This window comes from Neofelis nebulosa, chromosome 12 (genome assembly GCF_028018385.1).
Source record: "Neofelis nebulosa isolate mNeoNeb1 chromosome 12, mNeoNeb1.pri, whole genome shotgun sequence".
Classification (NCBI taxonomy): domain Eukaryota; kingdom Metazoa; phylum Chordata; class Mammalia; order Carnivora; family Felidae; genus Neofelis; species Neofelis nebulosa.
Genome location: NC_080793.1, coordinates 3,751,396 through 3,821,365, shown reverse-complemented (window position 1 = coordinate 3,821,365; position 69,970 = coordinate 3,751,396). Strand labels below are relative to the sequence as shown.

The following is a 69,970-nucleotide window of genomic DNA, read 5'->3' as shown; positions in this document are numbered from 1 at the left end:
TGCTGGGCCTCCCAGGGAGAAGCCCCCAGGGGCTGGTGTGGGGCCGGGAGCAGAGACTGAGAGCCCAGGGCTGCGGCCTGCAAGAGGGCAGAGGTTCTGGTGTGGGTTCCTGGCCGCGGCTTCTCGGGGAGGCTCTGGGGTGAGTTGTGTCTCTGCAAAGGCCCCTGGAGAGGCCCGCGCTGGGTGGGGGGCCCGCGCTGGGTGGGTGGGGGACCATCCCTCCTCTCACCCTGAGGCCTTGGAGCCGCTGCAACCATCACTCTGTTTCCTTCTCAAGAGTCCGGGGCAGGAGCAGAAGCCGGTGCGGCTCCAGAGACCAACCCAACAGCATCGGGGTCCTCGGCGTCTCTGCAGGCAGGGGTGGAGTCTGGGGCGACTCCTGCTGGGGCCGGAGAGCCAGCAGGTGACCTGGGACCTGTGCTGGGATAGCGGGCACCTGAGCAGAGTCAGCTGGGTCCTGCTTCTGCTCCCGACACCGTTCCTGCCACCGCCCTTGCTCCCGCAGGGATGCCGGCCACAAATCAAGGGCCCGAAGGCCTTCGAGGGGTGTTTATTGTATTTCTAATTCTTGCTCCAATCCCAGTCTCCGCCCCCCCACCAGAATGAGTCTTCCTCTTCTCCCTTATCCTTTCTCTCCTCTACTTTGTAGCTGTTACTTTATTTGCTCATGGTTTGTTTAAAATCCACATTAATCTTCAATAAAAATTTTATTTTTTTTTATGTTGTGCAATTCCTGAGCACTGGGCATGCTCACGATTCTGTGAACCACGCCACAGAATATTGTTGCAGAATAATTCGGTCCCCAAAGGTCACCGTGTACCCGGAGCCCTCACTCCCCATTCGTGCCCCCGCCAGCCCCTGGGAACCCCCAGTCTGCTTTCTCTCCGTGTTCCGTTACCTACTCTGGAGGTTTCCTTCAAGTGGAATCTCGCCAGAGATACTTTGGGTCCGCACCGAACTTTCATATGGGACAGATTCATTTTCGTACTTTGTGGTCGTTTGAAATAGACTTTTTCTCCTTTGACCTTGAAATCACAATGGATTCAAGATTAGGTGGGTTAAAAGAGGCCCCTTCGGTGACAATGGGCACGGTCTCGGGGTGGAGACCCCTGTTTGTGCCGTGACACCACAGCCTGCCACGAGAGAGGACACGGCTGGTCCTCCCGTGGCCCAAACAGAAACCGGGAGATGCGGAAGGCTGGACGGTCACACCACAGGGGGGAGAGCATCCCTCACGACCCAAGGCCAGAACGTTTCACAGGCCTCTGGGCCAAATAATGCTCCAAATCCGTGCGTTACCTGGGATGGAGGCCAGACCCGTCCCAGTCCAAGGGGAGGCGACCTTCATGGGAGCAGGCGTCAGAGATGCGGGACGTCCCGGGGTGGGACTCGGGCAAGCGAGACCCCAGAGAGGCAGCGCTGGTGGCCTTCAGATGGGCAGGTTTCTGGCCTGGGGACCGGCACCCTAGGTATCCACGTGAGGAAGCAGAGGCCCCAGCCGATCCCCAGCGAGAAGTCCTCGTCCTGCAGGGGACCGGCTGGCCCAATACTGGGAGAGCCCCCAGAGCCCGGAGTCGGCCCTTCCCCAGCCCCATGTGGGGCCCCAGGCGCGTTGGTCAGCTCTGCTCCCCAGAGTTAAGTGGGGGCCCCCGGCAGGTGGTGGGGTTTCCCAGGAAGAGGGACCCCGTGCTCCAGGACGCCAAGATGCACGCCTGCGGGTAGGACAATCCAAAGTCAAGGAGATGGGCTTCCTGACCAGCTCGTCTTACTAGTGACCCAGGCTGTGCTATTAGCCTCGGTGTCCCCATCTGTGACATGGGGATGTAACGGGCCTTCTAGATGGGTGGGCACATTCCCTGAGACATGAGGTGGAATCGTGGCCTGGTGCCTGGAGGACATAAAGGGCCACCTGGAAGGCTGTCCCAGAGTCCCCCAGGGCACAGGATTCCGGTAGCCCCTCTTTGGCCCCTACCCACTGTCCCCCTTCTGGGAACACTCAGCGTTGTTTGCGGAGGAGGTGGAGACGATCCAGGAGGTCAACAGGTCCCACGTGGAGGCAGGTCAGTACTGGAGGGACAGAAGGACGTGTCCCGTGCCCCCTTCCAGGGCCCGAGTTGTGACGCCCTCTGACCGGACCTCTGACCTGATCTGGGGTAGACCCCACTTCTATGGTTTCCCTTCCCTCCCTCCTTCCCTTCCTCCTTCCCTAATTCAGCTGGGGAACTCAGGTCCCTGCTGTGTGCTGAGCACCATGACCTCTTCAGTGAGCACGACCCTACGGGGTCCCCCACGTGGCATCTTCCTTTGCAGGGTCTGAATCTTCCTGTGCCGTGTCCCCTCTGACGAGTCTGGGAGGAGGCCTCTGCACATGTGCCTGCAAGGAAGCACGAGTCCAGAAGGTCCAGACCACCTGCCCCAGGTCCCAGCCTGTGGAGCCTGAACGGAAAGGCGGCCCCAACCGCCTCAGTGGATGAGGGAGGCTGGACCTTCGTCCCTCCCAGCCTTCTCCAAAGTGCAAGGCCTTCTCTCCAGCCCAGGGTGAGCCTGCTGGGCACACAGGCCCCTCCGAACATGCCCTCGTTCACATGTGGGTCTGGGCCCCTTGCCCCACCCTCAGCTCCTCTGCCGGATGCAGGGGGAGCCCTCTCCTCTCCCTGGGTCTGCTCCTGGGGTCCCGGCCTGCTGGTCTCAGAGGAGCTTGCAGATTTGCTCCCCATGACCAGCGTGGGATCAGGGACAGGATGGGGGCTGTGGGTCGAGGCCTGGACTTAGCGAGTGCGGGACGATGGGATTTGGTAAAAGAATGACCTGCAGGTTCAGCTGGACTCCCGTAGACTGAGCAACCAGACTGCATACCCACTGGTCCCCCCTGAGCGCACAGGACAACAAGGAACAGAGGAGCAGAGACCCGGAGGGACAGGCTTGGCCCAGGGCTCACCTGCCCTTACGGTTTTAAACCTCACCTATATGGGGGCGGGCGTACGCTGTCCCGACGGTACCTAAGGCAGAAGCCCTGTGTGGCAAACACGGGACAGAGCTGCTCAGGGTGACACCGGGATGAGGCGTGGACTCCCCGAACGTCCACGGCCCCCTAGAGGCCCGACCCCCAATCCCAGAAGCACAGCTTGACGAGCCCATGAGGAACCCATCGCTTCTTTTTATAGCAGGGAACACCGAGGTTTTGTCCAAGGTCACCCAGAACTTGGAGGGCAGAGCCCGTGGCAGGTGGCCTGAGACCTGGCATCTGTCCACAGAGACACGTCTCCTGTTGTCGCCCAGTCCCGATACCGAGGCCCCGCGGGGCCTGACATGGATGTCTGGGTCTACCCTGAGCTCTCCAGAGCCGTCTGCTGGGCTCCCGGGAAAACGCTGGCCCTTGCTCCAGACAGAAGGTTCTGCCCTCTGGTAACAAATGGGAGGTGCATGCACTCACTGGGCTTGAGGCCCTGCCTCCACCTGCCCTTGGAGATGAAGGTCTGGGGAGCCCTGTTCCTGCTCCTTCCAGGGTGCTAACACATGCTCGACCACGTAGCCCCTCCTTCCTGGGAGACATTCCCGGGCCTCCTCCGGGATCTCAGGCGGAGGTCACAGCAAGGGATCAAGCGGGAGGATCTGGGTGGGAGGGAGGTTGAGGACGGAGTCTGGAGGCCAGGGCTCCCAGTCCAGCTTGGCCGCTAACCAGAAAAGGATCCCTAGCCATTCCCCCGGGGGTGCCGCCCCGTCCCCTTGGTGACGTCAACCCCTCTCCTGGAGTTACCAGTGGGGAGACCGACCAGCAGGAAGTTCTTCCTCCTCTGCCCGGAAGAGTCGAGACCAAGTTCACGGACAAATCGAGGGCCTTGTTTCCCTACACACCCGTGGGACACATGGGAAATCTAAGGACAGGCCAAGGGAACGGAGGCTTGCTTATCCGGGGTGGCTCGGGCATAGCCCCTCCACCGCGGGCCTCACTTGGCTTGGTCCTAAGCTGCTGGACGAGCCCGCTGATCCCAGCGAGACCACATGGCTGTCACCAGAATTCCTCAGTGAACCCCTCCCTGCTGCAGTCAGCTCCATGCGAGCAGGAACTAGGTTGGCTCATTGCTCTAAGTCCAAGTCCCCAGAACCTTCCCGCAATGTAGTGGACGTTTACCTTTCTCGAATAAGCAGATGAATTGATATGCGAAAGGTGCTGTCATTGACTGAAACCGCTTCTGTCCTTGTCCCTTTGTGGATGCGTCCATGCCTGCCCTCGGCACCCTGTCTGCTCCCCGCTGTGTGCCCGAACCTGGATCCCAAAAGCGAGCCCCGGACCCCACCCAGGAGGTGGTACGGCCTCTCACCCGTCAGCCAGCAAGGGGAGCGCCGTCCCCATGGCCCTCCTCACCCTAAGAAGACACGTAAGCCATATTCACCAAGGTTTTTAACCATTGTACACACTCACACACACACACACACACGCGCACACACACACACACAGAGCGAAGGGTGGGGGCCCTGGAGGACCCGCACACGTAGGTCTCCGGCACCTCCCGCCGCCCCTGTGCTTTTGTGGGTTTGCTCTGGTTCTCTCGGATCCTCCTCCCGGCTCCCTTGAAGGCGTCAGGTCTCCGCCCGAGTCCCTGGGTCACCCACCCACCTCTACTCTTAAGAAGACGTGCAAATGCACACCCTGCATTTCCTCCCATCTTCCTCTCGCCTCCCAGACTTGGGTCGTCAGATTTGGGAGTCGAGAACACCCCTTGTGTCTTCCCTCACCTGTGGTAACACCCAGATCTTCCCAGGCTGACCCCGAGGCGGTCCTCGGGCTGGATTTGTCTCCTGGGAGGTGGGGGTCAGCAGACAGAGGGCAGACGGTGCCGGTGGGGGCAGGAGAGGGCCGTGGTCCACAGGCCCAGTGCCGGCTTGTCTGCCAGGGCCCCCGGGCTGGGTGAGCCCCGCCGGCTCTCCTCTTTCTTACCGGGAGGCATCCTTGTCCTGAACGGGCACCAGGGAACCTGAGTGGAGAAACCACTTTGCTTGGAGACGAGGGGCGGTGTGGCAAGGGCTGCAGAAGACGTTGGCCTTGGATGGGGAAAGCGAGGCCGGCCACACACTGCTGTCCCGTTCAGGTCCCTCTGGCACCTGGGTTCACCTGCAGCCGGAGGGGCTGGTTCCCGGCAGGCTTGCCACATCCCCCTGGAGCCCCTGGTCCCTCCTCTCTGCCTGAGGACTCTCTCCCAGACACGGGAGCCCATCACATCTGAACTGGGGACCTGTGCTTCCTCACCTTGTCACCTGGGCGGCCGGTCCCCAGACCAGAAACCTGCCCGTCTGAAGAGACCACCAATGCCTCCCTTGGGTCTCACTTGCCAGAGTCCCTCCCCGGGACGCCCCGCATCTCTGACGCCTGCTCCCGTGGGGACCGCCTCCCTCGGACTGGGACGGGTCTGGCTTCCATCCCGGGGAACGCACTGGCTTTGGTGCATTAATTGGCCCAGAGTCCTGTGAACCTTTCTGGCCCTGGGTCGTGAGGGATGCTCTCCCCTCTGTGGTGTGACCGTCCAGCCTTCTGCATCTCCCAGTTTGTGATTGGGCCACGGGAGGACCAGCCCTGTCCTGGCTGGCGTCAGACTGTGGCGTCACAGCACGCACAGGGGTCTCTATCTCTGACACGTGCCCTCTTTTACTAACACAGCCTCTTGAATCCTCGTGACATCCTCTCCCCTCCCCGGTGGAAGGCCCGTGTGACCGGTTCTGAGGGAGAGAATATAACGATGGGTGTCGCTTCCAAGCTGGTTCATGAAAGCCTGTGGTTTCTCTGGGTTCCTTTTCTCCCGGGTCCATTCTCTGTCTCTGTGTCAGTCTGTGTGTCTGTGTGTGTGTCTCCCTCTGACGAAGCAAGAGCAGACAATATGAGCTGCCCCAGGAGGCCCAGTGCCAAGAACCTGCAGAGGCTCCGGGCTGAGACACAGAAGTCCTGAGACCCCCCCCAGTCCCGGCCGAATCCTGCCAAGAGCACGTGCCCGGTCGCGGTCTTGGAGGCGGACCCTGCCCCAGTCGAGCCTCCGCTGAGGCTGCAGCCCTGGCCTCCTGGGTGAACGTGGGGCTGAGGCCCCCAGCTGAGCCGAGCCGGGAGACTGGTACAGAAAGTGTGAGGTGGTCCAAGTAAGGTGAATGTGTCCCCCAGCATAGACAACAGCCCATCCTCCAGGCTGGGGCCCGGGCCCACTCTCCTCCCTCCCGAGCTCTCTCCGGCCACACTGGCTCCTCCTCAGCTCCTCTGCGGACAAACCCTCCGTGCCTCTGAGTCTCTGCAGCTTTGCTTGTCCCCGGAGCACACTGCTTGCAGACGTGTGTGGGACTGGCTCCTCTTGTCCTTCTGGGTCCCAGCATCAGAGCCACCCTGGAAGCCTGTGAGACCCCCACCCACCCAGGGCCCCTGGCCGCCCTCCTTCACCCTGCTTCATTTCCCGACAGTGTTGGTCTTTCCTTTCACACGGATTCACTCTTGTGCTTTGACCCACCTCCCCCTCTGGGCTGTGAGCTCCTGGAGGGCTGGGACCTCACGGGATCTTTGACTCCGGCCCCTGGGCCCAACACAGCCCCTGCTCAGGGTAAGAGGTACAGGGGCTGAATGCGTCCAGAGAGGAACTCAGAGTCCCTACCTGCCTCTGAGCAGCTCACGCTGTGGACATGCAGACTAATAGTAAGAGGTACATGTTGGGTTGGGGGCAGGGGACGCCCAGCTTGACCCCTGAGCGTCCCTTCCCCCTCCAGAGACTTCACTGAGCACAGTGGACACAGCCTGCCCCCTGGTGGTCAGCACCGGCATGACAGCCCCAGGCTTGGAAACCAGAAAACAAAACACACACGTTTGTTTGGGTGTAGTCCAGGCAGCAGCCCTCCCTGGCCCTAGGGGGGCACAGGGGCAGGACCTGCGGGCTCCAGGGCAGGTGAGGACTTCAGAAGCCTCCCTTGTCCCCCGTTCCACCTCTCCCGTCCCGGTGCCCCGTTCACTCCTAAGGCTTCCTCACCCCAGCCAGGGCACTACCTCTGGAAGCCCTTCCTAATGAGGCCCCGGGGCTCCGACAAGGAGGGTGTTGACCTCGGTCCCCACACCAGGGTCCGCTGCTTGGCCACGTGCTGCAAACCCAGGTCCTCGGTCCTCTAAGCTCTCAGGATGCCCTCCGCTCAGAAGGACCTTGAGGGAGGAGATAGCATTTTCCCAGGACCAGGAGCATCTTGGGGCAGGGGTGGAGGTCCAGGGTCAGCAGATAAGCCTGTGGGACCCTTGGGACACCACGTCTATGCAGCCCAATTTACACAGGAGTACGCTGAGGCCTGTCCCGTAGCCCCCTCCCACTAGGGGGGTGTCTCCTTCTAGATCCAGGCTGGTGGTGGACACAGGACCCCAGATCCCGTCTTCTTCGGGTGCCCTGGGGAAGTGCCCAGCCCAGGCAGCCCCCTGGGTACCCTGGAGACCCCGCTGGCCATCAGGCTGGCACGTCTCCCCACCCCACGTAAGAGCCCTGGTCATGCTGCCAGCACACTGGGCGCCCCTGCCCCGTGGCAGAACTGCCTCTAGTCCCCTTCTTCTTGCCCCGGTGTCACCTCCCCCCTCCAGGGTGTACTCCCCTTGAGCCGCTGCCAGGTGGTCAGTGTGCGTGTGTGTCTCTGTGTGTGTGCGTGTGCTTGCCTGTACGGTCTGGGGACATGCAGATATAACAGCCCCACCTCGTATGGGGTTGATAGGGATCCGACGGGATCTCAGGGGTCTCCTTCCCAGGGCGAACCCCAGGGGAGGACTGAGTTTGGCCTAGGACGGAGACCCCCACTGCTTGGACTCTGCCCACCTCACGTGTCCTGGGCCGGTCCCTGGCCTCAGTCTCCCACCTGGCCCTGAGGTTGGGCGTGGAGTGACGTCAGCGTGGACAGGGCCCAGGCTCTCCTCCTGGGTGGATGGAGAGGAGATGTGCCAGGCACACAGCCTCCCTAGCAAAGGGCAGCTGGGTCTCGTGTCCTCGGCCTGGCACGGCTGTGTGCCCTCCCCGGGGGGCTCCGTGCCACTGATCCCGTGTGCACCCTGCCTCCAGACCGCTGCCCTGTAACCCCAAATCCTGTGAGCCCTCGGGTCAGCCTCACCCCAGCCAGTGGGCTGCAGACTTGAGGGCCGGGTGGGTTGGACACGCGGGTACACGAGGGTCGCCGAATGTCCCTATACCGTCCCAGCTGTCACAGACCCCACGCTCCCCCCCAGGGTCCAGCTGGGTGCACGGCCGGGGCAGGGGGCCTGGAGGAGACGGTGGACACCAAGTACGGGCAAGGAGAGGATCAGCCTGTCACCTCCCGCCTCCCCCTCCTTCTCTCCACCTCCTCCCATTGTCTTCCTGCCAGAACCCGGGACACAAGGGGCAGCCTGTCCCTGGCCGCAGCCCTGGCCGGGTCAGAGGGGTGGGAGGGAGACCCGGAAGGAGGGGGCACATCGTGGGGATGTCTGAGTGTTGGGGGTGGTTAGAGTTGCTAGGGACTCCCCGGGGTGCTCACTGACTTCACCCCTTCTTATACATGAACTGCGGCCCCGGGATCAAGGGCACTCAGCTCTAAGCGACCAAGGCCAGCGGTGAACGGGAACAAGGGACTCAGTCTTCACCCTCATGGAGCCCTGCCCTGACCAGCCCAGGTCTTGTCCTGGGTTGGGGCTCCCCCAGCCAGGTGACCCCCGTGCCTCCTGCTCACCTTCCTGAGATGGGAGTCACGGACCCCATTATCAACGAAGAAAATGAGGCTCTGACCCCCACCACGTGAGTTTGTGGGTCACAGGGCTGGGACATGACCCTATTGTGGGTTTGCCCCCAGGACAATCCGACCCAAAGCCTGAGCTCGCACGGGAGCCTGAGGAGGCTCCAACCCTGGAGATGAGGACGTCCTGGGTGGGGGCCATGGGAGGGGCGGTGGCGACAGGGGCCTCTGAGGGGCCGCGGCTCCGTGGGTTCCCTGGGGGAGGAAGGCCCTAGGGAGGCCGGAGTGGGGTGAGGGCTGCCCACAGGGGAGGGCGTCTGGACCAGCTCACGCAGGGCGCCGGAAGTCGGGCCAGGAGTCGGGGGTCACTGCAGGTTGGGGAGGGTGGGGACGCTCTGCCTCTGTGGCCCCAGCTGCTGACTGTGGGGGAGACGCCGTCCCTCCACTTAGGCTGTGAGCCCGAGGGCAGGGTGGTGTCTGGGCTTCACCATCGTGTGCGGGTGCCTGCACACAGCAGCAGACAGACACGGGTGCTGACGCCTGCGGTGATGAATGAATGGACACGAGGCCGCGGCTCCCATGTGTCGCTGTAAACAGCGGGGCCCGCGTCATGCGGCTCTGGGACGGTCCCAGTGAGTCAGCGAGATGTGAAGTGTTATTCCTCACCCGGCACAGTTTGAGGGCTGAGAATCCAGCAGGGAACGGGACGGGGTGTGTGCGCCTGGAGCTGACCGGAGCGGGTGCCGCTCGAGCCGGGCATAGACGCCAGAAATACGTCGCTTGCGGGTGTTCTCGTCGGCCCTCCCTCTCCGGCTGGGGACGTGGTGGCCGCCGGCCTGCAGCAGAGGGAGTAGCGGGAGGGAGCGGAGTCCACACGGCCCCCAGGCGAGGGGCAGGGGCAAGCACAGAGCTGACGCGGAGGGGCAGGGAGAAGCGCCCGGGGCCTGCAGCCTGCCCGTCTGGACACGCGTGGGGGCTAAGCAGGTGACCTCTAGCCGGTCAGTCCCTGGAGCCCCGACACTGGGGCGTCCGAGGGTGATGCCGCAGAGAGCCAAGCACCCTTTTCCCAGTTTGATGCCGACTCAAACGCCCAGGACCCACCTGGGAGCCAGGGGAGGTGGAGGCCAGCGGTGGGATTATGGGGTGTCTCCGGGCCCATCACTGTTCTTTTTCTCATTTCTAGCATCCTGTAGGAAATATGCCAGTAACTGGAACAAGGTATCACACACGATGTCTGCATAACACCCTGTTCTAGATTTTCTGAAACGAGATCCTCTACAATTAGGGTCATGGCAGACGCTGGACCCCGGCCAGCACCCCGGCGGGAGACACCGTGGCTGGCGTGCAGGGTCTGGGGCGGCAGGGCCGCCTGGCGGGGGCGGGGATGTTGGGGGACGCACATCTCCTCCAGAATCCTGCTGTGTTTCTTGGGTCTCAGCCCTCCCTGCAGTGTCTACATTTTATATTCCACCGGAAACTGGCCCAACCTTTCGTTCCAGAATTTCACATGGCCAGTAACAGCCGGGACAGAGGAGTGAGCGCACAGGTGTTTCCTACAGCTGCCCTGGGCCAGTGCCCGCCTTTCCTGGCTTGTTTCCCAACTGTCCCCGAGGGCCTGAGGTGGAACCACATCGCTCACCCAGCCTGGGGGCAGTGTGGGCTCCCAGCAGGGCTGGAGGGTAGCAGGAGGCAGTGGGTGGGGACGTCGGAGGCAGGGGTGGGGACACTGGGGCAGGACTGGGGCCCTCCAACCAGGGCAGGAGAGGAGACACACGCCTGGGGCAGGGGAAGGGAGGCTCGGGCTCAAGTCGCGGGCCTCTGTCCTCACTTAGCCACGTCCTGGGACCCAGCCAGGAGGGCGCGCATCCCGCCCGGGAGTCTCCGCCCCTCCTGGTCCCGCGTGGCGCACGTCCGTGGGGGTGTTGGAAGGGTTCCTCCAGCCGCTGTGGGGCCTCGTCGTGCGCACTGGGTGTGCGCAACCTGTTGCAGGGCGACCCGTGCCCGCCCACAGTTTGCAGCCCTTGCACGGGCCTCAGCCGGTGCCCAGAGTCCACTTAGGACTTTCCGGTGCTGGGGCAGGTCTGGGTGCCCTTCGACTGCCCAGCTGCCCCGGGGGACCGGGGATCCTTTGCCTGTCCCCGGGCCTTTGTCTTGCACTGTCCTTGTTTGTGTATGAAGGGACCGGCTGGAGACCTCCGTCCCTCCATGGAGGATCGGGGACCCCCGTCATCCAGCAGGTGAGAGGGCGCATCCTCGGTACCAAGGGGAGCACCGTCCACCACCACTGCCCTCGACCCCCTCGGGGCGCCTGGGGGCAGGGGCACACCTGAGGTCATTTTTCCTGTAATGACCTGGTAGCAGGTGCCCAGCTGTAGCTAGGGAGGCTGTGTTGGGCCTCTTCTATACACAGAATAACGCGGATGTGCTGGTTTCCGAAGGCTCCTTTAAATGCAGCTGATGTTGTCAAGGTTCACCGTGAGTGCGGCATGGACCGGGAGTTCAGTCGGTCTCAAGCCTGATCATGTTCTTCAAATCATTTTTATGGTGTAGATAGGCCGTGTTCTGTATCCACTCAGCAGTCGATGGACATTGGGGGCGTTTCTACCTTTGGGCAACTGTGAGTGGCAATGCTGTGAATGTTCACGGTCAGGCTTTTCACAGGTTTTCATCCCTGGATCATATGGATACTCCGTGTTTACGTTTTGAAACATGGCCAGACTGTCTCCCAAAGGACTACATCACTTTATATTTCTGCCAGCATAGGAGGAGGACCCCAACGTCTACAGATCCGTGCCAACACTTCTTAATATCTATCTTTTTAATGACAGCCGTCCTGGTGGATGTGAACTTGTATGTCATGGTGGCTTTGATTGGATTTCCATCCTAAAGAACGATGTGGAACATTGTTGGTCACTTGTTTATCGTTTGTCGAGAAATGTCTCCTCAGCTGCATTTCCCTTTTTTTTTTTATTTTTTATTTAAAAAAAATTTTTTTTTTGGGGCGCCTGGGTGGCGCAGTCGGTTAAGCGTCCGACTTCAGCCAGGTCACGATCTCGCGGTCCGTGAGTTCGAGCCCCGCGTCAGGCTCTGGGCTGATGGCTCGGAGCCTGGAGCCTGTTTCCGATTCTGTGTCTCCCTCTCTCTCTGCCCCTCCCCCGTTCATGCTCTGTCTCTCTCTGTCCCAAAAATAAATAAAAAACGTTGAAAAAAAAATAAAAAAATAAAAAAAATTTTTTTTTTCAACGTTTATTTATTTTTGGGACAGAGAGAGACAGAGCATGAACGGGGGAGGGACAGAGAGAGAGGGAGACACAGAATCAGAAACAGGCTCCAGGCTCTGAGCCATCAGCCCAGAGCCTGACGCGGGGCTCGAACTCACGGACCGTGAGATCGTGACCTGGCTGAAGTCGGACGCTTAACCGACTGCGCCACCCAGGCGCCCCTGCATTTCCCATTTTTAAAAAAAATTTTTTCATGTTTATTTATTATTGAGAGAGACAGAGGCAGAATGTGAGTGGGTTAGGGGCAGAGAGAGAGGGAGACACAGAAGCAGAAGCAGGCTCCAGGCTCTGAGCGGTCAGCACAGAGCCCGACGCGGGGCTCGAACTCACGAGCTGTGAGATCATGACCTGAGCCGAAGTCGGACGCTCAGCCGACTGAGCCACCCAGGCGCCCTGCATTTCCCATTTTTAAATTGGATGCGTGGTTTCTTCCTATTGAGTTGTAAGATTTAATATGCATTCCACATGCGAGTCTCTTAGGATATATGTCCTTAGCCGATTCATTGTCCCATTCAGTAGGGTGCCTTCTAGCTTTCGTGATGCTGTCTTTCAGTTCACCTACTTGTAGTGTTTCTTTTTGAGAGAGAGAGAGAGAAAGACAGAGTGCAGGTGGGGGAGGGGCAGAGAGAGAGGGAGACAGGGAATCCGAAGCAGCTCCAGCTCTGAGCCATCAGCACAGAGCCCGATGCGGGCTTGAACCCACGAACTGTGAGATCCTGAGCTGAGCTGAAGTCGGCCGCTTAACCGACTGGGCCCCCCGGGCGCCCCTGATTTTGTTGAACGGACGCGTGGCATTCAGTCCGTTCCGTATGTACCTCGATGATTGGGTAGCTGTGTGTATGGCCGAGTGATCACACAGCAGGGCCTGTTAACGTCCATCTGCACACGTAGTTGCACATTTTTTCTTGTCACAGAGACTTTTCAGATTTACCCCTTTGCAGTTTCCACACGTGCAATGCAGTATTAACTATAGTGACCAGGCTGCACATCACGTCCCTAGGCTTATTTATTTTATCACCGGCAGCTTGTACCTTTCGCCCACCTTCCCCGGTTCGCTCATCCCTTAGCCCCTGCCTCTGGCAACCACCAGTGTGATTGCTCTGTCTGTGAGTTCTTTGAGCTCTGTTTTTAAGATCCCACTTACAAAGGAGACATGATATCTGTTTTTCTCCGTCGGACTTATTTCCCGTAGCATAATATCCTCGTCTGTGTTGTCACAAACGGGTTTCCTCCTTGTTTATGACTGACTAGTATTCTATGATATGTACGTTTCTGTGTGCGCACACTCCCACATCCTCTTGATCCGTCCATCCATCGTGGACGTTTGGGTTCCTTCCACGTCTTGACTCTGTAAGTAGTGCTGGGAGGCGGGGGTAAGATATCTTTTGGCGTGAGTGTTTCGTTTTCTTCCCCTAAATACCCGAAAGTGGAATTGCCGGATTACATGGTGTTTCTATTTTCGATGTCTTGGGGAGTTTCCATGCTGCTTTCCGCATTGGCTGCACCAGTTTACCGTCTCGTACAATTTCTTTGTTGGTACTGTGCTTGTATCCTGCAGCCTTGCTGAACTATTTTATTACTTCCGGAAGCTTTTCTGTGTATTCTGTATGATTTCCCATGTCCACAGTCATGTTCTTTGCAACTAGAGACGGCTTTCCTTCATTCCCTCCGATCTAGATGTCTGTTATCCCCCTTTCTTGCCTCGTCGACACGGCCCAGACCTCTAGGACAGCGTGGGCTGCTGCCGGGGGCTTGGGCCTCGTCCGTCTTGCTCCTGAACTCAGGGACAAGGCTTCCAGTCTTGTCTCCGTTCTGGGTGACGGGAGCTGTGGCTTGTTCGTAGGTGGCCTTTAGGAGCGCTCAGGGAGTTCCCTTCTGTTTCTGCTTTGAGCGTTCGTATCACGAAATGGTGTTGGATTCTGTCAAGCGTTTTCTGTACTTAGTGGCGATCGGATTTTACAGCAGCGTGAAAACCACGAAGTCGTGTCGCTTTCCCTCTTCTTCTGTCTTTCTCCCTCACACAAACACACAGAACTTCTCTGGAAGCTCATCAGGATCCGGATGGGAGCTCTTTGGTCCTGGTTATCCTCGTTCGGGCCGCTGTGTGCCTGGGGGTGGGCCCGTTCAGATGACACGCCCCACAAGGGACAACTAGAAATCAAAATAGTAACGATGATCTTCCAGGTGGTGGCTGCCTCTGGCACGCGTATGCCATAATTTCCTCCTCTCTGTCCCGACGATAGAGTGAGAATTTTTAGCATCAATGGAGTCGACTGTACGGGAAACAGAGCATATCAAGCATGTGTCCTAACGGGTAATGACAAGGAGGCAAAAACCCCTGCTCACCCGAGACGCATGGCAGAAGGAATACAGCATCTTCTGTACTGACTTCCTTTGTGGAAGTCCACATTCCGAAAAGACCGTTTCTGGCTTGTTTTCTGAGGCCTCGCGTCGGGAGGCCCGTTTTTCTCTTCCGGGAGTCTGGGTGCTGACGGTGTTTCCGGCCGGTCTCGCGAGCGGCAGCCCTGAGCCCACAACTTGGCCTCTTCCAGGTAAGAGGGCTTGGGGGGTCACCTGTGTCCTCAGCCAGGAAAGCATCAGCCACGCACTTCTCGGCATTCCCAGGAGGTGCCCGCAGAGCCCAGTACGCGACACGAGGCCTGGACCGGGGAGGCACTTTGCACGCTGCGTGGCGCTCGGTCTCTAAGGCCCGCAAGTGACAGAGACTCTTAAAGTGGGAACGGGAAGGCAGTTTAGCGCTGTGGTCGTTGAGGTTCTCCAGGTTAAGCTCCAAAGAAAGAGAGTGAGAAAGTCATCCTCCCTCCTAACGTAGCACAGCTGTCCCACGTACAGTTCAAACCATACAAATCCTCTCCCCGAGGAGGATGCTGAGCTCTCAGGGGACGTCCACGCTTGTCTTCGATATCCTGTGACTTACATCCTATGATGTGAAGTGAGCCGTTATTAATGCATCTTATATGATGTTACACGATAAGATGTTACACGATAAGAAGGAAGGGAAGAAAAGAAAGGTATTTGATATTCACGCATACGGTCTACAGGTGAGGAAGACGCCCTGGGGTGGATCCTCGGGCTGGGGCTTCTCTGCGCGGCGCTGGAACGTGTTCTGGTTTTGCAAAGGCACGTGGGAAGGCGCTCGCGTGGCCAATTTTCGTCCTCTTGCGGCACCAGTGCCGACCACGGTGCCGACCACGGTGCCGGCTCGACCCCCGGCTCCAAAGCTCGCACCGCCTTCAGGGCCAGCTCTTTGGTATCGAATCCGGAGTTAGGGGCGTCTCCGGCACAAGCCCAGCAGCAGATAGAGCGGCAGGTAAGGAGCGCGGGCCGGCTCTCCCACCTGAGCCAGTGTCAAGTCCAGAGCTGTTGTTCTCACATCGGCTCACGTGAGAGCCCCGGAACCACGGCCAGCTCCAGCACCGGCTCCAGGACCAGCGGAAGGGCTGGAACCAGCACAGGCACCCGCGGTATCACCGGCTGCAGAGACAGAGGCAGCTCTGTCGTCAACCGACTTGCCAGGTCCGGCACCAGCCAGCTCTGGAGTGTGGGTCGGACCGACGTACATTCCAGAGCAACGGACAAGGCAGGAGCGAACTAGACCTGGTCCTCATCGCTCCCGGCAGCACGACTAGAGCTACAGGCATCTCGAGGGCTGGAAACGTCTCCACAGCCAGCGTCAGCCCCGGAAGTGGCTTCAGCGCCAGATCCCACCCGAGAGCCAGCTCCGGCACCGGCTCAAGAGCTTGAGAGACCTGCAGAGCCAGCCAGCTCCCGCCGAAGCTCCAGACCCAGAGTCAGTCTGAGCCCCGGCCTCTGCGTCTGAGCCACTGCCACAGCCGGTTCTGTCACCAGCCCAGAACCACAGCCAGAGCCGGCTCCAGGGCCCGAGGTCAAGCCACTTCCCAGCTCGAGTCAACTCCAGGTCCGGCACTGATTCAACTGCCGAGACCGAGGCCGCTCCAGCTTTAGCTGTGGTGCCAGGTCCAAGGTCAGGGTCGGTGTTCTCCCGCCAGCCAGCCCTGGCTCGATGCCGGCTGTAGCGCTGCCTCCAGAGACGGCGGCCGCTCTCTGGCCAACTGCAGTGTCAGCCCCGGTGGTCGTTCCAGTGCCCACTTGAGAGAGAGAAGCTGCTCGAGGCCCATGTAGCGCCGGTGCCAGGGTGCACGGAAGAGCCAGCTCCAGCATCGGCTCCAGCATCGGCTCCAGAACTAGAGTCCGGACCGAGTTGAGGGTCAGAGCCTGCCACAGCAGCAGTTCTCATACCGGGTCCGGAGCAGAAGCCCCCGCAAGTGCCAGCTGCTGCGCCCGCTCCAGAGCGAAAGCTGCCTTGGGCACCAGTGGTAGACGCAGAGCCGATGCCACCTCCGGACAAAGAACCAGCTCCGGCACCGACATCCCAGCCACGTCCTGCTCTGGCACCGGCTCCGTCACCGCCTCCTGTGCCGGAGCCCGTGTCCGCTCCAGCGCCGGCTCTGGTGTCGGCGTCCGCCCGGACGCCGGGTCCGCAGGTGGAGCCAACGCCGGGGCTCCGACCAGCTCCCCCGCCGGTTTCCCCACCAGCCGGAGGGCCAGATCCAGGACCGGCGATGCAAGCGGGGCCCCCGGCACCGGGCGCGGCATCGCAGCCGCGACGAGAGCCAGCTCCGAACCAGAGCAGCTCCAGCACCATGGACAGCTCCCGCAGCGGTTCCGGGCTCGGATCCCCCGGGACTCTGGCACCGGCTGCGTCGCTCGCACGGGCTGCACGGCCAGCTGCACTTCCAGGGCCAAAGCTGAAGCCGCTGCAGCACCCACTCCGGAGCCAGAGCCAGAGCCAGAGTCCACAGCAGAAGCTCTAGCTTCAGCTCCAGAGCCATATCCGGCTGCAGAAGCAGGTCTGGGTCCTCTCTGGAGGTGCCTGCGGCTCTAGCACCTTCCCTAGAGCTGGAGCCCCGTCCAACACCGCCTCTTGCCCCAGCTGCACAGATGGGGCCGGCTCCGGCTTCAGCCCTGGGGCCAGTTCCGGGGTTAGAGCCCCCGTTCGAGCCAGAGCAGCTCCGGCACCAGCTGTGGAACTACCCACACGAGTGTCCGCTCCTTCCTCGTCCACCGCCACCATCGTGGGGGCCGGTATGGGGCTGGGGTCAGGACGGTCTTTGCTGGGCCGGCCACCCCAGGTACCCTGGTCACTCCACTCAGAGCTCGCCTGCCCGATCCCTCCTGGAGATCACAGTCCCGGGGCTCTGCACCCCCGTTTTCCCAAGCAAGGATCTCAGTGGCCCGGGAGACCGTGGAGGTTGAAAGCCGAGGCTTGTACCTGACACATGATATAAAATTTGACCCAGAAAGTCCACTTGACGGCTTGTGTCCTGAAAAAGGAGAGATTTATGCACACAGTTGATCCCTTGAGGAAGCTGGGAGTGAAAACTCACAAACAGCCCATGTTCCAGGGCTGGGGCGCTTTGGAAATTCTGATGTGGGGACACAGGATGCAGAGGAAGAGACTTGAGTGGCCAGCACCCAGCCCCAGGGAAAGCTGGCTCGGGAAGAGCACCTACCTGGCACCCGGCTCACCCCACACGCTGCACCAGAGTTTCTCCGCTGGTCCTGGGACGAGCCCTGCTGGGGGAGGGTCCGCGCCTGTGGCCGCGGATGGGGGCTGCGCTCTGTTGTCCAAGAGAGGGGTGCCGGTCACACTTCTCGCTGTGGATCGGCTGGGGCCTGTGCTTCCTCACATTGTCACCTGGGCTGCGGGTCCCCAGACCAGAAACCTGCCCGTCTGAAGGTGCCCAGCACTGCGTCCCTTGGGTTTCACTTGCCCGAGTCCCTCCCTGGGACGTTCCGCATCTCTGATGCCTGCTCCCATGGGGGCTGCCTCCCCTTGGACTGGGACGGGTCTGGCCTCCATCCCGGGGAACGCACTGGCTTTGGAGCATTATTTGGTGCAGAAGGCTGTGAACCGTTCGGGCCCTGGGTCATGAGGGATGTTCTCCGCTCCGTGATGTGACCGTCCGGCCTTCTGCATCTCCCGGTTTCTGTTTGGGCCACGGGAGGACCAGCCGTGTCCTCTCTCGTGTCAGGCTGTGGTGTCACAGCACAAACAGGGGTCTCCACCCTGAGACCATCGTCACCGAAGGGGCCTCTTTTTCCCACCTAATCTTTAATCCATTGTGATTTCAATATCAAAGGAGAAAAAGTCTATTTCAAACGAACACAAAGTACAAAAATGAATCTGTCTCGTCTGAAAAGTTGGTTCAGACCCAAAGGTATCTCTGGCGAGATTCCCCTTGACGGAAACCTCCAGAGTAGGTAACGGAACACCGAGAGAAAACAGACTCGGGTTCCCAGGGGCTGGAGGGGACACGAATGGGCACTGAGGGCTGCGTGTACACGGTGACCCTTGGGGACCGAGATATTCTGCAACAAAATTCTGTGGCGTGGTTCACAGCGTCGTGAGCGTACCCCGTGCTCAGGAATTGCACAATATAAAATAAATTTTTATTGAAGATTAATGTGGATTTTAAACAAACCATGAACAAATAAAGTACCACCTAAAACGTGGTGGAGAGAAAGGATAAGGGAGAAGAGGAAGAGTCATTCTGGTGACGGGGTCGGTGACTGGGACTGGAGCAACAATTAGAAATACAATAAACACCCCTCGAAGGCCTTTGGGCCCTTGATTTGTGGCCGGAATCCATACGGGAACCAGGGCGGTGGCAGGAACGGTGTCGGGAGCAGAAGCAGGAACCAGCTGACACTGTTCAGGTGCCCCCTGTCCCAGCACAGGTTCCAGGTCACCTGCTGGCTCTCCGGCCCCTGCAGGAGTCGCTCCAGACTCCACCCCTGCCTGCAGAGACGACGAGGACCCGGATGCCCTTGGGTCGGGCTCTGGAGCCCCACCAGCTTCTGGTCCTGCCCCGGACTCTTGAGAAGGAAACAGAGTGATGGTTGCAGCGGCTCCAAAGCCTCAGGGTGAGAGGAGGGAAGTTCCCCCCGCCCCCCACCCACCCAGCGACGGCCTCTCCAGGGGCCTTTGCAGACACACAACTCACCCCAGAGCCTCCCCGAGAAGCCGCGGCCAGGAACCCACACCAGGACATCTGCCCCCCTGCAGGCCGCAGCCCGGGCTCTCAGTCTCTGCTCCTGGCCCCACACGAGCCCCCGGGGGCTCCTCCCTGGGTGGCCCAGCACCGCCCGGACCCCGTGAACACACATCTGCCACCCCAGCCTTCTCACCCTCGGGCTCTGGCTCCGGGGGCTCCGGGTACTCATCCCAGGACCGGTGAACCAGGACCCTGTGGAGGGGCCGGGGCGGTGAAGGAGGCCTTCCCAGGTCATCCCCAGGCTCTGCTTCCCAAGACCTCCGTGCAGCCACTCTCTCCCTGGGTCCAGGGTGGCCCTCCTGGGCGACGGGGCACACGCACAACTCTGTAGGGCTGGTGTATCGGGATTCGGCCAGACGTTTCCCGATTTCATCAGTTGATTTCTGTAAAGACAGTGACCCGCGGACGGCCCGGAGACATCACAGCCCCGGCCGGCCATCCTCAGTGTCCTTCCACCCTCTCCACCTGGGGCTCCCAGATTGGACACAGACCTGAGTGTGCATAGACCTGCCCCTGGGACACAGTGACATCCACCTACAGGGCTTGGGATGAACATCGGGGACAAGAGGGCCACCCCAGCACACCCTGTCCCTCCCAACCAGCCTTGACCGAGTGTGAGCCTGACTTGCCCACCAGGCATCTGACCCCTTCATCAGCCTGCACCTGCTCGGGTGGGCCCTCCACACACGACCCCTCCTTCCACACAGACACACACACACACACACACACGGGAGGGCACATGGGACCGCACAGGTCAGATCAGAGCGGTGTCGGGCTGGAACGGCTATCTCTGGGTCTCCCTGTGTTACCTTTGGGTCCCTGCGAGATAGAGACCTTAGGCGTCCAGTGCACGACCTGACCCACTGTCTCCAGGGTCGGGAAGCGTCGCGGCCAAGGGCGCCCCTGAGCCGGCAGCTGCGGGACACGGGCACACAACAGGAGAACATGTTCGTCAGGCGAAGGTGTCCCAACGAATGAGCCCAGTCGGGCGCTGTCTCCAGAACGTGGGTGCCTGGTGACCCGGGTTGTGAGTTCAATCGGGCTCTGTGACCAGGGATGTGAGGTCACTTCCTGGGGCCCCCTTACCCGGCTTCCTCCTCCCACAGGAGCCCCTCCCAGTCTGCAAAGGGCTCCCCTCCACCCCATGCCCTGTCCCTACAGTGACACCAACACAGCCCAGACACGTCCCCGCGAGGCCTGGTGCGGCCGGTGCCACGGCTTTGGGGCCACAGAGCTGGGTTCAGACCTGGGATTTCCTCCTGACCACTGCTGGGACCCTGCACAGACCCCGTGCCTCCTGGGGCCCCCCATTCTCCCCATCTGCCCAGTGGGGTCCTTGTGGCATCTACTTGTGGGGGCGCCATCAGGGAGCCACCTGTAGACACGTCTCGTGCCTGCTATCCTGTGAGGCTCGTGGGCACACGTGGCCGTGGAAGGATGAGGAAGGGGTGCGCCTGGCACGGAACACAGGAGAGGGCCGAGTGGAGTCTCCTTGAGGTCATGGCCTCCTGCTCAGCCCAGACCCAGGTGTGTGCCGACCCCTAGGGCACCTGCACCCCAGCTTCCGGCCGGGCTCGGGGACGGACACCAGAATGTGTCCCTGTGTCCTGTAGCTCTACACAACTCACCCTGTCCCTCCCGGTCACCCTTGACCTGGGGTGTGGACATGACCCTCCCATCAGCCTACTCCTGCTCTGGGTGGCTTCCCCCCCACGTCCCATCCTTACAAACACACACAGCCTCACACACACTCACAGACACAGGGAGGCTCGTGCGACTCACAAGTCGGATCAGGCTAGTGTCAGGCTAGACCAGCCAGTCCTGGGCCTCCCGGTGTCACCTTTGCGTCCCTCCGGGCACATGACCACAGCCTTCGGGGGTGAGACCTGACCCCCCGTCTGCAGGTGGGAAAAGGCTCTCCCTGTGGGCTTTCCTGAGACCACAGCCTCGAGGTATCAGGACACAGCATGAGAACACGTCGCGCATTCGAAGGTCTCCAACCACGGGAGCTGAGTGGGGTGCTTCTCTAGAATGGGGGTGCCTGTGATACACACGGGGGTATCTGGGGGTCCCCTGGCCATCGGCCTGGCGTGGCTCCCCTCATGGGCATGTTCCCTGGAGACAAGGTCCCCGCCCCACACCTCTTCTCTTCCCCAACCCCTGTCACCTCCAGGGTCCACTCATCCTTTGACCCCCACGCGGGTGGTTAGTTACTGGGGGGCGGGGGACTGTGTTTCCATGCAATTGCGTGGACCTGTGCCCACTCGGGGATGCCCAGAGGAAAGGACCCCACACGGGATGGGTTCAGTGGTCCTCCAGGATGTTAGAGGCTCTCATTCCCTCGAAAACCCCCTGGGAAAGTGAAGCCCTGGCCTAGGACCTGAAACCTCCCCCAGCCCCTCTAGGCTCTGCTCACCTGGTGGGTCCCCGGCCAGTCCCTGCCTCTCCTGGCCTCAGTTTCCTGACTGTTCCATGAGCGCTTGGAGGAGGAGCTTCACCAGTCCGGCTAGAGTGGCCCCTGGCTCCCACCTTTGGGCAGGATGTGGCGCGGGAGCCTTGGGGGCAGGGAGGTGCTCCCACCAAAGGTCGAGGCAGGTGGAGCCTGGGCAGGTGCACCGGGACCACGGGACTGCGCGCACGGGACCACCTCGCGGCAGGAGCCCACGACACCTGGGTCGCACGTATCCGATCTCCGACGCCCGCTCAGTGACCCTCATATCCTCTTAGGCCTGGGCCCACGGCCACTCCACCCAGGCAGGGCGGCTGGACGCAGCGGGTATGGAGACACGGGGGCAAGAGGGAAACGAGACACACCCCCACCCTGCTGACCTGGCCCCCACACTCCACTCCGCTATTCATGCGGGCGCGTGGCTGAGCCAGGAGGAGGGGGAGGTGGACACCAGTCTAAGGGGGGAGGTCAGGCCGCCTTTCCTTCTTCCCCATCCCCTCCCCCTGCCTTCCTGAGAGCCCCCTCCGCCCACAAGCTTCCCCACTTCGGAAACCTTCACCTCCCTGCTTTCATCCCCCACACACCCACCGGAGGTGGGAGCCGCCGACCCCATCTGCAAAAAGAGCACCGAGGTCCCAGAAGCTGGCATAGAGCTTGCGTGTCACACGACTCTGACGTGGTCCCGCTGTGGGTGTGAGCCCGGGTCGCTCTGACCCGGAGCCTGGGCTTTGGCAGGACCCCGAGGAGGTGACCTCTGAAGCCAGCCTTAGAGATGAGGGTGTTCTGGATGGGAGCTATGGAGCGGGGCGGTGGGAGCAGGGGGCTCGAGGGGCAGGGATGGTGGGCTCCCTGGGGGAGGAAAACACTAGGGAGGGGGGAGGGGAACACCCCAGGGAGGGCATCTGGCCCAGTTCACTCGGGGCTCCGGACGTCAGGTAAGGAGTCGGGGGTCACCGCAGCTTGCCAGGTGCAGGGGACGTGACCAGGCAGTGTCGTCACAGCCACGGCATCCTAGATGTGGAGGGAGCTCGCGGGCTTGGTATTTGCCCCCAGGCAAGCATGGATTCCCAGGCACCGGCCTGGGAGGACGATGCTGCCTCGGTCTCCCCCTCTGTAGAGCAGAGCAGGTCGTCGCCTCCTCCCGGGGCTGGATTCCCCGGCAGGTCCAGAGATGGTCTCCTGTCAGAGGCGTTGTTCAAGTGAGGTCTGTACCCGGAGAGGTCTCGGAGAGGGGACCAAGGGACGTGCCCCCTGCCAGCTCGGCGGATGCTCTCGTCCAAGCTGCTGATCGTCACGTCCAGGCCGGCACCGGTGATGCGGTGTCGCCCGCCGGCTGGGGGGACAGGGGCAGTGAGGAGCTGTGCTTGCGGACCCTGAGAGACAGAGCTCGTGAGGGCCCAAGGCTGCCCCGGGGCGTGTGGTGGCTGAGGCTGAGCTGAAGCCCGATGTCTCTGGGAAGGACCGGGAGGACAGCCCAGGCCCTGGGGTCTCTGGCGGGGGGGGGGGGGACTGGGAGGACAGCCTGGGCCCTGGGGTCTCTGGGAGAGACTGGGAGGACAGCTTGAGCCTGGGGTCTCTGGGGGGGACCGGAAAGACAGTCCGGTCCCTGGGGTCCCTGGGGGTACTGGGAGGTCAGCCAGGGCATTGGGGTCTCCAGGAGGGACCGGGAGGACAACACAGGCCCTGGAGTCTCCGGGAGGGACTGGGAGGACATCCTGGGACCTGGGGCGCCTGGGGGGACCTGGAGGACAGCCTGGGCCCTGGGGTCTCTGGGGGGGGGGGACCGGGAGGACAGTCCAGGCCCTGAGGTCTCTGGGAAGGACAGGGTTCCAAACTGAGACTCACAAGCTGCCGAAGCAACTTCCTGCCGAGTTTTCAGTGAAACCGCCTCTCAGTGTATATGGTGAATTCGGGGGCTCACACATTCAAGTGCAGAGTCACAGCCAGTATAACCCGCTGACCCCCTACCATCGCCAGGGAAATAGTCACGGGGAAGAGCTCTCTGGGCTGGGGGAGCGCTCCTCCCATTTCTCCTGGCCTGGGGGGACCCCAGAGAACGTCTCCATTGTTCTCTTTCCCTCTGAGGGAGGAGCTGCCCCGAGCACCCCTGCACCCTGGGTGTCCCCGCCCCCGGGTCCCCACTGCTGAGAAAGAGGCCACAGTGACCTGTGTCCGGAGTCTGGTCGGCCACCGCTCCTGGGGCCATGCCAGGCCCTGGTGGCTGCATGGAAAGGCTGGATGGCTTTGGGGGCGGGGCCTCACTGGCGTCCCCTCTCCCCTTCCCCACTGCGGTCTGCGATCCGGGCCCTGTACGGGTGCTCCATCCGTCACCGGTACCTGCCTTGTTCCTGCCATGGGAGTGATCGCTCTGCATCACCCATTTCACAGAGCAGGAGAGTGAGGCCCAGAGAAGGGAGGCAGGTGTTTCTGGGCACAGGGCTGGTCAGCAGAGCGCTGGAATACCACCTCCAGAGCCCCCGCCAGCCCGGCAGGGACCCCCCGAGCCGAGGGCGAGCCTTCCCCTTCTGCCTGGCCACGCATTCTTCCCAGACCTCGACGGTGGCCTGTTCCTTTTGGCCACAGACATTGCTGGCCGAGCAGGAGGGAGTCCAGCTGGTAGGACAGGTGTAGATACAGGGCACAGGGACACCTGTGAGCTACCAGGAGCCACATTGTGGTCTCTGTCCCCGAGCCTGCCCGGCAGCCGGGGTCCAGGTGCCCTAGGGGTCAGCACACACCTGGGTCTGGGCTGAGCAGGAGGCCATGACCTCAAGGAGACTCCACTCGGCCCTCTCCTGGCTCCTGCCCGGTCTCACCTGTCCTCCTGAGGGGCTCCAGGGCCCGGATCCAGGCCCCTGATGGCTGCTCGGGCTCCAGCCGCGAAAGATGTAGAGCCTCTGGAGCCGCGGAGTTCTTGGGGCTGGAGGGAGAGCCGGCCACCGACGGGGCCTCGGCTGGGGAGGATGCGGGCCTCGTGGGATGAAGAAGGGGCCGGGACTCGGTCCCGGGGTCACGGCTCATGTATACAAAGGGCTGACATCACCGAGTGCCCGGGAGATGGCCAGTTACAGTAGCCCCCTGACACTTGGTCATCCTAGAGGTGGCCCCCGGCCTCCCCGGGCAGCTTGCCACCCTCTGACTGCTCACGGGGCTGCAGCCAGGCACAGGCTGGACCTCTGTCCAAGGTCCTGCCAGGAAGACAAGGCGGAAGGAGGAAAGGAGAAGGGCAAGGGGCAGACCGACTTCTCCCTGCCCTGAGTCGGCCTCCACTGCTGCCTCCAGGAGCCCTGGCCCAGCCATGTCCCAGGGTCCATGCACCTGGACCCTGGGGTGGAGTCTGCGGTCCAGGCCAGCTGGGTGGGATGGGTGTAGTCACTGGCCATCGTGTCCCCAGATGTCCAACCCACCTGGCCTCGCACCCTGAGGCCTGCCTGGATGGGGCGGGCATGCTTTTGGAGCTGAGGAGAGGTTCGGTTCCCAGAGCAGTTGGTGGAGGTGGGAACATGGGGGACCAGCCAGGTGGGGAGCGGTTGGATTCATGCACATCACCGGACCATCTGGATCATCTACAGGTGCTGGGTGCAGGTCCCTGGGCACACCTGGCCACCCCACGTCCCCGCCGGCCCTGGGGAGAGAGGCCTGGGTACCCGGGGCAGCTCCCCTCCATCTACCCCTGGGGTAAGCCTGGCCACACTGATGCACTTCCCCGTCTGACCCCCAGGGACAGAGGGACCCTGAGGAGAGGCAAGGACTGGCCTAGGACATGTGAGGTGTGCAGGGTCCAAGGAGCAGGGCTGGTCTCCAGTCCTAGGCCAGCCTCTATCCGCCCCCCCTCATGGGGATCCCCGTGGGAATGAGAGCCCCTGAGATGCTCAGGGGTCCCTATCCACCCCGTCCCTGTGAGGCTGTGACCTCTGGGCATCTCCAGAAAGGCACGTGCACACACACACACATTCTGACTGTCCAACTGGAGATCAGAGGGGAGTCCACACTGGGAGGGGGTGGGTAATACGGGGGAAAGAAGAGAACGGCTGGAGGCAGTGGGGCCATGGGGCAGGGACATCAGGATTCCTGGCAATAGCCCGGGACCCACAGCATAGGGAGGGACACATGCCGGCTGAGGTCAGGGGGTGTCCAAGGTGTCCAGGAGGATTGGCAGGAAGTAGGGAAGACGGGGTCTGGGGTCCTGTGTGTACCACGCTGGGCCCCTGGAGCTAGGAAGTGTGGACGGGGCTACAGCACAGAAGGACTCAGCTTTCTCCTCCTAAAATGGGCTGTGTAGACAGTGTCCCAAGTGTCCCACAGGCTCATAGACGACTCTATGTCCTGGGATCTTCATCCCTGGCCCTCTGTTCTCCCCTCCTGGGAAAACGCTTCCTACTCCCTCAGGGTCCTTCTGAGCAGAGGACAGCCTGGGGGCTTGGAGGACCGAAGACCAGGGTTTGCAGCACGTGGCCAAGCAGCGGACCCTGGTGTGGGGACCGAGGTCAACACCCTCCTTGTCGGAGCCCCGGGGCCTCATTAGGAGGGGCTTTCAAAGGCAGTGCCTTGGCGGGGGTGAGGAAGCCTTAGGATTGAACTGGGCACCAGGGCAGGAGAGGTGGAACGGGGGCCAAGGGAGGCTTGTGAAGTCCTCACATCGCCCCTGGAGCCCGCAGGTCCTGCCCCTGTGCCCCCCTAGGGCCAGGGAGGGCTGCTGCCTGGACTACACCCAAACAAACGTGTGTGTTTTGTTTTCTGGTTTCCAAGCCTGGGGCTGTCATGCCGGTGCTGACCACCAGGGGGCAGGCTGTGTCCACTGTGCTCAGTGAAGCCTCTGGAGGGGGAAGGGACGCTCAGGGGTCAAGCTGGGCGTCCCCTGCCCCCACCCCAACATGTACCTCTTACTATTAGTCTGCATGTCCACAGCGTGAGATGCTCAGAGGCAGGTGGGGACTCTGAGATCCTCTCTGGACGCATTCAGCCCCTGTACCTCTTACCCTGAGCAGGGGCTGTGTTGGGTCCGGGGGCCGGAGTCAAAGGTCCTGTGAGGTCCCAGCCCTCCAGGGCCACTCCGCCCCTCGTCTCAAAGCAAAGTGGTCTCTTCACTCAGGTTCCCTGGTGCCCGTTCAGGACAAGGATGCCTCCCGGTAAGAAAGAGGAGAGCCGGCGGGGCTCACCCAGCGCGGGGGCCCTGGCAGACAAGCCGGCACTCGGCCTGTGGGCCTCGGCCCTCTCCTGCCCCCACCGGCACCGTCTGCCCTCTGTCCGCTGACCCCCACCTCCCAGGAGATGAATCCAGCCCGAGGACCGCCTCGGGGTCGGCCTGGGAAGAGCTGGGTGGAAGGACAGGTGAGGGAAGACACAAGGGGAGTTCTCGACTCCCAAATCTGACGACCCAAGTCTGGGAGGCGAGAGGAAGATGGGAGGAAATGCAGGGTGTGCATTTGCACGTCTTCCTAAGAGTAGAGGTGGGTGGGTGACGCAGGGACTCGGGCAGAGACCTGGCACCTTCAAGGGAGCCGGGAGGAGGGTCCGAGAGAACCAGAGCAAACCCACAAAAGCACAGGGGCGGCGGGAGGTGCCGGAGACCTACGTGTGCGGGTCCTCCAGGGCCCCCACCCTTCGCTCTATGTGTGTGTGTGTGTGTGTGTGTGTGTGTGTGTGTGTGTGCTGTGGTTAAAAACCTTTGTGAATATGGCTTATGTGTCTTCTTAGGGTGAGGAGGGCCATGGGGACGGCGCTCCCCCTTGCTGGCTGTGGGTGAGAGGGACTCTTTTTTCCCACCTTATCTTTAATCCATTGTGATTCAATATCAAACGAGAAAAAGTCTATTTCAAAAAACCACAAACTACAAAAATGAATCTGTCCCATCTTAGAAAGTCGGTGCAGACCCAAAGGTATCTCTGGCGAGATTCCACTTGAAGGAAACCTCCAGAGTAGGTAACGGAACACGGAGAGAAAGCAGACTGGGGGTTCCCAGGGGCTGGCGGGGGCACGAATGGGGAGTGAGGGCTCCGGGTACACAGTGACCCTTGGGGACCGTGATATTCTGCAACAAAATTCTTTGGCATGGTTCACAGCGTTGTGAGCGTACCCAGTGCTCAGGAATCGCACAACGTAAAATAAATAAAACATTTTATTGAAGATTAATATAGATTATAACTAATGAATAAATAAAATAACAGCTAAAAGTAGAAGAGAAAAAGGATAAGGGAGAAGAGGAAGAGACATTTTGGTGGGAGGTCGGGCTCAGGGATTGGAGAATAAATTTGAAATAAAGTATCATAAACAAAAAATAAAAGAAAATAACAAAGGCACCCTGTATAGGTCTTCAGTCCCTTGATTTTTGGCCGACATCCATGTGGGAGCAAGGGCAGTGGCAGGGGCGGGGAGAAGGGCGATGGCAGGAACAGTGTTGGGAGCAGAAGCAGGAACAGTGGAACCAGCAGAAGCAGGACCCAGCTGACTCTGCTCAGGTGCCCGCTGTCCCCGCACAGGTCCCAGGTCGCCTGCTGGCAACCGGGTCCCTGCAGGAGTCGCTCCAGATACCACGCCTGCCTGCAGATACGCCGAGACCCCCGATACCGTTGGGCCGGGCTCTGGAGCCCACCCGGCTTTTGCTCCTGCGGCGGACTCTTGAGAAGGAAACAGAGTGACGGTTGCAGCGGCTCCAAGGCCTCAGGGTGAGAGGAGGGAAGGTCCCCCCCATGCCGGCCTCTCCAGGGGCCTTTGCAGACACACAACTCAACCCAGAGCCGCCCCGAAAAACCGCGGCCAGGAACCCACACCAGGACCTCTGCTCCCCTGCAGTCTGCAGCTGGGGCTCTCAGTCTCTGCTCCTGGCCCCACACCAGCCCCCAGGGGCTCCTCCCTGGGTTGCCCAGCACTTCCCAGGCCCCGAGCATCCCATCCCCCACCCCCAGCCTTCTCACCCTCGGGCTCTGACTCCGGGGACTCCAAGTACCGGTCCCAGGACCAGTGAACGAGGACCTTACAGCGGCGCCGGGGCGCTGAAGGAGGCCTTCCCAGGCCAAGTCCAGGCCCTGCTTCCCAAAACCTCTGTGCAGCCACTCTCTCCCCGGGTCCAGGGTGGCTCTCCTGGGCGACGGGGCACACGCACAACTCTGTAGGGCAGGTGAATCGGGATTCGGCCAGACGTTTCCCGATTTCATCGGTTGATTTCTGTAAAGACAGTGACCCGCGGACGGCCCGGAGACATCACAGCCCCACCCGGCCATCCTCAGTGTCCTTCCGCCCTCTCTCCCTGCTGCTCCCAGATCGGACACAGACCTGAGTGTGCACAGCCCTGCGCCTGGGACACAGTGACATCCACCATCAGGGCTCTGGATGAACCTTGGGGACAAGAGGGCCACCCGAGCACAACATGTCCCTGCCGTCCAGCCTTGACCGGGGTGTGAGCCTGACCCGCCCACCAGGCATCTGACCCCTTCATCAGCCTGCACCTGCTCAGGTGGGCCCTCCACACACGACCCTTCCTTCCACATGCACACACACACACACACACACACACACACACAAACAGGAGGGGACCTAGGGCCGCACAAGTCAGATCAGAGCGGTATTGGGCTGGACCGGCTGTCTCTGGGTCTCCTGAGTTACCTTTGGGTCCCTGCGAGCTAGAGACCTGAGGCGTCCAGTGCACGACCTGACCTACTGTCCATGGTCGGGAAGCGTCGCGGCCGCGGGCTCCCCTGAGCCGGTGGCCAAGGGACACGGGCACGCAACAGGAGAACAAGTTCGTCAGGCATAGGCGTCCCAACGAATGAGCCCAGTCGGGCGCTGTCTCCAGAACGTGGGTGCCTGGTGACCTGGGCTCTGAGTTCAATTGGGCTCTGTGACCAGGGAGGTGAGGTCACATCGTGGGGTCCCCTTACCCGGTTTCCTGCTCCTACAAGAGCCCCTCCCAGGCTGCAAAGGGCTCCGCTCCACCCCATGCCCTGTCCCTACAGTGACACCAACACAGCCCAGACACGTCCCCTCTTCTGTAAACTGGGCTGAGTAGACAGTGTCCCAAGGGTCCCACAGGCTCATAGATGAGTCTGTGTCTTGGTATCTTCATCCCTGGCCCTCTGATCTCCCCTCCTGGGAAAATGCTTCCTACTCCCTCAAGGTCCTTCTGAGCGGAGGGCAGCCTGGGGGCTTGGAGGACCGAGGACCTGGGTGTGCAGCACGTGGCCAAGCATGGACCCTGGTGTGGGGACCGAGGTCAAGATCCTCCCTGTTGGAGCCTCGGGTACTCATTAGGAAGTGGTTCCCCAGGCAGTGCCCTGGCTGGGCCGAGGAGGCCTCGTGAGGGACCTGAGCCCCGGGCTTGATGAAGGACATGGTCCACAAGGGAGGCTTCTGAGGGTTGTCACCTGGACCCTGGAGCCGACAGGCCCTGCTCCTGCAAGACACACAGAGACAGACAGAGTCCGAGGCAGAGACAGAGAATGGACCCAGGAGAGAGGAAACCAGAAATTCCATGAATTGGCCAGGAAATGACACCCGGTCATCATGTTCTAGCCCTTAGAACCCGGTCACACGGGCCATCCACCCGGGAGGGGAGGGTGGACAGAGGGATGTGGGACCAGGAATCGGGAAGGCTGGGAGCCACAGTGGGGACCGCCCAGCACCTAGGCCCAGACCAGGCAACGGGACCCGAGCCCAAATGCAATGAGCCCCTGGAGTGCGTGTCCGGTGGGCACAGGGTCTGAACGAGTTCACCTCCACCTCCCGCGGGGCCCGGGACCTAGGCAGGAGGGGTGGCTGTGCCTGGACCCGGAGCAGACCCAGGCCCGCGTGAGTGTGTTCCGTGCCAGGCCCACCCCTTCCTCATCCTTCCACGGCCACGTGTGCCCACGAGCCTCATGGGATAGCAGGCACGGGACGTGTCTACAGGTGGCTCCCTGATGGCGCCCCTACAAGTAGATGCCAGAAGGACCTCACTGTGCAGACGGGGAGACCGGGTGGCCCCAGGAGGCACAGGGTGTGTGCGGGGTCCCAGCACTGGTCAGGAGGAAAACCCAGGTCTGAACCCAGCTCTGTGGCCCCAAAGCCGCGGCCCCGGCTGCACCAGGCCTCGCGGGGACGTGTCTGGGCTGTGTTGGTGTCACTGTAGGGACAGGGCATGGGGTGGAGGGGAGCCCTTTGCAGCCTGGGAGGGGCTCTTGTAGGACCAGGAAGCTGGGTAAGGGGGCCACAGGAAGTGACCTCACCCCTCTGGTCACAGAGCCCAATTGAACTCACAACCCGGGTCACCAGGCACCCACCTTCTGGAGACAGCGCCTGACTGGGCTCATTCGTTGGGACACCTTTGCCTGACGAACATGTTCTCCTGTTGTGTGCCCGTGTCCCGTGGCTGCCGGCTCAGGGGAGCCTGTGGCCGCGACGCTTCCCGACCCTGGAGACAGTGGGTCAGGTCGTGCACTGGACGCCTCAGGTCTCTAGCTCGCAGGGACCCAAAGGTAACACAGGGAGACCCAGAGACAGCCAGTCCATCCCAACAGTGCTCTGATCTGACCTGTGCGGCCCCAGGTCCCCTCCCGTGTGTGTGTGTGTGTGTGTGTGTGCGCGTGGAAGGAGGGGTCGTGTGTGGAGGGCCCACCTGAGCAGGTGCAGGCTGATGAAGGGGTTAGATGCCTGGTGGGCGGGTCAGGCTCACACCCCAGTCAAGTCTGGAAGGCAGGGACAGGCTGTGCTGGGTGACCCTCTTGTCCCCAAGGTTCATCCAGAGCCCTGCTGGTGGATGTCACTGTGTCCCAGGGGTAGGTCTGTGCACATTCAGGTCTGTGTCCGATCTGGGAGCAGCGGGGAGAGAGGGCGGAAGGACATTGAGGATGGCTGGGCGGGGCTGTGATGTCTCCGGGCCGTCCGCGGGTCACTGTCTTTACAGAAATCAACCGATGAAATCGGGAGGCGACTGTCGGAATCCCGATTCACCTGACCTACAGAGTTGTGCGTGTGCCCCGTCGCCCAGGAGGGCCACCCTGGACCCGGGGAGAGAGTGGCCACACGGAGGTCTTGGGAAGCAGAGCCTGGAGATGGCCTGGGAAGGCCTCCTTCACCGCCCCGGCCCCCCCACAGGGTCCTGGTTCACGGGTCTTGGGACCAGGACCCGGAGCCCCCGGAGCCCCCGGAGTCAGAGCCCGAGGGTGAGAAGGCTGGGGTTGGAATATGTGGGTTCACAGGGCTGGGGGGTGCTGGGCCACCCAGGGAGGAACCCCCGGGGGCTGGTGTGGGGCCGGGAGCATAGACGCAGAGCCCCGGGCTGTGGACTGCAAGGGGGCAGAGGTCCTGGTGTGGGTTCCTGGCCGTGGCTTCTCGGGGAGGCTCTGGGGTGAGTTGTGTGTCCCAAAGGCCCCTGGAGAGGCTGGCGCTGGTGTGAGCTGGGACCTACCCTCCTCTCACCCTGACGCCTTGGAGCCACTGCAACCATCACTCTGTTTCCTTCTCAAGAGTCCGGGGCAGGAGCAGAAGCCGGTGAGGCTCCAGAGACCAACCCAACAGCATGGGGGCCTCGGGGGCTCTGCAGGCAGTGGTGGTGTCTGGGGCGACTCCTACAGGGGCCCGGGAGCCAGCAGGTGACCTGGGACCTGTGCAGGGACAGCGGGCACCTGAGCAGAGTCAGCTGGGTCCTGCTTCTGCTCCTGCTTCTCCTGGTTCCACTGTTCCTGCTTCTGCTCCCAACACTGTTCCTGCCACTGCCCTTCTCCCCGCCCCTGCCCCCGCCCCTGTCAACGCCCTTCTCCCTGCCCCTGCCCCCGCCCTTGCTCCCATATGGATGCCAGTCAGAAATCAAGGGCCTGAAGGCCTACACGGGGTGTTTATTTTACTTTATTTTTGTTATGTTTTATTTCAAATTTATTCTCTAATCCCTGACTCCGACCCTCCACCAGAATATCTCTTCCTCTTCTCCCTTATCCTTTTTCTCTTCTACTTTTTAGCTGTTACTTTATTTGTTCATTAATTATAATCTATGTTAATCTTCAATAAAAAGTTTTATTTATTTTACATTGTGCAATTCCTGAGCACTGGGTACGCTCACAACGCTGTGAACCACGCCACAGAATTTTGCTGCAGAACATCTCGGTCCCCAAGGGTCACCGTGTACCCCGAGCCCTCACTCCCGATTCGTCCCCCACCAGCCCCTGGGAACCCCCAGTCTGCTTTCTCTCCGTGTTCCGTTACCTACTCTGGAGGTTTCCTTTAAGTGGAATCTCACAAGGGATACCTTTGGGTCTGCACTGACTTTTCAGACAAGACAGATTCATTTTTGTACTTTGTGGCCGTTTGAAATAGACTTTTTCTCCTTTGACCTTGAAATCACAATGGATTAAGTATTAGGTAGGAAAAAAGAGGCCCCTTTGGTGACAATGGGCATGGTCTTGGGGTGGAGACCCCTGTGCGTGCTGTGACACCACAGCCTGAAGCCAGACAGGACACGGCTGGTCCTCCCGTGGCCCAAACAGAAACCGGGAGATGCGGAAGGCTGGACGGTCACACCACAGAGGGGAGAGCATCCCTCACGACCCAGGGCCAGAACGGTTCACAGGCCTCTGGGCCAAATATTGCTCCAAATCAGTGCGTTCCCCCGGATGGAGGCCAGACCCGTCCCAGTCCAAGGGGAGGCGACCCCCATGGGAGCAGGCGTCAGAGATGCGGGACGTCCCGGGGTGGACTCGGGCAAGTGAGACCCGAGGGAGGCAGCGCTGGTGGCCTTCAGACAGGCAGGTTTCTGGTCTGGGGACCGGCAGCCTAGGTGTCCACGTGAAGAAGCAGAGGCCCCAGCCGATCCCCAGCGAGAAGTCCTTGTCCTGCAGGGGACCTGCTGGCCCAATACAGGGAGAGCCCCCAGAGCCCGGAGTTGGCCCTTCCCCAGCCCCATGTGGGGCCCCAGGCAGGGTGGTCAGCTCTGCTCCCCAGAGTTCAGGGGGGGCCTCAGCGGGTGGTAGGGTCCCCCAGGAAGAGGGACCCCGAGCCCCAGGACACCAAGATGCACGCCTGCGGGTAAGACAATCCGAAGTCAAGAGATGGGCTTCCTGACCCAGGTCATCTTACCAGTGACCCAGGCCGTGCTATTAGCCTCGGTGTCCCCCTCTGTGACATGGGGATGTAACGGGCCTTCTAGATGGGTTGTCGCATTCCCTGAGAGATGAGGTGGAATCGTGGCCTGGTGCCTGGAGGACATAAAGGGCCACCTGGAAGGCTGCCCCAGAGTCCCCCAGGGCACAGGACTCCGGTAGCCCCTCTTTGGCCCCTGCCTGCCCACCCCCTTCTGGGAACACTCAGCGTTGTTTGCGGAGGAGTTGGAGACGATCCAGGAGGTCAACAGGTCCCACGTGGAGGAAGGTCAGCGCTGGAGGGACAGAAGGACGTGTCCCGTGCCCCCTTCCAGGGCCCGAGTTGTGACGCCCTCTGACCGGACCTCTGACCTGACCTGGTGTGGACCCTGCTTCTATGGTTTCCCTCCCTGCCTCCTTCCCTTCCTCCTTCCCTAATTCAGCTGGGGAACTCAGGTCCCTGCTGTGTGCTGAGCACCGTGAAATCTCCACTGAGCAGGACCCGATAGGTCCCCCACGTGGCATCTTCCTTTGCAGGGAGTGAATGTTCCTGGCCGTGTCCCCTCTGGCGAGTCTGGGAGGGAGGCCTCTGCTCACGTTCCCGACAAGGAAGCACGAGTCCAGAAGGTCCAGACGACCTGCCCCAAGTGCCAGCGTGTGGAGCCTGGACAGAGGGTGGTCCCTGGCAGAGGAGGACCTGGGCCCACGCAGCCCGGAGGAGGAGGGGGAGCACCGTGGCGGCCTGGCGCTCAAGTCCGCTGGGAGACGGTGTCTTACCCGGACCGGCCCTGTCCCCAGGGCATTCGGGGTACCTGCGCTCTCAGGTGGCAGGCTGGCCCCGGCTGGCAGGAGAGGAGGCGCCCCTGGGGCAGGACAGAGCCCTCAGGCAGAGAGGAGGGTCGCAGGTGCTCCCCCAGGGGCAGGTGGACTCGGGCGCCCTGAGGGGGCGTCACCGGGACAGCTTGCCTTGCCAGCCGCAGTTCCCCAAATCCAAGCACAAGACCCTAACAGCCTCTGCCCCACCCCCCAGAGCAGAAACCGCTTCTGTCCTTATCCCTTTGTGGATGCGTCCTTGCCTGCCCTCAGCACCCTGTCTGCTCCCCGCTGTGTGCACGCACCTGGATCCCAAAAGCGAGCCCCGGACCCCACCCAGGGCCTCTGGGCCACAGCCAGCAAGGGGGAGCGCCGTCCCCATGGCCCTCCTCACCCTAAGAAGACACGTAAGCCATATTCACCAAGGTTTTTAACTATCGTACACACACACACACACACACATAGAGTGAAGTGTGGGGGCCCTGGAGGACCCGCACACGTAGGTCTCCGGCACCTCCCGCCGCCCCTGTGCTTTTGTGGGTTTGCTCTGGTTCTCTCGGATCCTCCTCCCGGCTCCCTTGAAGGCGTCAGGTCTCCGCCCGAGTCCCTGGGTCACCCACCCACCTCTACTCTTAGGAAGACGTGCAAATGCACACCCTGAATTTCCTCCCATCTTCCTCTCGCCTCCCAGACTTGGGTCGTCAGATTTGGGAGTCGAGAACACCCCTTGTGTCTTCCCTCAACTGTCCTAACACCCAGCGCTTCCCAGGCCGTCCCCGAGGCGGTCCTCGGGCTGAATTCGTCTCCTGGGAGGTGGGGGTCAGCGGACAGAGGGCAGACGGTGCCGGTGGGGGCAGGAGAGGGCCGTGGTCCACAGGCCCAGTGCCGGCTTGTCTGCCAGGGCCCCCGGGCTGGGTGAGCCCCGCCGGCTCTCCTCTTTCTTGCCGGGAGGCATCCTTGTCCTGAACGGGCACCAGGGAACCTGAGTGAAGAGACCACTTTGCTTTGAGACGAGGGGCAGAGTGGCAACGGCTGCAGAGGACGTTGGCCTTGGATGGGGAAAGCGAGGCCGGCCACGCACTGCTGTCCCGTTCAGGTCCCTCTGCCACCCGAGTGCACCCTCAGCCGGAGGGGCTGGTTCCCGGCAGGCTGGCCGCGTCCCCCTGGAGCCCCCGGTCCCTCCTCTCTGCCTGAGGACTCTCTCCCGGAGACGGGATTCCGTCACACTTGTCTCTGGGGACCTGTGCTTCCTCACCTTGTCACCTGGCTGGCTGGTTCCCAGAGCAGAAACCTGCCCGTCTGAAGGCAACTAGCGCTGCCTCCCTGGGTTTCACTTGCCCGAGTCCCTCCCCGGGACGCCCCGCATCTCTGATGCCTGCTCTCACAGGGGTCGCCTCCCCTTGGACTGGGACGGGTCTGGCCTCCATCCCGGGGAATGCACTGATTTGGAGCATTATTTGGCCCAGAGGCCTGTGAACCGTTCTGGCCCTGGGTCGTGAGGGATGCTCTCCCCTCTGTGGTGTGACCGTCCAGCCTTCCGCATCTCCCGGTTTCTGTTTGGGCCACGGGAGGACTAGCCGTGTCCTCTCTCGTGTCAGGCTGTGGTGTCACGGCACAAACAGGGGTCTCCACCCCGAGACCGTGCCCATTGTCACTGAAGGGGCCTCTTTTAACCCACCTAATCTTGAATCCATTGTGATTTCAAGGTCAAAGGAGAAAAAGTCTATTTGAAAAGACCACAAAGTACGAAAATGAATCTGTCCCATATGAAAAGTCGGCGCAGACCCAAAGTATCTCTGGCGAGATTCCACTTGAAGGAAACCTCCAGAGTAGGTAACGGAACACGGAGAGAAAGCAGACTGGGGGTTCCCAGGGGCTGGCGGGGGCACGAATGGGGAGTGAGGGCTCCGGGTACACGGTGACCTTTGGGGACCGAATTATTCTGCAACAATTATCTGTGGCGTGGTTCACAGAATCGTGAGCATGCCCAGTGCTCAGGAATTGCACAATGTAAAATAAATAAAATTTTTATTGAAGATTAATGTGGATTTTAAACAAACCATGAACAAATAAAGTACCACCTAAAAAGTAGTGGAGAGAAAGGATAAGGGAGAAGAGGAAGACTCATTCTGGTGGGGGGGCGGAGACTGGGACTGGAGCAAGAATTAGAAATACAATAAACACCCCTCGAAGGCCTTCGGGCCCTTGATTTGTGGCCGGCATCCCTGCGGGAGCAAGGGCGGTGGCAGGAACGGTGTCGGGAGCAGAAGCAGGACCCAGCTGACTGTGCTCAGGTGCCCGCTGTCCCCGCACAGGTCCCAGGTTACTGCCCGGGGACTGCAGAGACAGAGACGCTCTGTCACCCGCCCCGGTGTCGGCTGGGCTCCCAGCTCCAGGGCCGTGACCCGCTCTGACACGTTCGCGGAGACAGAGCCAGCCAAAGGCCCAGACTAGAGCCGGCCCCGCATTCGCTCTCGCATCCCCTCCTGACGCAGAGCCGGTGCCCTCGACACGGCGAGACCCCCGCCAGCACCTGCTCCAGAGCCAGACCCGGCTCCCGCCTGCCTCGGCACCGCTTACGAGACACGGCCAGTGCCAGCTCCAGACCGGAGTCTTCCCGTCCTCATCCGGGAAGGCATTCTTTCTCTTTTCTTGGTTTGTTGCTTTTCACTAGTACGTGTATTGATGTCTTAAATGTAATATAAAATGGACTTTCTCGCTTTAATTTTTTGAACGTCTATTTTTGAGACAGAGAGAGACACAGAGTGCGAGCGGGGGAGGGGCAGAGAGGGAAGGAGACACAGAATCTGAAACAGGCTCCAGGCTCCACGCTGTCAGCACAGAGCCCGACGCGGGGCTCGAACTCACGAACCGTGAGATCATGATCTGAGCCGAGGTCGGACGTGGCACTGACTGAGCCCCCCAGGTGCCCCTCGACTTTCTCCTTTTGAACATTTAACATGGTACAAGTCCCTGACCTTAACTAGGCTTCCTCTGCCGGGCGCCATCACCGCTATCTAGTTCCAAACATCCCCATCACCCCAGGCAGAAAACCAGTCCCCGCCGAGGGTCAGGTGCTTGCTCTTGCCGACCCCCCGTGCTCCCCGGCAACCAGCGACGTGGCTCCCGTCACTATTTCTTTACTTCTCATTGTGAGTTTTTCACACGGGTGGGATCCTACAGCGTGTGGTATTTTGTGTCTGGTTTCTGCCACTTAGTATAACGTTTTCTAGTTCGCCTATGTCGGGGGCGCCTGGGAGGCTCAGTTGCTTACACATCAGACTCTTGACTGCAGCTCAGGACATGATCTCAGGGTCACGAAGTGGAACCCAGAGACGGGCTCTGTGCTGGGCGTGGACCCCGCTTCAGATTCTCTCTCCCTCTCCCTCTGCCCCTCACACTCTGTGTACGTTCTCTCTCTCTGAAGAAACAAACACCGAGTTCATCACACTGTAGCCCGTATCCACACTTCAGTCCTTTGTGCCCGAACGAATAAAGGGCTATTGTGAATGGTGCTGCTATGAGTATTTACGTACAGGCTTTCGTTAGAGCACCCGAACTCGATTCTTCTGGTTATACGATAGACAACTTGGGTGAAATGATACGCATACGCCCGACTCTTCGAGAACGTGCCAAACGTTCTGCTACAGAGGCTCCACCATTTTACGTCTCCCTCGGCTACGTAAGCGGGTTCCGAGTTCTCGAAATCCTCCCCAACAGGTGTGATGTCGGTGTATTCAGTAGAGCCCCTCCTTGTGGGTGTGGGAAGGCGGGTTACTGTGGTGGTGCGGTGTCGGGTTGCATTTCCTTTTCTTTGTATATTCCAGATGCAATACCCTTATCAGAATTACGGTGCGCCAACATTTCCTACCATTCTTTGGGTTTTCTTTACATTCGTTTGAGATTGTCAGGCATTCACAAAACGTTTTGGCAATGATGAAGTCCCGTGTGTCTCTTTTCTCCTTGGTTGCCTTGCCTCCGGTGCTACATTAGAGACACGACTGCCAAACCCAAGGGAATGAAGATTACCCTCTAAGTGCTCTTTATTGATTTCTGGGGCGTTAAGATTTTTGCCCTTGAGAAAATGTTTTCCTTATATTTGAGAGGGAGAGCATGAGTGGGCAAGCGGCGGTGGGGGGGAGGACAGAGGATCCGAAGCGGGGTCCATGATGATGGCAACGAGCCAGCTACAAGGCTCAAACTCCTGAACTGGGAGGTATGACGTGGGCTGACGTTGGATGACCCACTCACTGCCTGAACCACCCAGGTGCCCCTGGAGATCATTGTTTTCCGTGGTGTCAGGTAATGTTCTGAGTTCACGCTTTTCTGCGTGGAATCTGGTTTCCCAACACCGTTTGCGAATACTCCGTTTTTACCGCACGGAACGGTCTTGGCACCCATGTTCATAAACAAGTGACCATACCCGTACGGATTTATTCATTGATTCCCAGTTGGATTCCATTGATCCCTATGTGTTGGACTTCTCTGCCCATAGCTTGGTGAAAGTATTATAATCTCACACAGAATGTTTTTATTCCATGATATTTTGCCCGTAAGGTCATGGAATATATACACGTATTTTCCTTCTTGTCCATTCGAGAACTTTTAAATTATCCATCTTGTGTAGTAGCTGTGACCAAACTTCCATTACGCTGTGGAAATGAGGTGTTGGAAGAGGGCATCCTTCCCTTACTCACCATCATAAGGGGAGAACGGTCAGTGTTTAACCACTGAGAATGACACACATGTGAGTTTTTTCCTAAATACCCTTTGTCATAATGCAATCTCCTATTTCTATTTCATTGGCAGCACTTGTCATGAAAGGTTGTAGATTTTGTCAAAGCTCGTCCTGCAACGACGGATCCTTCTTGAACCGTGTTGGCCAAAGCACCAGTGAGAGCGTCAGGCTCTGGGGTTGGCTTTGTTGGAAAGCTCTTGGTACCGCTTCAGTCTCTGCACGTATTCCAGGTCTGCTCGTGGTTTCCATCTCTTCTGGAGTCAGTTCTGGTAGTTTGTGTGTGTCTCAGAATTGATGCGTTTCATCTCAGCCAATTTCCTGGTACGAAATTGTTCAGTTTTTGTCTATTCTGTCAATTTTGTAAATCTCTAGAAGAAAGAATGTTGTTTTCACCGATTTTCTCGAGGGCTCCTCTGTTTCCTCTATCGTTATAATTTCTTTCGATCTAAGATATTTAGGTTGCCTTTGATCTCTTTTCTAGTTACCCAGAGGAACCTTCTACCTGTTGTGGACACCAGCCATCCACAGGGCCACTGTCCAGGTTTGGGTTGTTGGGTAGATAAGCAACTACAGACAGGAGTGGATGAGGCTTCCAGGCAATTTCTACCTCAGCTGGCATCCCAGGCCACCCCTACACTGCAGCTGTGTCCAGGACCCCTCCTTTTGCCAGGCTGGGTGCCCAGCATCACGCTAACCTGGCTTCCCTGGACCACTCACAGCCTTAGGTCCCTTCTGCGCTCGGGGAACAAGAAGAACCATGAAGTGAGGCAGTGGTAGCAGGGGGCTCTGAGGGGCCAGGGATGGTGGGCTCCCTGGGGGAGGAAAACACTAGGGAGGGGGGAGGGGAACACACTGGGGGGGGCATCTGGACCAGTTCTCAGGGGGCTCCGGATGTCAGGTAAGGAGTCGGGGTCACCGCAGCTTGCCAGGTGCAGGTGCATGCTGATGCACTTCCCCATCTGATCCTCAGGGACAGTGGGGACACTGAGGTCAGGAGAGGCAAGGACTGGCCCAGGACATGCGAGGTGTGCAGGGTCTAAGGAGCAGGGCTGGTCTCCAGTCCTAGGCCAGCCTCTACCCCCACATGGCATTCCCCCTGGGAATGAGAGCCCCTGAGAGGCCGGGGCTTCCCTATCCACCCCGTCCTTGTGAGGCTGTGACCTCTGGGCATCTCCAGAAAGGCTCACACGCACAGAAACACACACACACGCTGACACTGACTGCCCAGCTGGGGATCAGAGGGGAGTCCACACTGGGAGGGGGTGGGTAATACGGGGGAAAGAAGAGAAAGGCTGGAGGCAGTGGGGCCATGGGGCAGGGACATCAGGATTTTTGGCAATAGCCCAGGACCCAGAGCATGGGGAGGAGGACATGCCGGCTGAGAGTCAGGAGGTCCCCAAGGTGTCCGGGGGGATTGCCAGGAACTAGAGGAGGATGTGGTCTGGGGTCCTGTGTCCAACACCTTGGGCCCCTGGAGCTAGGAAGTGCGGATGGGGCTACAGCACAGAAGGACTCAGCTTCCTCCTCCTAAACTGGGCTGCGTAGACAGTGTCCCAAGTGCCCCATAGGCTCATAGATGACTCTGTGTCCTGGGATCTTCATCCCTGGTCCTCTGTTCTCCCCTCCTGGGAAAACGCTTCCTACTCCCTCAAGGTCCTTCTGAGCAGAGGGCAGCCTGGGGGCTTGGAGGACCGAGGACCTGGGTGCGCAGCACGTGGCCAAGCATGGACCCTGGTGTGGGGACCGAGGTCAAGATCCTCCCTGTCGGAGCCTCGGGTCCTCATTAGGAAGTGGTTCCCCAGGCAGTGCCCTGGCTGGGCCGAGGAGGCCTCGTGAGGGAGCTGAGCACCGGGCCGGGAGAGGGACACGGGCCACAAGGGAGGCTTCTGAGGGTTGTCACCTGGACCCTGGAGCCCACAGGCCCTGCTCCTGCGAGACACACAGAGACAGACAGAGTCCGAGGCAGAGACAGAGAATGGACCCAGGAGAGAGGAAAGCAGAAATTCCATGCATCGGCCTGGAAATGACACCCAGTCATTATATACTAGCCCTTAAACCCGGTCACATGGGCAGCCCACCCGGGACGGGAGGGGTGACAGAGGGACGTGGGACCAGGATTCGGGAAGGCTGGGAGCCACAGTGGGGACCGCCCAGCAAGTAGGCCCAGACCAGGCACTGGGACCCGAGCCCAAATGTAATGGAGCCCCTGGCGTGCGTGTCCGGTGGGCACAGGGTGTGAACGAGTTCACCTCCACCTTCCCCCGGGCCTGGGACCCAGGCAGGAGGGGTGGCTGTGTCTGGACCCGGAGCAGACCTAGGCCCGCGTGAGTGTGTTCCGTGCCAGGCCCACCCCTTCCTCATCTTTCCACGGCCACGTGTGCCCACGAGCCTCATGGGATAGCAGGCACGGGACGTGTCTACGGTGTCTCCCTGATGGCGCCCCTACAAGTAGATGCCACAAGGACCCCACTGTGCAGACGGGGAGACCGGGGGACCCTAGGAGGCACGGGGTCTGTGCAGGGCCCCAGCACTGGTCAGGAGGAAATCCCAGGTCTGAACCCAGCGCTGTGGCCCCAAAGCCACGGCCCCGGCTGCACCAGGCCTCGCGGGAACATGTCTGGGCTGTGTTGGTGTCACTGTAGGGACAGGGCATGGGATGGAGGGGAGCCCTTTGCAGACTGGGAGGGGTCTTGTGGGAGCAGGAAGCCGGGTAAGGGGGCCCCAGGAAGTGACCTCACCTCCCTGGTAACAGAGCCCAACAGAACTCGGAACCCGGGTCACCAGGCACCCACGTTCTGGAGACAGCGCCCGACTGGGCTCATTCGTTGGGACACCTTCGCCTGACGAACATGTTCTCCTGTTGTGTGCCCGTGTCCGCCGGCTGCCGGCTCAGGGGAGCCCGAGGCTGCGATGCTTCCCGACCCTTGAGACAGTGGGTCAGGTCGTGCACAGGACGCCTCAGGTCTCTATCTCGCAGGGACCCAAAGGTAACACAGGGAGACCTAGAGACATCCAGTCCAGCCCGACACCACTCTGATCTGACCTGTGCGGCCCCATGCCCCCCGTGTGTGTGTGTGTGTGTGTGTGTGTGTGTGTGTGTCTGTGTGGAAGGAGGGGTCGTGTGTGGAGGGCCCACCTGAGCAGGGGCAGACTGATGAAGGGGTCAGATGCCTGGTGGGCGGGTCAGGCTCACATCCCCGTCAAGGGTCGATGGGAGGGACAGGGTCTGCTGGGGTGGTCCTCTTGTTCTGGAGGTTCATCACAAGCCCTGCTGGTGGATGTCACTGTGTCCCAGGGGCAGGTCTGTGCACATTCAGGTCTGTGTCCGATTTGGGAGCCACAGGTGGAGAGGGTGGAAGGACTGACTGTGAGGATGACTGGGGAGGGCTGTGATGTCTCTAGGCCGTCCGCGGGTCACTGTCTTTACAGAAATCAACCGATGAAATCGGGAAACGTCTGGCCGAATCCCGATTCACCTGCCCTACAGAGTTGTGCGTGTGCCCCGTCGCCCAGGAGGGCCACCCTGGACCCAGGGAGAGAGTGGCCACACGGAGGTCTCCGGAAGCAGAGCCTAGAGTTGGCCTGGGAAGGCCTCCTTCACCGCCCTGGCCCCTCCACAGGGTCCTGGTTCACCGGTCCTGGGATCAGGACTCGGAGCCCCCGGAGCCAGAGCCCGAGGGTGAGAAGGCTGGGGTGGCAGATGTGTGTTTATGGGACCAGGGCGGTGCTGGGCCTCCCAGGGAGAAGCCCCCAGGGGCTGGTGTGGGGCCGGGAGCAGAGACTGAGAGCCCAGGGCTGCGGCCTGCAAGAGGGCAGAGGTTCTGGTGTGGGTTCCTGGCCGCGGCTTCTCGGGGAGGCTCTGGGGTGAGTTGTGTCTCTGCAAAGGCCCCTGGAGAGGCCCGCGCTGGGTGGGGGGCCCGCGCTGGGTGGGTGGGGGACCATCCCTCCTCTCACCCTGAGGCCTTGGAGCCGCTGCAACCATCACTCTGTTTCCTTCTCAAGAGTCCGGGGCAGGAGCAGAAGCCGGTGCGGCTCCAGAGACCAACCCAACAGCATCGGGGTCCTCGGCGTCTCTGCAGGCAGGGGTGGAGTCTGGGGCGACTCCTGCTGGGGCCGGAGAGCCAGCAGGTGACCTGGGACCTGTGCTGGGACAGCGGGCACCTGAGCAGAGTCAGCTGGGTCCTGCTTCTGCTCCCGACACCGTTCCTGCCACCGCCCTTGCTCCCGCAGGGATGCCGGCCACAAATCAAGGGCCCGAAGGCCTTCGAGGGGTGTTTATTGTATTTCTAATTCTTGCTCCAATCCCAGTCTCCGCCCCCCCACCAGAATGAGTCTTCCTCTTCTCCCTTATCCTTTCTCTCCTCTACTTTGTAGCTGTTACTTTATTTGCTCATGGTTTGTTTAAAATCCACATTAATCTTCAATAAAAATTTTATTTTTTTTTATGTTGTGCAATTCCTGAGCACTGGGCATGCTCACGATTCTGTGAACCACGCCACAGAATATTGTTGCAGAATAATTCGGTCCCCAAAGGTCACCGTGTACCCGGAGCCCTCACTCCCCATTTGTGCCCCCGCCAGCCCCTGGGAACCCCCAGTCTGCTTTCTCTCCGTGTTCCGTTACCTACTCTGGAGGTTTCCTTCAAGTGGAATCTCGCCAGAGATACTTTGGGTCCGCACCGAACTTTCATATGGGACAGATTCATTTTCGTACTTTGTGGTCGTTTGAAATAGACTTTTTCTCCTTTGACCTTGAAATCACAATGGATTAAAGATTAGGTGGGTTAAAAGAGGCCCCTTCGGTGACAATGGGCACGGTCTCGGGGTGGAGACCCCTGTTTGTGCCGTGACACCACAGCCTGCCACGAGAGAGGACACGGCTGGTCCTCCCGTGGCCCAAACAGAAACCGGGAGATGCGGAAGGCTGGACGGTCACACCACAGGGGGGAGAGCATCCCTCACGACCCAAGGCCAGAACGTTTCACAGGCCTCTGGGCCAAATAATGCTCCAAATCCGTGCGTTACCTGGGATGGAGGCCAGACCCGTCCCAGTCCAAGGGGAGGCGACCTTCATGGGAGCAGGCGTCAGAGATGCGGGATGTCCCGGGGTGGGACTCGGGCAAGCGAGACCCCAGAGAGGCAGCGCTGGTGGCCTTCAGATGGGCAGGTTTCTGGCCTGGGGACCGGCACCCTAGGTATCCACGTGAGGAAGCAGAGGCCCCAGCCGATCCCCAGCGAGAAGTCCTCGTCCTGCAGGGGACCGGCTGGCCCAATACTGGGAGAGCCCCCAGAGCCCGGAGTCGGCCCTTCCCCAGCCCCATGTGGGGCCCCAGGCGCGTTGGTCAGCTCTGCTCCCCAGAGTTAAGTGGGGGCCCCCGGCAGGTGGTGGGGTTTCCCAGGAAGAGGGACCCCGTGCTCCAGGACGCCAAGATGCACGCCTGCGGGTAGGACAATCCAAAGTCAAGGAGATGGGCTTCCTGACCAGCTCGTCTTACTAGTGACCCAGGCTGTGCTATTAGCCTCGGTGTCCCCATCTGTGACATGGGGATGTAACGGGCCTTCTAGATGGGTGGGCACATTCCCTGAGACATGAGGTGGAATCGTGGCCTGGTGCCTGGAGGACATAAAGGGCCACCTGGAAGGCTGTCCCAGAGTCCCCCAGGGCACAGGATTCCGGTAGCCCCTCTTTGGCCCCTACCCACTGTCCCCCTTCTGGGAACACTCAGCGTTGTTTGCGGAGGAGTTGGAGACGATCCAGGAGGTCAACAGGTCCCACGTGGAGGAAGGTCAGTACTGGAGGGACAGAAGGACGTGTCCCGTGCCCCCTTCCAGGGCCCGAGTTGTGACGCCCTCTGACCAGACCTCTGACCTGATCTGGGGTAGACCCCACTTCTATGGTTTCCCTTCCCTCCCTCCTTCCCTTCCTCCTTCCCTAATTCAGCTGGGGAACTCAGGTCCCTGCTGTGTGCTGAGCACCATGACCTCTTCAGTGAGCACGACCCTACGGGGTCCCCCACGTGGCATCTTCCTTTGCAGGGTCTGAATCTTCCTGTGCCGTGTCCCCTCTGACGAGTCTGGGAGGAGGCCTCTGCACATGTGCCTGCAAGGAAGCACGAGTCCAGAAGGTCCAGACCACCTGCCCCAGGTCCCAGCCTGTGGAGCCTGAACGGAAAGGCGGCCCCAACCGCCTCAGTGGATGAGGGAGGCTGGACCTTCGTCCCTCCCAGCCTTCTCCAAAGTGCAAGGCCTTCTCTCCAGCCCAGGGTGAGCCTGCTGGGCACACAGGCCCCTCCGAACATGCCCTCGTTCACATGTGGGTCTGGGCCCCTTGCCCCACCCTCAGCTCCTCTGCCGGATGCAGGGGGAGCCCTCTCCTCTCCCTGGGTCTGCTCCTGGGGTCCCGGCCTGCTGGTCTCAGAGGAGCTTGCAGATTTGCTCCCCATGACCAGCGTGGGATCAGGGACAGGATGGGGGCTGTGGGTCGAGGCCTGGACTTAGCGAGTGCGGGACGATGGGATTTGGTAAAAGAATGACCTGCAGGTTCAGCTGGACTCCCGTAGACTGAGCAACCAGACTGCATACCCACTGGTCCCCCCTGAGCGCACAGGACAACAAGGAACAGAGGAGCAGAGACCCGGAGGGACAGGCTTGGCCCAGGGCTCACCTGCCCTTACGGTTTTAAACCTCACCTATATGGGGGCGGGCGTACGCTGTCCCGACGGTACCTAAGGCAGAAGCCCTGTGTGGCAAACACGGGACAGAGCTGCTCAGGGTGACACCGGGATGAGGCGTGGACTCCCCGAACGTCCACGGCCCCCTAGAGGCCCGACCCCCAATCCCAGAAGCACAGCTCGACGAGCCCATGAGGAACCCATCGCTTCTTTTTATAGCAGGGAACACCGAGGTTTTGTCCAAGGTCACCCAGAACTTGGAGGGCAGAGCCCGTGGCAGGTGGCCTGAGACCTGGCATCTGTCCACAGAGACACGTCTCCTGTTGTCGCCCAGTCCCGATACCGAGGCCCCGCGGGGCCTGACATGGATGTCTGGGTCTACCCTGAGCTCTCCAGAGCCGTCTGCTGGGCTCCCGGGAAAACGCTGGCCCTTGCTCCAGACAGAAGGTTCTGCCCTCTGGTAACAAATGGGAGGTGCATGCACTCACTGGGCTTGAGGCCCTGCCTCCACCTGCCCTTGGAGATGAAGGTCTGGGGAGCCCTGTTCCTGCTCCTTCCAGGGTGCTAACACATGCTCGACCACGTAGCCCCTCCTTCCTGGGAGACATTCCCGGGCCTCCTCCGGGATCTCAGGCGGAGGTCACAGCAAGGGATCAAGCGGGAGGATCTGGGTGGGAGGGAGGTTGAGGACGGAGTCTGGAGGCCAGGGCTCCCAGTCCAGCTTGGCCGCTAACCAGAAAAGGATCCCTAGCCATTCCCCCGGGGGTGCCGCCCCGTCCCCTTGGTGACGTCAACCCCTCTCCTGGAGTTACCAGTGGGGAGACCGACCAGCAGGAAGTTCTTCCTCCTCTGCCCGGAAGAGTCGAGACCAAGTTCACGGACAAATCGAGGGCCTTGTTTCCCTACACACCCGTGGGACACATGGGAAATCTAAGGACAGGCCAAGGGAACGGAGGCTTGCTTATCCGGGGTGGCTCGGGCATAGCCCCTCCACCGCGGGCCTCACTTGGCTTGGTCCTAAGCTGCTGGACGAGCCCGCTGATCCCAGCGAGACCACATGGCTGTCACCAGAATTCCTCAGTGAACCCCTCCCTGCTGCAGTCAGCTCCATGCGAGCAGGAACTAGGTTGGCTCATTGTTCTAAGTCCAAGTCCCCAGAACCTTCCCGCAATGTAGTGGACGTTTACCTTTCTCGAATAAGCAGATGAATTGATATGCGAAAGGTGCTGTCATTGACTGAAACCGCTTCTGTCCTTGTCCCTTTGTGGATGCGTCCATGCCTGCCCTCGGCACCCTGTCTGCTCCCCGCTGTGTGCCCGAACCTGGATCCCAAAAGCGAGCCCCGGACCCCACCCAGGAGGTGGTACGGCCTCTCACCCGTCAGCCAGCAAGGGGAGCGCCGTCCCCATGGCCCTCCTCACCCTAAGAAGACACGTAAGCCATATTCACCAAGGTTTTTAACCATTGTACACACTCACACACACACACACACACGCGCACACACACACACACAGAGCGAAGGGTGGGGGCCCTGGAGGACCCGCACACGTAGGTCTCCGGCACCTCCCGCCGCCCCTGTGCTTTTGTGGGTTTGCTCTGGTTCTCTCGGATCCTCCTCCCGGCTCCCTTGAAGGCGTCAGGTCTCCGCCCGAGTCCCTGGGTCACCCACCCACCTCTACTCTTAGGAAGACGTGCAAATGCACACCCTGCATTTCCTCCCATCTTCCTCTCGCCTCCCAGACTTGGGTCGTCAGATTTGGGAGTCGAGAACACCCCTTGTGTCTTCCCTCACCTGTCCTAACACCCAGATCTTCCCAGGCCGACCCCGAGGCGGTCCTCGGGCTGGATTTGTCTCCTGGGAGGTGGGGGTCAGCAGACAGAGGGCAGACGGTGCCGGTGGGGGCAGGAGAGGGCCGTGGTCCACAGGCCCAGTGCCGGCTTGTCTGCCAGGGCCCCCGGGCTGGGTGAGCCCCGCCGGCTCTCCTCTTTCTTACCGGGAGGCATCCTTGTCCTGAACGGGCACCAGGGAACCTGAGTGAAGAGACCACTTTGCTTGGAGACGAGGGGCGGTGTGGCAAGGGCTGCAGAAGACGTTGGCCTTGGATGGGGAAAGCGAGGCCGGCCACGCACTGCTGTCCCGTTCAGGTCCCTCTGGCACCTGGGTTCACCTGCAGCCGGAGGGGCTGGTTCCCGGCAGGCTTGCCACATCCCCCTGGAGCCCCTGGTCCCTCCTCTCTGCCTGAGGACTCTCTCCCAGACACGGGAGCCCATCACATCTGAACTGGGGACCTGTGCTTCCTCACCTTGTCACCTGGGCGGCCGGTCCCCAGACCAGAAACCTGCCCGTCTGAAGAGACCACCAATGCCTCCCTTGGGTCTCACTTGCCAGAGTCCCTCCCCGGGACGCCCCGCATCTCTGACGCCTGCTCCCGTGGGGACCGCCTCCCTCGGACTGGGACGGGTCTGGCTTCCATCCCGGGGAACGCACTGGCTTTGGTGCATTAATTGGCCCAGAGTCCTGTGAACCTTTCTGGCCCTGGGTCGTGAGGGATGCTCTCCCCTCTGTGGTGTGACCGTCCAGCCTTCTGCATCTCCCAGTTTGTGATTGGGCCACGGGAGGACCAGCCCTGTCCTGGCTGGCGTCAGACTGTGGCGTCACAGCACGCACAGGGGTCTCTATCTCTGACACGTGCCCTCTTTTACTAACACAGCCTCTTGAATCCTCGTGACATCCTCTCCCCTCCCCGGTGGAAGGCCCGTGTGACCGGTTCTGAGGGAGAGAATATAACGATGGGTGTCGCTTCCAAGCTGGTTCATGAAAGCCTGTGGTTTCTCTGGGTTCCTTTTCTCCCGGGTCCATTCTCTGTCTCTGTGTCAGTCTGTGTGTCTGTGTGTGTGTCTCCCTCTGACGAAGCAAGAGCAGACAATATGAGCTGCCCCAGGAGGCCCAGTGCCAAGAACCTGCAGAGGCTCCGGGCTGAGACACAGAAGTCCTGAGACCCCCCCAGTCCCGGCCGAATCCTGCCAAGAGCACGTGCCCGGTCGCGGTCTTGGAGGCGGACCCTGCCCCAGTCGAGCCTCCGCTGAGGCTGCAGCCCTGGCCTCCTGGGTGAACGTGGGGCTGAGGCCCCCAGCTGAGCCGAGCCGGGAGACTGGTACAGAAAGTGTGAGGTGGTCCAAGTAAGGTGAATGTGTCCCCCAGCATAGACAACAGCCCATCCTCCAGGCTGGGGCCCGGGCCCACTCTCCTCCCTCCCGAGCTCTCTCCGGCCACACTGGCTCCTCCTCAGCTCCTCTGCGGACAAACCCTCCGTGCCTCTGAGTCTCTGCAGCTTTGCTTGTCCCCGGAGCACACTGCTTGCAGACGTGTGTGGGACTGGCTCCTCTTGTCCTTCTGGGTCCCAGCATCAGAGCCACCCTGGAAGCCTGTGAGACCCCCACCCACCCAGGGCCCCTGGCCGCCCTCCTTCACCCTGCTTCATTTCCCGACAGTGTTGGTCTTTCCTTTCACACGGATTCACTCTTGTGCTTTGACCCACCTCCCCCTCTGGGCTGTGAGCTCCTGGAGGGCTGGGACCTCACGGGATCTTTGACTCCGGCCCCTGGGCCCAACACAGCCCCTGCTCAGGGTAAGAGGTACAGGGGCTGAATGCGTCCAGAGAGGAACTCAGAGTCCCTACCTGCCTCTGAGCAGCTCACGCTGTGGACATGCAGACTAATAGTAAGAGGTACATGTTGGGTTGGGGGCAGGGGACGCCCAGCTTGACCCCTGAGCGTCCCTTCCCCCTCCAGAGACTTCACTGAGCACAGTGGACACAGCCTGCCCCCTGGTGGTCAGCACCGGCATGACAGCCCCAGGCTTGGAAACCAGAAAACAAAACACACACGTTTGTTTGGGTGTAGTCCAGGCAGCAGCCCTCCCTGGCCCTAGGGGGGCACAGGGGCAGGACCTGCGGGCTCCAGGGCGATGTGAGGACTTCACAAGCCTCCCTTGGCCCCCGTTCCACCTCTCCCGTCCCGGTGCCCCGTTCACTCCTAAGGCTTCCTCACCCCAGCCAGGGCACTACCTCTGGAAGCCCTTCCTAATGAGGCCCCGGGGCTCCGACAAGGAGGGTATTGACCTCGGTCCCCACACCAGGGTCCGCTGCTTGGCCACGTGCTGCAAACCCAGGTCCTCGGTCCTCCAAGTCCCCAGGCTGCCCTCCGCTCAGAAGGACCTTGAGGGAGGAGATAGCATTTTCCCAGGACCAGGAGCATCTTGGTGCAGGGGTGGAGGTCCAGGGCCAGCAGACAAGCCTGTGGGACCCTTGGGACACCACATCTATGCAGCCCAATTTACACAGGAGTAAGCTGAGGCCTGTCCCGTAGCCCCCTCCCACTAGGGGGGTGTCTCCTTCTAGATCCAGGCTGGTGGTGGACACAGGACCCCAGATCCCGTCTTCTTTGGGTGCCCTGGGGAAGTGCCCAGCCCAGGCAGCCCCCTGGGTACCCTGGAGACCCCGCTGGCCATCAGGCTGGCACGTCTCCCCACCCCACGTAAGAGCCCTGGTCATGCTGCCAGCACACTGGGCGCCCCTGCCCCGTGGCAGAACTGCCTCTAGTCCCCTTCTTCTTGCCCCGGTGTCACCTCCCCCCTCCAGGGTGTACTCCCCTTGAGCCGCTGCCGGGTGGTCAGTGTGCGTGTGTGTGTGTGTGTGTGTGTGCGTGTGCTTGCCTGTACGGTCTGGGGACATGCAGATATAACAGCCCCACCTCGTATGGGGTTGATAGGGATCCGACGGGACCTCAGGGGTCTCCTTCCCAGGGCGAACCCCAGGGGAGGACTGAGTTTGGCCTAGGACGGAGACCCCCACTGCTTGGACTCTGCCCACCTCACGTGTCCTGGGCCGGTCCCTGGCCTCAGTCTCCCACCTGGCCCTGAGGTTGGGCGTGGAGTGACGTCAGCGTGGACAGGGCCCAGGCTCTCCTCCTGGGTGGATGGAGAGGAGATGTGCCAGGCACACAGGCCTCCCTAGCAAAGGGCAGCTGGGTCTCGTGTCCTCGGCCTGGCACGGCTGTGTGCCCTCCCCGGGGGGCTCCGTGCCACTGATCCCGTGTGCACCCTGCCTCCAGACCGCTGCCCTGTAACCCCAAATCCTGTGAGCCCTCGGGTCAGCCTCACCCCAGCCAGTGGGCTGCAGACTTGAGGGCCGGGTGGGTTGGACACGCGGGTACACGAGGGTCGCCGAATGTCCCTATACCGTCCCAGCTGTCACAGACCCCACGCTCCCCCCCAGGGTCCAGCTGGGTGCACGGCCGGGGCAGGGGGCCTGGAGGAGACGGTGGACACCAAGTACGGGCAAGGAGAGGATCGGCCTGTCACCTCCCGCCTCCCCCTCCTTCTCTCCACCTCCTCCCATTGTCTTCCTGCCAGAACCCGGGACACAAGGGGCAGCCTGTCCCTGGCCGCAGCCCTGGCCGGGTCAGAGGGGTGGGAGGGAGACCCGGAAGGAGGGGGCACATCGTGGGGATGTCTGAGTGTTGGGGGTGGTTAGAGTTGCTAGGGACTCCCCGGGGTGCTCACTGACTTCACCCCTTCTTATACATGAACTGCGGCCCCGGGATCAAGGGCACTCAGCTCTAAGCGACCAAGGCCAGCGGTGAACGGGAACAAGGGACTCAGTCTTCACCCTCATGGAGCCCTGCCCTGACCAGCCCAGGTCTTGTCCTGGGTTGGGGCTCCCCCAGCCAGGTGACCCCCGTGCCTCCTGCTCACCTTCCTGAGATGGGAGTCACGGACCCCATTATCAACGAAGAAAATGAGGCTCTGACCCCCACCACGTGAGTTTGTGGGTCACAGGGCTGGGACATGACCCTATTGTGGGTTTGCCCCCAGGACAATCCGACCCAAAGCCTGAGCTCGCACGGGAGCCTGAGGAGGCTCCAACCCTGGAGATGAGGACGTCCTGGGTGGGGGCCATGGGAGGGGCGGTGGCGACAGGGGCCTCTGAGGGGCCGCGGCTCCGTGGGTTCCCTGGGGGAGGAAGGCCCTAGGGAGGCCGGAGTGGGGTGAGGGCTGCCCACAGGGGAGGGCGTCTGGACCAGCTCACGCAGGGCGCCGGAAGTCGGGCCAGGAGTCGGGGGTCACTGCAGGTTGGGGAGGGTGGGGACGCTCTGCCTCTGTGGCCCCAGCTGCTGACTGTGGGGGAGACGCCGTCCCTCCACTTAGGCTGTGAGCCCGAGGGCAGGGTGGTGTCTGGGCTTCACCATCGTGTGCGGGTGCCTGCACACAGCAGCAGACAGACACGGGTGCTGACGCCTGCGGTGATGAATGAATGGACACGAGGCCGCGGCTCCCATGTGTCGCTGTAAACAGCGGGGCCCGCGTCATGCGGCTCTGGGACGGTCCCAGTGAGTCAGCGAGATGTGAAGTGTTATTCCTCACCCGGCACAGTTTGAGGGCTGAGAATCCAGCAGGGAACGGGACGGGGTGTGTGCGCCTGGAGCTGACCGGAGCGGGTGCCGCTCGAGCCGGGCATAGACGCCAGAAATACGTCGCTTGCGGGTGTTCTCGTCGGCCCTCCCTCTCCGGCTGGGGACGTGGTGGCCGCCGGCCTGCAGCAGAGGGAGTAGCGGGAGGGAGCGGAGTCCACACGGCCCCCAGGCGAGGGGCAGGGGCAAGCACAGAGCTGACGCGGAGGGGCAGGGAGAAGCGCCCGGGGCCTGCAGCCTGCCCGTCTGGACACGCGTGGGGGCTAAGCAGGTGACCTCTAGCCGGTCAGTCCCTGTAGCCCCGACACTGGGGCGTCCGAGGGTGATGCCGCAGAAAGCCAAGCACCTTTTTCCCAGTTTGATGCCGACTCAAACGCCCAGGACCCACCTGGGAGCCAGGGGAGGTGGAGGCCAGCGGTGGGATTATGGGGTGTCTCCGGGCCCATCACTGTTCTTTTTCTCATTTCTAGCATCCTGTAGGAAATATGCCAGTAACTGGAACAAGGTATCACACACGATGTCTGCATAACACCCTGTTCTAGATTTTCTGAAACGAGATCCTCTACAATTAGGGTCATGGCAGACGCTGGACCCCGGCCAGCACCCCGGCGGGAGACACCGTGGCTGGCGTGCAGGGTCTGGGGCGGCAGGGCCGCCTGGCGGGGGCGGGGATGTTGGGGGACGCACATCTCCTCCGGAATCCTGCTGTGTTTCTTGGGTCTCAGCCCTCCCTGCAGTGTCTACATTTTATATTCCACCGGAAACTGGCCCAACCTTTTGTTCCAGAATTTCACATGGCCAGTAACAGCCGGGACAGAGGAGTGAGCGCACAGGTGTTTCCTACAGCTGCCCTGGGCCAGTGCCCGCCTTTCCTGGCTTGTTTCCCAACTGTCCCCGAGGGCCTGAGGTGGAACCACATCGCTCACCCAGCCTGGGGGCAGTGTGGGCTCCCAGCAGGGCTGGAGGGTAGCAGGAGGCAGTGGGTGGGGACGTCGGAGGCAGGGGTGGGGACACTGGGGCAGGACTGGGGCCCTCCAACCAGGGCAGGAGAGGAGACACACGCCTGGGGCAGGGGAAGGGAGGCTCGGGCTCAAGTCGCGGGCCTCTGTCCTCACTTAGCCACGTCCTGGGACCCAGCCAGGAGGGCGCGCATCCCGCCCGGGAGTCTCCGCCCCTCCTGGTCCCGCGTGGCGCACGTCCGTGGGGGTGTTGGAAGGATTCCTCCAGCCGCTGTGGGGCCTCGTCGTGCGCACTGGGTGTGCGCAACCTGTTGCAGGGCGACCCGTGCCCGCCCACAGTTTGCAGCCCTTGCACGGGCCTCAGCCGGTGCCCAGAGTCCACTTAGGACTTTCCGGTGCTGGGGCAGGTCTGGGTGCCCTTCGACTGCCCAGCTGCCCCGGGGGACCGGGGATCCTTTGCCTGTCCCCGGGCCTTTGTCTTGCACTGTCCTTGTTTGTGTATGAAGGGACCGGCTGGAGACCTCCGTCCCTCCATGGAGGATCGGGGACCCCCGTCATCCAGCAGGTGAGAGGGCGCATCCTCGGTACCAAGGGGAGCACCGTCCACCACCACTGCCCTCGACCCCCTCGGGGCGCCTGGGGGCAGGGGCACACCTGAGGTCATTTTTCCTGTAATGACCTGGTAGCAGGCGCCCAGCTGTAGCTAGGGAGGCTGTGTTGGGCCTCTTCTACACACAGAATAACGCGGATGTGCTGGTTTCCGAAGGCTCCTTTAAATGCAGCTGATGTTGTCAAGGTTCACCGTGAGTGCGGCATGGACCGGGAGTTCAGTCGGTCTCAAGCCTGATCATGTTCTTCAAATCATTTTTATGGTGTAGATAGGCCGTGTTCTGTATCCACTCAGCAGTCGATGGACATTGGGGGCGTTTCTACCTTTGGGCAACTGTGAGTGGCAATGCTGTGAATGTTCACGGTCAGGCTTTTCACAGGTTTTCATCCCTGGATCATATGGATACTCCGTGTTTACGTTTTGAAACATGGCCAGACTGTCTCCCAAAGGACTACATCACTTTATATTTCTGCCAGCATAGGAGGAGGACCCCAACGTCTACAGATCCGTGCCAACACTTCTTAATATCTATCTTTTTAATGACAGCCGTCCTGGTGGATGTGAACTTGTATGTCATGGTGGCTTTGATTGGATTTCCATCCTAAAGAACGATGTGGAACATTGTTGGTCACTTGTTTATCGTTTGTCGAGAAATGTCTCCTCAGCTGCATTTCCCTTTTTTTTTTATTTTTTATTTAAAAAAAATTTTTTTTTCAACGTTTATTTATTTTTGGGACAGAGAGAGACAGAGCATGAACGGGGGAGGGACAGAGAGAGAGGGAGACACAGAATCAGAAACAGGCTCCAGGCTCTGAGCCATCAGCCCAGAGCCTGACGCGGGGCTCGAACTCACGGACCGTGAGATCGTGACCTGGCTGAAGTCGGACGCTTAACCGACTGCGCCACCCAGGCGCCCCTGCATTTCCCATTTTTAAAAAAAATTTTTTCATGTTTATTTATTATTGAGAGAGACAGAGGCAGAATGTGAGTGGGTTAGGGGCAGAGAGAGAGGGAGACACAGAAGCAGAAGCAGGCTCCAGGCTCTGAGCGGTCAGCTCAGAGCCCGACGCGGGGCTCGAACTCACGAGCTGTGAGATCATGACCTGAGCCGAAGTCGGACGCTCAACCGACTGAGCCACCCAGGCGCCCTGCATTTCCCATTTTTAAATTGGATGCGTGGTTTCTTCCTATTGAGTTGTAAGATTTAATATGCATTCCACATGCGAGTCTCTTAGGATATATGTCCTTAGCCGATTCATTGTCCCATTCAGTAGGGTGCCTTCTAGCTTTCGTGATGCTGTCTTTCAGTTCACCTACTTGTAGTGTTTCTTTTTGAGAGAGAGAGAGAGAAAGACAGAGTGCAGGTGGGGGAGGGGCAGAGAGAGAGGGAGACAGGGAATCCGAAGCAGCTCCAGCTCTGAGCCATCAGCACAGAGCCCGATGCGGGCTTGAACCCACGAACTGTGAGATCCTGAGCTGAGCTGAAGTCGGCCGCTTAACCGACTGGGCCCCCCGGGCGCCCCTGATTTTGTTGAACGGACGCGTGGCATTCAGTCCGTTCCGTATGTACCTCGATGATTGGGTAGCTGTGTGTATGGCCGAGTGATCACACAGCAGGGCCTGTTAACGTCCATCTGCACACGTAGTTGCACATTTTTTCTTGTCACAGAGACTTTTCAGATTTACCCCTTTGCAGTTTCCACACGTGCAATGCAGTATTAACTATAGTGACCAGGCTGCACATCACGTCCCTAGGCTTATTTATTTTATCACCGGCAGCTTGTACCTTTCGCCCACCTTCCCCGGTTCGCTCATCCCTTAGCCCCTGCCTCTGGCAACCACCAGTGTGATTGCTCTGTCTGTGAGTTCTTTGAGCTCTGTTTTTAAGATCCCACTTACAAAGGAGACATGATATCTGTTTTTCTCCGTCGGACTTATTTCCCGTAGCATAATATCCTCGTCTGTGTTGTCACAAACGGGTTTCCTCCTTGTTTATGACTGACTAGTATTCTATGATATGTACGTTTCTGTGTGCGCACACTCCCACATCCTCTTGATCCGTCCATCCATCGTGGACGTTTGGGTTCCTTCCACGTCTTGACTCTGTAAGTAGTGCTGGGAGGCGGGGGTAAGATATCTTTTGGCGTGAGTGTTTCGTTTTCTTCCCCTAAATACCCGAAAGTGGAATTGCCGGATTACATGGTGTTTCTATTTTCGATGTCTTGGGGAGTTTCCATGCTGCTTTCCGCATTGGCTGCACCAGTTTACCGTCTCGTACAATTTCTTTGTTGGTACTGTGCTTGTATCCTGCAGCCTTGCTGAACTATTTTATTACTTCCGGAAGCTTTTCTGTGTATTCTGTATGATTTCCCATGTCCACAGTCATGTTCTTTGCAACTAGAGACGGCTTTCCTTCATTCCCTCCGATCTAGATGTCTGTTATCCCCCTTTCTTGCCTCGTCGACACGGCCCAGACCTCTAGGACAGCGTGGGCTGCTGCCGGGGGCTTGGGCCTCGTCCGTCTTGCTCCTGAACTCAGGGACAAGGCTTCCAGTCTTGTCTCCGTTCTGGGTGACGGGAGCTGTGGCTTGTTCGTAGGTGGCCTTTAGGAGCGCTCAGGGAGTTCCCTTCTGTTTCTGCTTTGAGCGTTCGTATCACGAAATGGTGTTGGATTCTGTCAAGCGTTTTCTGTACTTAGTGGCGATCGGATTTTACAGCAGCGTGAAAACCACGAAGTCGTGTCGCTTTCCCTCTTCCTCTGTCTTTCTCCCTCACACAAACACACAGAACTTCTCTGGAAGCTCATCAGGATCCGGATGGGAGCTCTTTGGTCCTGGTTATCCTCGTTCGGGCCGCTGTGTGCCTGGGGGTGGGCCCGTTCAGATGACACGCCCCACAAGGGACAACTAGAAATCAAAATAGTAACGATGATCTTCCAGGTGGTGGCTGCCTCTGGCACGCGTATGCCATAATTTCCTCCTCTCTGTCCCGACGATAGAGTGAGAATTTTTAGCATCAATGGAGTCGACTGTACGGGAAACAGAGCATATCAAGCATGTGTCCTAACGGGTAATGACAAGGAGGCAAAAACCCCTGCTCACCCGAGACGCATGGCAGAAGGAATACAGCATCTTCTGTACTGACTTCCTTTGTGGAAGTCCACATTCCGAAAAGACCGTTTCTGGCTTGTTTTCTGAGGCCTCGCGTCGGGAGGCCCGTTTTTCTCTTCCGGGAGTCTGGGTGCTGACGGTGTTTCCGGCCGGTCTCGCGAGCGGCAGCCCTGAGCCCACAACTTGGCCTCTTCCAGGTAAGAGGGCTTGGGGGGTCACCTGTGTCCTCAGCCAGGAAAGCATCAGCCACGCACTTCTCGGCATTCCCAGGAGGTGCCCGCAGAGCCCAGTACGCAACACGAGGCCTGGACCGGGGAGGCACTTTGCACGCTGCGTGGCGCTCGGTCTCTAAGGCCCGCAAGTGACAGAGACTCTTAAAGTGGGAACGGGAAGGCAGTTTAGCGCTGTGGTCGTTGAGGTTCTCCAGGTTTAGCTCCAAAGAAAGAGAGTGAGAAAGTCATCTTCCCTCCTAACGTAGCACAGCTGTCCCACGTACAGTTCAAACCATACAAATCCTCTCCCCGAGGAGGATGCTGAGCTCTCAGGGGACGTCCACGCTAGTCTTCGATATCCTGTGACTTACATCCTATGATGTGAAGTGAGCCGTTATTAATGCATCTTATATGATGTTACACGATAAGATGTTACACGATAAGAAGGAAGGGAAGAAAAGAAAGGTATTTGATATTCACGCATACGGTCTACAGGTGAGGAAGACGCCCTGGGGTGGATCCTCGGGCTGGGGCTTCTCTGCGCGGCGCTGGAACGTGTTCTGGTTTTGCAAAGGCACGTGGGAAGGCGCTCGCGTGGCCAATTTTCGTCCTCTTGCGGCACCAGTGCCGACCACGGTGCCGACCACGGTGCCGGCTCGACCCCCGGCTCCAAAGCTCGCACCGCCTTCAGGGCCAGCTCTTTGGTATCGAATCCGGAGTTAGGGGCGTCTCCGGCACAAGCCCAGCAGCAGATAGAGCGGCAGGTAAGGAGCGCGGGCCGGCTCTCCCACCTGAGCCAGTGTCAAGTCCAGAGCTGTTGTTCTCACATCGGCTCACGTGAGAGCCCCGGAACCACGGCCAGCTCCAGCACCGGCTCCAGGACCAGCGGAAGGGCTGGAACCAGCACAGGCACCCGCGGTATCACCGGCTGCAGAGACAGAGGCAGCTCTGTCGTCACCCGACTTGCCAGGTCCGGCACCAGCCAGCTCTGGAGTGTGGGTCGGACCGACGTACATTCCAGAGCAACGGACAAGGCAGGAGCGAACTAGACCTGGTCCTCATCGCTCCCGGCAGCACGACTAGAGCTACAGGCATCTCGAGGGCTGGAACCGTCTCCACAGCCAGCGTCAGCCCCGGAAGTGGCTTCAGCGCCAGATCCCACCCGAGAGCCAGCTCCGGCACCGGCTCAAGAGCTTGAGAGACCTGCAGAGCCAGCCAGCTCCCGCCGAAGCTCCAGACCCAGAGTCAGTCTGAGCCCCGGCCTCTGCGTCTGAGCCACTGCCACAGCCGGTTCTGTCACCAGCCCAGAACCACAGCCAGAGCCGGCTCCAGGGCCCGAGGTCAAGCCACTTCCCAGCTCGAGTCAACTCCAGGTCCGGCACTGATTCAACTGCCGAGACCGAGGCCGCTCCAGCTTTAGCTGTGGTGCCAGGTCCAAGGTCAGGGTCGGTGTTCTCCCGCCAGCCAGCCCTGGCTCGATGCCGGCTGTAGCGCTGCCTCCAGAGACGGCGGCCGCTCTCTGGCCAACTGCAGTGTCAGCCCCGGTGGTCGTTCCAGTGCCCACTTGAGAGAGAGAAGCTGCTCGAGGCCCATGTAGCGCCGGTGCCAGGGTGCACGGAAGAGCCAGCTCCAGCATCGGCTCCAGCATCGGCTCCAGAACTAGAGTCCGGACCGAGTTGAGGGTCAGAGCCTGCCACAGCAGCAGTTCTCATACCGGGTCCGGAGCAGAAGCCCCCGCAAGTGCCAGCTGCTGCGCCCGCTCCAGAGCGAAAGCTGCCTTGGGCACCAGTGGTAGACGCAGAGCCGATGCCACCTCCGGACAAAGAACCAGCTCCGGCACCGACATCCCAGCCACGTCCTGCTCTGGCACCGGCTCCGTCACCGCCTCCTGTGCCGGAGCCCGTGTCCGCTCCAGCGCCGGCTCTGGTGTCGGCGTCCGCCCGGACGCCGGGTCCGCAGGTGGAGCCAACGCCGGGGCTCCGACCAGCTCCCCCGCCGGTTTCCCCACCAGCCGGAGGGCCAGATCCAGGACCGGCGATGCAAGCGGGGCCCCCGGCACCGGGCGCGGCATCGCAGCCGCGACGAGAGCCAGCTCCGAACCAGAGCAGCTCCAGCACCATGGACAGCTCCCGCAGCGGTTCCGGGCTCGGATCCCCCGGGACTCTGGCACCGGCTGCGTCGCTCGCACGGGCTGCACGGCCAGCTGCACTTCCAGGGCCAAAGCTGAAGCCGCTGCAGCACCCACTCCGGAGCCAGAGCCAGAGCCAGAGTCCACAGCAGAAGCTCTAGCTTCAGCTCCAGAGCCATATCCGGCTGCAGAAGCAGGTCTGGGTCCTCTCTGGAGGTGCCTGCGGCTCTAGCACCTTCCCTAGAGCTGGAGCCCCGTCCAACACCGCCTCTTGCCCCAGCTGCACAGATGGGGCCGGCTCCGGCTTCAGCCCTGGGGCCAGTTCCGGGGTTAGAGCCCCCGTTCGAGCCAGAGCAGCTCCGGCACCAGCTGTGGAACTACCCACACGAGTGTCCGCTCCTTCCTCGTCCACCGCCACCATCGTGGGGGCCGGTATGGGGCTGGGGTCAGGACGGTCTTTGCTGGGCCGGCCACCCCAGGTACCCTGGTCACTCCACTCAGAGCTCGCCTGCCCGATCCCTCCTGGAGATCACAGTCCCGGGGCTCTGCACCCCCGTTTTCCCAAGCAAGGATCTCAGTGGCCCGGGAGACCGTGGAGGTTGAAAGCCGAGGCTTGTACCTGACACATGATATAAAATTTGACCCAGAAAGTCCACTTGACGGCTTGTGTCCTGAAAAAGGAGAGATTTATGCACACAGTTGATCCCTTGAGGAAGCTGGGAGTGAAAACTCACAAACGGCCCATGTTCCAGGGCTGGGGCGCTTTGGAAATTCTGATGTGGGGACACAGGATGCAGAGGAAGAGACTTGAGTGGCCAGCACCCAGCCCCAGGGAAAGCTGGCTCGGGAAGAGCACCTACCTGGCACCCGCCTCACCCCACACGCTGCACCAGAGTTTCTCCGCTGGTCCTGGGACGAGCCCTGCTGGGGGTGGGTCCGCGCCTGTGGCCGCGGATGGGGGCTGCGCTCTGTTGTCCAAGAGAGGGGTGCCGGTCACACTTCTCGCTGTGGATCGGCTGGGGCCTGTGCTTCCTCACATTGTCACCTGGGCTGCGGGTCCCCAGACCAGAAACCTGCCCGTCTGAAGGTGCCCAGCACTGCGTCCCTTGGGTTTCACTTGCCCGAGTCCCTCCCTGGGACGTTCCGCATCTCTGATGCCTGCTCCCATGGGGGCTGCCTCCCCTTGGACTGGGACGGGTCTGGCCTCCATCCCGGGGAACGCACTGGCTTTGGAGCATTATTTGGTGCAGAAGGCTGTGAACCGTTCGGGCCCTGGGTCATGAGGGATGTTCTCCGCTCCGTGATGTGACCGTCCGGCCTTCTGCATCTCCCGGTTTCTGTTTGGGCCACGGGAGGACCAGCCGTGTCCTCTCTCGTGTCAGGCTGTGGTGTCACAGCACAAACAGGGGTCTCCACCCTGAGACCATCGTCACCGAAGGGGCCTCTTTTTCCCACCTAATCTTTAATCCATTGTGATTTCAATATCAAAGGAGAAAAAGTCTATTTCAAACGAACACAAAGTACAAAAATGAATCTGTCTCGTCTGAAAAGTTGGTTCAGACCCAAAGGTATCTCTGGCGAGATTCCCCTTGACGGAAACCTCCAGAGTAGGTAACGGAACACCGAGAGAAAACAGACTCGGGTTCCCAGGGGCTGGAGGGGACACGAATGGGCACTGAGGGCTGCGTGTACACGGTGACCCTTGGGGACCGAGATATTCTGCAACAAAATTCTGTGGCGTGGTTCACAGCGTCGTGAGCGTACCCCGTGCTCAGGAATTGCACAATATAAAATAAATTTTTATTGAAGATTAATGTGGATTTTAAACAAACCATGAACAAATAAAGTACCACCTAAAACGTGGTGGAGAGAAAGGATAAGGGAGAAGAGGAAGAGTCATTCTGGTGACGGGGTCGGTGACTGGGACTGGAGCAACAATTAGAAATACAATAAACACCCCTCGAAGGCCTTTGGGCCCTTGATTTGTGGCCGGAATCCATACGGGAACCAGGGCGGTGGCAGGAACGGTGTCGGGAGCAGAAGCAGGAACCAGCTGACACTGTTCAGGTGCCCGCTGTCCCAGCACAGGTTCCAGGTCACCTGCTGGCTCTCCGGCCCCTGCAGGAGTCGCTCCAGACTCCACCCCTGCCTGCAGAGACGCCGAGGACCCGGATGCCCTTGGGTCGGGCTCTGGAGCCCCACCAGCTTCTGGTCCTGCCCCGGACTCTTGAGAAGGAAACAGAGTGATGGTTGCAGCGGCTCCAAAGCCTCAGGGTGAGAGGAGGGAAGTTCCCCCCGCCCCCCACCCACCCAGCGACGGCCTCTCAAGGGCCTTTGCAGACACACAACTCACCCCAGAGCCTCCCCGAGAAGCCGCGGCCAGGAACCCACACCAGGACCTCTGCCCCCCTGCAGGCCGCAGCCCGGGCTCTCAGTCTCTGCTCCTGGCCCCACACGAGCCCCCGGGGGCTCCTCCCTGGGTGGCCCAGCACCGCCCGGACCCCGTGAACACACATCTGCCACCCCAGCCTTCTCACCCTCGGGCTCTGGCCCTGGGGGCTCCGGGTCCTGATCCCAGGACCCGTGAACCAGGACCCTGTGGAGGGGCCGGGGCGGTGAAGGAGGCCTTCCCAGGTCATCCCCAGGCTCTGCTTCCCAAGACCTCCGTGCAGCCACTCTCTCCCTGGGTCCAGGGTGGCCCTCCTGGGCGACGGGGCACACGCACAACTCTGTAGGGCTGGTGTATCGGGATTCGGCCAGACGTTTCCCGATTTCATCAGTTGATTTCTGTAAAGACAGTGACCCGCGGACGGCCCGGAGACATCACAGCCCCGGCCGGCCATCCTCAGTGTCCTTCCACCCTCTCCACCTGGGGCTCCCAGATTGGACACAGACCTGAGTGTGCATAGACCTGCCCCTGGGACACAGTGACATCCACCAGCAGGGCTTGGGATGAACATCGGGGACAAGAGGGCCACCCCAGCACACCCTGTCCCTCCCAACCAGCCTTGACCGAGTGTGAGCCTGACTTGCCCACCAGGCATCTGACCCCTTCATCAGCCTGCACCTGCTCGGGTGGGCCCTCCACACACGACCCCTCCTTCCACACAGACACACACACACACACACACGGGAGGGCACATGGGACCGCACAGGTCAGATCAGAGCGGTGTCGGGCTGGAACGGCTATCTCTGGGTCTCCCTGTGTTACCTTTGGGTCCCTGCGAGATAGAGACCTTAGGCGTCCAGTGCACGACCTGACCCACTGTCTCCAGGGTCGGGAAGCGTCGCGGCCAAGGGCGCCCCTGAGCCGGCAGCTGCGGGACACGGGCACACAACAGGAGAACATGTTCGTCAGGCGAAGGTGTCCCAACGAATGAGCCCAGTCGGGCGCTGTCTCCAGAACGTGGGTGCCTGGTGACCCGGGTTGTGAGTTCAATCGGGCTCTGTGACCAGGGATGTGAGGTCACTTCCTGGGGCCCCCTTACCCGACTTCCTCCTCCCACAGGAGCCCCTCCCAGTCTGCAAAGGGCTCCCCTCCACCCCATGCCCTGTCCCTACAGTGACACCAACACAGCCCAGACACGTCCCCGCGAGGCCTGGTGCGGCCGGTGCCACGGCTTTGGGGCCACAGAGCTGGGTTCAGACCTGGGATTTCCTCCTGACCACTGCTGGGACCCTGCACAGACCCCGTGCCTCCTGGGGCCCCCCATTCTCCCCATCTGCCCAGTGGGGTCCTTGTGGCATCTACTTGTGGGGGCGCCATCAGGGAGCCACCTGTAGACACGTCTCGTGCCTGCTATCCTGTGAGGCTCGTGGGCACACGTGGCCGTGGAAGGATGAGGAAGGGGTGCGCCTGGCACGGAACACAGGAGAGGGCCGAGTGGAGTCTCCTTGAGGTCATGGCCTCCTGCTCAGCCCAGACCCAGGTGTGTGCCGACCCCTAGGGCACCTGCACCCCAGCTTCCGGCCGGGCTCGGGGACGGACACCAGAATGTGTCCCTGTGTCCTGTAGCTCTACACAACTCACCCTGTCCCTCCCGGTCACCCTTGACCTGGGGTGTGGACATGACCCTCCCATCAGCCTACTCCTGCTCTGGGTGGCTTCCCCCCCACGTCCCATCCTTACAAACACACACAGCCTCACACACACTCACAGACACAGGGAGGCTCGTGCGACTCACAAGTCGGATCAGGCTAGTGTCAGGCTAGACCAGCCAGTCCTGGGCCTCCCGGTGTCACCTTTGCGTCCCTCCGGGCACATGACCACAGCCTTCGGGGGTGAGACCTGACCCCCCGTCTGCAGGTGGGAAAAGGCTCTCCCTGTGGGCTTTCCTGAGACCACAGCCTCGAGGTATCAGGACACAGCATGAGAACACGTCGCGCATTCGAAGGTCTCCAACCACGGGAGCTGAGTGGGGTGCTTCTCTAGAATGGGGGTGCCTGTGATACACACGGGGGTATCTGGGGGTCCCCTGGCCATCGGCCTGGCGTGGCTCCCCTCATGGGCATGTTCCCTGGAGACAAGGTCCCCGCCCCACACCTCTTCTCTTCCCCAACCCCTGTCACCTCCAGGGTCCACTCATCCTTTGACCCCCACGCGGGTGGTTAGTTACTGGGGGGCGGGGGACTGTGTTTCCATGCAATTGCGTGGACCTGTGCCCACTCGGGGATGCCCAGAGGAAAGGACCCCACACGGGATGGGTTCAGTGGTCCTCCAGGATGTTAGAGGCTCTCATTCCCTCGAAAACCCCCTGGGAAAGTGAAGCCCTGGCCTAGGACCTGAAACCTCCCCCAGCCCCTCTAGGCTCTGCTCACCTGGTGGGTCCCCGGCCAGTCCCTGCCTCTCCTGGCCTCAGTTTCCTGACTGTTCCATGAGCGCTTGGAGGAGGAGCTTCACCAGTCCGGCTAGAGTGGCCCCTGGCTCCCACCTTTGGGCAGGATGTGGCGCGGGAGCCTTGGGGGCAGGGAGGTGCTCCCACCAAAGGTCGAGGCAGGTGGAGCCTGGGCAGGTGCACCGGGACCACGGGACTGCGCGCACGGGACCACCTCGCGGCAGGAGCCCACGACACCTGGGTCGCACGTATCCGATCTCCGACGCCCGCTCAGTGACCCTCATATCCTCTTAGGCCTGGGCCCACGGCCACTCCACCCAGGCAGGGCGGCTGGACGCAGCGGGTATGGAGACACGGGGGCAAGAGGGAAACGAGACACACCCCCACCCTGCTGACCTGGCCCCCACACTCCACTCCGCTATTCATGCGGGCGCGTGGCTGAGCCAGGAGGAGGGGGAGGTGGACACCAGTCTAAGGGGGGAGGTCAGGCCGCCTTTCCTTCTTCCCCATCCCCTCCCCCTGCCTTCCTGAGAGCCCCCTCCGCCCACAAGCTTCCCCACTTCGGAAACCTTCACCTCCCTGCTTTCATCCCCCACACACCCACCGGAGGTGGGAGCCGCCGACCCCATCTGCAAAAAGAGCACCGAGGTCCCAGAAGCTGGCATAGAGCTTGCGTGTCACACGACTCTGACGTGGTCCCGCTGTGGGTGTGAGCCCGGGTCGCTCTGACCCGGAGCCTGGGCTTTGGCAGGACCCCGAGGAGGTGACCTCTGAAGCCAGCCTTAGAGATGAGGGTGTTCTGGATGGGAGCTATGGAGCGGGGCGGTGGGAGCAGGGGGCTCGAGGGGCAGGGATGGTGGGCTCCCTGGGGGAGGAAAACACTAGGGAGGGGGGAGGGGAACACCCCAGGGAGGGCATCTGGCCCAGTTCACTCGGGGCTCCGGACGTCAGGTAAGGAGTCGGGGGTCACCGCAGCTTGCCAGGTGCAGGGGACGTGACCAGGCAGTGTCGTCACAGCCACGGCATCCTAGATGTGGAGGGAGCTCGCGGGCTTGGTATTTGCCCCCAGGCAAGCATGGATTCCCAGGCACCGGCCTGGGAGGACGATGCTGCCTCGGTCTCCCCCTCTGTAGAGCAGAGCAGGTCGTCGCCTCCTCCCGGGGCTGGATTCCCCGGCAGGTCCAGAGATGGTCTCCTGTCAGAGGCGTTGTTCAAGTGAGGTCTGTACCCGGAGAGGTCTCGGAGAGGGGACCAAGGGACGTGCCCCCTGCCAGCTCGGCGGATGCTCTCGTCCAAGCTGCTGATCGTCACGTCCAGGCCGGCACCGGTGATGCGGTGTCGCCCGCCGGCTGGGGGGACAGGGGCAGTGAGGAGCTGTGCTTGCGGACCCTGAGAGACAGAGCTCGTGAGGGCCCAAGGCTGCCCCGGGGCGTGTGGTGGCTGAGGCTGAGCTGAAGCCCGATGTCTCTGGGAAGGACCGGGAGGACAGCCCAGGCCCTGGGGTCTCTGGCGGGGGGGGGGGGGACTGGGAGGACAGCCTGGGCCCTGGGGTCTCTGGGAGAGACTGGGAGGACAGCTTGAGCCTGGGGTCTCTGGGGGGGACCGGAAAGACAGTCCGGTCCCTGGGGTCCCTGGGGGTACTGGGAGGTCAGCCAGGGCATTGGGGTCTCCAGGAGGGACCGGGAGGACAACACAGGCCCTGGAGTCTCCGGGAGGGACTGGGAGGACATCCTGGGACCTGGGGCGCCTGGGGGGACCTGGAGGACAGCCTGGGCCCTGGGGTCTCTGGGGGGGGGGGACCGGGAGGACAGTCCAGGCCCTGAGGTCTCTGGGAAGGACAGGGCTCCAAACTGAGACTCACAAGCTGCCGAAGCAACTTCCTGCCGAGTTTTCAGTGAAACCGCCTCTCAGTGTATATGGTGAATTCGGGGGCTCACACATTCAAGTGCAGAGTCACAGCCAGTATAACCCGCTGACCCCCTACCATCGCCAGGGAAATAGTCACGGGGAAGAGCTCTCTGGGCTGGGGGAGCGCTCCTCCCATTTCTCCTGGCCTGGGGGGACCCCAGAGAACGTCTCCATTGTTCTCTTTCCCTCTGAGGGAGGAGCTGCCCCGAGCACCCCTGCACCCTGGGTGTCCCCGCCCCCGGGTCCCCACTGCTGAGAAAGAGGCCACAGTGACCTGTGTCCGGAGTCTGGTCGGCCACCGCTCCTGGGGCCATGCCAGGCCCTGGTGGCTGCATGGAAAGGCTGGATGGCTTTGGGGGCGGGGCCTCACTGGCGTCCCCTCTCCCCTTCCCCACTGCGGTCTGCGATCCGGGCCCTGTACGGGTGCTCCATCCGTCACCGGTACCTGCCTTGTTCCTACCATGGGAGTGATCGCTCTGCATCACCCATTTCACAGAGCAGGAGAGTGAGGCCCAGAGAAGGGAGGCAGGTGTTTCTGGGCACAGGGCTGGTCAGCAGAGCGCTGGAATACCACCTCCAGAGCCCCCGCCAGCCCGGCAGGGACCCCCCGAGCCGAGGGCGAGCCTTCCCCTTGTGCCTGGCCACGCATTCTTCCCAGACCTCGACGGTGGCCTGTTCCTTTTGGCCACAGACATTGCTGGCCGAGCAGGAGGGAGTCCAGCTGGTAGGACAGGTGTAGATACAGGGCACAGGGACACCTGTGAGCTACCAGGAGCCACATTGTGGTCTCTGTCCCCGAGCCTGCCCGGCAGCTGGGGTCCAGGTGCCCTAGGGGTCAGCACACACCTGGGTCTGGGCTGAGCAGGAGGCCATGACCTCAAGGAGACTCCACTCGGCCCTCTCCTGGCTCCTGCCCGGTCTCACCTGTCCTCCTGAGGGGCTCCAGGGCCCGGATCCAGGCCCCTGATGGCTGCTCGGGCTCCAGCCGCGAAAGATGTAGAGCCTCTGGAGCCGCGGAGTTCTTGGGGCTGGAGGGAGAGCCGGCCACCGACGGGGCCTCGGCTGGGGAGGATGCGGGCCTCGTGGGATGAAGAAGGGGCCGGGACTCGGTCCCGGGGTCACGGCTCATGTATACAAAGGGCTGACATCACCGAGTGCCCGGGAGATGGCCAGTTACAGTAGCCCCCTGACACTTGGTCATCCTAGAGGTGGCCCCCGGCCTCCCCGGGCAGCTTGCCACCCTCTGACTGCTCTCGGGGCTGCAGCCAGGCACAGGCTGGACCTCTGTCCAAGGTCCTGCCAGGAAGACAAGGCGGAAGGAGGAAAGGAGAAGGGCAAGGGGCAGACCGACTTCTCCCTGCCCTGAGTCGGCCTCCACTGCTGCCTCCAGGAGCCCTGCCCCAGCCATGTCCCAGGGTCCATGCACCTGGACCCTGGGGTGGAGTCTGCGGTCCAGGCCAGCTGGGTGGGATGGGTGTAGTCACTGGCCATCGTGTCCCCAGATGTCCAACCCACCTGGCCTCGCACCCTGAGGCCTGCCTGGATGGGGCGGGCATGCTTTTGGAGCTGAGGAGAGGTTCGGTTCCCAGAGCAGTTGGTGGAGGTGGGAACATGGGGGACCAGCCAGGTGGGGAGCGGTTGGATTCATGCACATCACCGGACCATCTGGATCATCTACAGGTGCTGGGTGCAGGTCCCTGGGCACACCTGGCCACCCCACATCCCCGCCGGCCCTGGGGAGAGAGGCCTGGGTACCCGGGGCAGCTCCCCTCCATCTACCCCTGGGGTAAGCCTGGCCACACTGATGCACTTCCCCGTCTGACCCCCAGGGACAGAGGGACCCTGAGGAGAGGCAAGGACTGGCCTAGGACATGTGAGGTGTGCAGGGTCCAAGGAGCAGGGCTGGTCTCCAGTCCTAGGCCAGCCTCTATCCGCCCCCCCTCATGGGGATCCCCGTGGGAATGAGAGCCCCTGAGATGCTCAGGGGTCCCTATCCACCCCGTCCCTGTGAGGCTGTGACCTCTGGGCATCTCCAGAAAGGCACGTGCACACACACACACATTCTGACTGTCCAACTGGAGATCAGAGGGGAGTCCACACTGGGAGGGGGTGGGTAATACGGGGGAAAGAAGAGAACGGCTGGAGGCAGTGGGGCCATGGGGCAGGGACATCAGGATTCCTGGCAATAGCCCGGGACCCACAGCATAGGGAGGGACACATGCCGGCTGAGGTCAGGGGGTGTCCAAGGTGTCCAGGAGGATTGGCAGGAAGTAGGGAAGACGGGGTCTGGGGTCCTGTGTGTACCACGCTGGGCCCCTGGAGCTAGGAAGTGTGGACGGGGCTACAGCACAGAAGGACTCAGCTTTCTCCTCCTAAAATGGGCTGTGTAGACAGTGTCCCAAGTGTCCCACAGGCTCATAGACGACTCTATGTCCTGGGATCTTCATCCCTGGCCCTCTGTTCTCCCCTCCTGGGAAAACGCTTCCTACTCCCTCAGGGTCCTTCTGAGCAGAGGACAGCCTGGGGGCTTGGAGGACCGAAGACCAGGGTTTGCAGCACGTGGCCAAGCAGCGGACCCTGGTGTGGGGACCGAGGTCAACACCCTCCTTGTCGGAGCCCCGGGGCCTCATTAGGAAGGGCTTTCAAAGGCAGTGCCTTGGCGGGGGTGAGGAAGCCTTAGGATTGAACTGGGCACCAGGGCAGGAGAGGTGGAACGGGGGCCAAGGGAGGCTTGTGAAGTCCTCACATCGCCCCTGGAGCCCGCAGGTCCTGCCCCTGTGCCCCCCTAGGGCCAGGGAGGGCTGCTGCCTGGACTACACCCAAACAAACGTGTGTGTTTTGTTTTCTGGTTTCCAAGCCTGGGGCTGTCATGCCGGTGCTGACCACCAGGGGGCAGGCTGTGTCCACTGTGCTCAGTGAAGCCTCTGGAGGGGGAAGGGACGCTCAGGGGTCAAGCTGGGCGTCCCCTGCCCCCACCCCAACATGTACCTCTTACTATTAGTCTGCATGTCCACAGCGTGAGATGCTCAGAGGCAGGTGGGGACTCTGAGATCCTCTCTGGACGCATTCAGCCCCTGTACCTCTTACCCTGAGCAGGGGCTGTGTTGGGTCCGGGGGCCGGAGTCAAAGGTCCTGTGAGGTCCCAGCCCTCCAGGGCCACTCCGCCCCTCGTCTCAAAGCAAAGTGGTCTCTTCACTCAGGTTCCCTGGTGCCCGTTCAGGACAAGGATGCCTCCCGGTAAGAAAGAGGAGAGCCGGCGGGGCTCACCCAGCGCGGGGGCCCTGGCAGACAAGCCGGCACTCGGCCTGTGGGCCTCGGCCCTCTCCTGCCCCCACCGGCACCGTCTGCCCTCTGTCCGCTGACCCCCACCTCCCAGGAGATGAATCCAGCCCGAGGACCGCCTCGGGGTCGGCCTGGGAAGAGCTGGGTGGAAGGACAGGTGAGGGAAGACACAAGGGGAGTTCTCGACTCCCAAATCTGACGACCCAAGTCTGGGAGGCGAGAGGAAGATGGGAGGAAATTCAGGGTGTGCATTTGCACGTCTTCCTAAGAGTAGAGGTGGGTGGGTGACGCAGGGACTCGGGCAGAGACCTGGCACCTTCACGGGAGCCGGGAGGAGGGTCCGAGAGAACCAGAGCAAACCCACAAAAGCACAGGGGCGGCGGGAGGTGCCGGAGACCTACGTGTGCGGGTCCTCCAGGGCCCCCACCCTTCGCTCTATGTGTGTGTGTGTGTGTGTGTGTGTGTGTGTGTGTGTGTGTTGTGGTTAAAAACCTTTGTGAATATGGCTTATGTGTCTTCTTAGGGTGAGGAGGGCCATGGGGACGGTGCTCCCCCTTGCTGGCTGTGGGTGAGAGGGACTCTTTTTTCCCACCTTATCTTTAATCCATTGTGATTCAATATCAAACGAGAAAAAGTCTATTTCAAAAAACCACAAACTAC

At 60.9% G+C, this 69,970-nt stretch overlaps 1 long non-coding RNA gene across 1 annotated transcript; it reads right to left on the bottom strand.

Annotated features, from left to right (window-relative positions):
• Positions 1-27,635: 27,635 nt before the first annotated feature.
• LOC131491129 (uncharacterized) lies at positions 27,636-64,597 on the bottom strand. The gene is made up of 3 exons (XR_009251320.1): positions 63,470-64,597; positions 28,445-28,694; positions 27,636-28,147 (listed from the first exon to the last, which is right to left on the bottom strand). It is a non-coding gene; the product is annotated as an uncharacterized LOC131491129 (long non-coding RNA).
• Between the last annotated feature and the right edge of the window lie 5,373 nt (positions 64,598-69,970).